Source organism: Bufo bufo, chromosome 1 (assembly GCF_905171765.1).
Source record: "Bufo bufo chromosome 1, aBufBuf1.1, whole genome shotgun sequence".
In the NCBI taxonomy this organism is placed as follows: Eukaryota; Metazoa; Chordata; class Amphibia; order Anura; family Bufonidae; genus Bufo; species Bufo bufo.
The window spans coordinates 147,181,368-147,253,456 of NC_053389.1; the positions used below are offsets into that span (position 1 = coordinate 147,181,368).

Consider the following 72,089-nt stretch of genomic DNA (forward strand, 5'->3'; position numbering starts at 1 on the left):
TCTTAATCCCATCACTAACACAATCAGTGGGAGTCTCAGTGCAGAGTTAACCCTTTTTGTGTTGCTGAATCCATACCATGCCTTTTTAATGGGCAATAGGAAATATGTGGCATATAAATTACACACATAAATCAGGGTTCATAGTTCCTTATGGGGTCTCCATAGTTCTCGGTCCATAGTCTGTAGGAAGGAGGCTGGCCCTCAGGCTTCTCCAGCAGCCCCAGTGATGGTTCAGTCTGTCACACAGTCCGTAAAAGGACTTTTGTGGCCTTATTAGCTAGCGTTTGTCCCTGCTCCACACAGCAATCTCTCCCTACACTGGCAAAAGACTGAATATAAAATGTCTGCCAGCTTGTTTTATTTTTAGAGCGTGGGGCTGTGTCCATGTGCTAAAACGTCTCAATTGGATGTCCTGTACCACCTGATGAATGTGTCATGGGTCAAAGTTCTTCACAATGTAAAAGAATATGGTGGGCACGAATATCGCCATATGTTCGCATGTTCAGCAAATCGCGAACGCGCAAAGTTTGCCGCAAAACGACCACCGGGCGAACCGCAAGGCCATCTCTAGTCTGAACCTAAGAGTGGGTGATTCTGTGTGGCTGTCCACAAGAAACATTAAGTTGAAGGTACCTTCTTGGAAATTGGGTCCAAGATTTATTGGTCCATATAAGATCACTGCCATTATTAATCCTGTAGCTTTTTGTTTGAACTCCCTCAGGCCCTGAAAATTCATAATGTGTTTCATAAATCTTTGTTGAAGAGATATGTTGAACCTTTGGAGCAGTCTTCCTTGCCACCCGCTCCTGTCATGGTGAACGGTAGTTTGGAATTTCATATCGCCAAGATAATTGACTCTCGAGTTCTCCATAGATCTCTTCAGTATCTTGTTCACTGGAAGGGTTATAGACCAGAGGAGAGGATGTGGGTACCAGCATGTGACATGAGTGCCAGTCGTTTGGTGAAAGCTTTTCACAGGTTTCACCCAGCTAAGGTTGGTCCTGGGTGTCCAGAGGTCACCCGTAGAAGGGGGGGGGGTACTGTCAAGGACGTTTCTGCGACAGGTGGCAGGAGATCGGTGAGACTGGCAACACGTGGTTTGATCTGACATGTTTTCCGCTTGGATCAAATTAAGTCTGTGTTGGACCTTTGGATAGATTGTGGTTCGATCTCAGCTGAGTTACTGGTGTTTCCTTTGAAGTTAAGTATTTCCTTTCCCTTTTGTATGGGTCCTGTGTGTTGCATTTCCCTATTGTTTGTATTAGTCCTAAAGGAGACTCCTGTTCATCCTTCGTTTTGGAGGAACAGGTAGTCTCGTTCCTGCTATTAGTACCAGGGTCCTATATGGCTTGATAGGACTCTAGGTATTCCTGCATATGAACTCACCTACCTTTGGGGTTTGTCATACTGGTAGTCAGTCATCATTTTGCTTAGGGTTTTTACTAGGTGGTGTCCATTTTCCTTCCCTAGTTCTCAGGCCTGATTCCCTGTTCCCTCATTCGCTCCTATGCTTTGTGTGGTGTTTCCCTCCCACACCGAAGCATGACAGGATTTCAGGCTATAATCCTTGTTTCCAGCTGGAGGAGACGTCTTCGAGCCAGATGGCGCCGTCGCTATTGGGTTCATCCGATCACTTCTGCCCAAATGAGAAGGGGTGCATTTGAAATTCTTTTTCCCGAACTGCGGAATTATCCTGACAAGTTTCTTAACTACCTATGGATGAGCGTCTCCAGTTTTGACGATCTGCTACAAAGGGTCTCTCATCGCATCAAAATACAGGACTCCATTTTCCGTTGAAGTATTTCACCTGCAGAACGGTTAATGCTTACCATAAGGTAATTATTCTTTTTTTTATTTTGCTAGTAACTGTTATTTTTGTATACTTTTTTAACGTAGCTTTTCCGGGTTCAAAGCTAAACCCAGACATTATTTCCCTAACGCATGGTACGAAAATTCTCTGTATTTCATACTGTACTCTACCTAGCGCAGCTCTTAATTGAGCAGGCCAAAGGCTTTGGAGGCTCTGCATAAGTATTGTTCAGTGTGACTTCACTGGCTCCTATGGTCCGGCTTTACCCCTATGTCAACTATTAGAGACGTTGACTTCACTGTGAGCAATGCTAGCCAGAAGCATACGCCTATCGTTCTCCATGGAGAGCCCATTCCATCACTGGATTTCCAAAAAATTTCCTTTGCCCTGTGAGAATGACCACAGAACAAAGGAAAGCATTTGAGCATTTAACGGTGGTATGGCCAGTTTAAGGTCCCAAACAAGGCAAAGCAAATTATATAGCTTGTATTGTTTTTTTGGCCTTTTTTAAAAATGTATATTTGCTCATTTTTATTTACACTCTTTTTTATTTTCTTCTGATAGATTTCTGGCAACAGAAGAGTGTTTGACGTCCCTCCATTATCAATTTAGTCTAGGAATATCCACAGTTTCCTTGATTGTTAAAGATACCTGCCATGCTTTGTGGGAGCAGTTGCATGCAGAGTTTATACCTCATCCAAGTAGACAACAGTGGATCGAAAGTTCAGAAAAATGTTGGGAGGTGTGCCAGTTTCCTAAATGTCTTGGGACAGTGGACGAGAAACATATACGTATTATCAAGCCCCAAGGCGCTGGTTCTGAGTACTTTAATTACAAAAAATATTTTTCCATTATATCACTGGTCATCGCTGATGCCTAGTACCGATTTGTGGCAATCGATGTTGGGGCTTTTGGCCGAACCAATGATTCAATGGTCTTCAAAAATTCTGACATGGGGTGAAGGGTATACAATAAACAATTTGATTTTCCACCTCCTCAACCTCTACCAGATACTGATGCTCCCCCCATGCCCTTCGTGTTGGTTGGTAACTAAGCGTTTCAGATGTGTGGCAATCTAATTAAACCTTCTTGCAGCCGCAGATTAAACTGGAGCAAACTCATATTTAAAGAGGAAAAGAAAACTAAAAACTAACTATATCAGTGGGCAGAGCGGCGCCCAGGGGTCCCCCTGCACTTACTAGTATGTCTGGGCGCCGCTCCGTTCGCCCGGTATAGGCTCCGGTGTGTGCAGCAACCTCTTTTGTACGGGGCGGAGTTTTTGTATTAGGGTTGCCCCTTGCTGCAGCGCTGGCCAATCGTAGCGCACAGCTCATAGCCTGGGACTCCGTGTACCAGGGTGGGCTCCCCATGATACAGCGAAGTCACGAACATGGAAAGCAACTCTGACACCAGCTTTTGCAAAAAACGAAATTTTACTAACACTTGATAATAAACACAACCACAAATGCTGAGAACACAAAATAAGTTTACATACACCCAGCCCAAAGACTGAGATCCCTATGTGTTGCACAGCACGGCGCCCCCTGATGCATGCCAGCAGAAATTTCTAAAACTAAAAACTGCCATTAATACCCTGGAACAGACACGAACAATTGGTTGGGTGCTTAGTATGGGCTGGCCTGCAGTGCAACACAGCAGTTCATAATCTTACCGTGCTCTATATTATTCCCCCTCCCATAACTAGTCCGGTAGCATGTGCCTGATTATTTCTCCTGAGTAAAACGCTGAACTGGATAGAGTTTGTGGGGTGTTTATCAGCTCTCAAATGTGCAATGTCCCTTTTAGTAATGGAGTCCTTGTAGTACAGTAGCAACACTTTAGACCTGACACAAAGCAGAGACCATAACTAACTACAGGCCTGGTCTAAGTCTCTAGGCGCCAAACTGCAGTGAGATGCGTGCACGATCTTACCCACCCGGGTCTGCTCTTTACCCACTGATGTCTTTGAACCGAACAACCAGTCTCTCCAGCAAACATGAGGTCCCGCAGAGTACGTTGTCAGCCTTCCTGGAAACAATCCTATTTTCCCTGGACAGGATCTGGGTCTTGAACAACGATCAGCTTCACTCAGCTACACGTTGTCTACTCACACAGAGCTCCTCAGCTCGCTCCTAAGATGGCTGCAGCTTCTTCTAGCAAGTTCTCAAACCACACCTCTCATGAATATGGAAATATATATATATGCAGTCAGTAGCTGTGGCTGGGAAACCGCAGCATCTTGTGGCCAAACAGCAGAAAGTCAGTCAAGAACATTTAATTTATTCCACACACAGTGTTCAAACAATGGCTGTTTCTCAATCTCACACGGGGAAGCACCATCTGCTGCACCTTCAAGCTGAGGGACAGAGACCACTCCCTGCATACAGCTTAGTAAGGCAGGATACTGAGATTTCTTTATGTTGTAAGATCTTGTTTCCATCAGATCCTAGAGAGAAATAAAATACACTGGCTCCTTTCATCTCCTCAGCTTTATAGGGGTCACAGTGATTGATTATTCCTGCTTATTAACCTGTCTCTGTCTAGTTGTAACTAGGGGCTTTAACCCATTAGTGCTTGTGTTGCTCTAGGACATCCAGGAAATTGGTAATATATACTAAGATATTTTCACTGATGAGGAGATCTTGGAATTTGATCACATATAATTAATTGCAGTTTTGCTTGAAATTGGTTTATTGTGCAATGTCTAATTGGGTCCTGAAGAAGGAACCTAGGCCAGTCAAGGTGTTTGTACATTCTGTAGAGACAACAGTAGTGTGTTTGGAAATGGACTTTGTATGTGGATAAGAAAGTGTGTGTGAAGTTATATAAAGGCCAGTGTACGTCAAGCTAGTTATATGAGTGCAGTGGCAGGTAATAGCAAACTAAATCCATAAATTGCATGTTATGTAAAAGTGTCTTGGATAAAAAAAAGCTAGGTTCTGAATAGGTGGTTGTGATCCAGCCAACTTCTAAGGGTGCGATCCAGTCAGGAGTAGTGATGATCGAGCATGCTCGGCCAAACACCTGTTTGGCTCCAGCATCTCGATGCTCGGCACATGGCGGTACTCGGCCGAGTACCGGAGGTGCTCGAGCGCAATGCTCGAGTCTCCTCCCCGCATGTTTCTTGGCTGCTACGCTTCATTTGGTGATAAAAGGAGAATTGAGTTATGCATTCAGTTACCACGGACCATAACACAATTCTACGACGGAATGTGTTTAGAGGCATTCCGTTATAATAGAAGTCTATGGCCAGCATAACGGATTCGTCCGGTTTACGTTATGCAGGGGAGTCCTCTCCTGAATAACGGAAATGGGACGGATCCGTTATGCAGGCCATAGACTTCTATTATGACGGAATGAATAAGGGAATACCTCTAAACGCATTCCATTATGCATTCAGTCATAGAATTACGTTATGGTCCGTGGTAATGGAATCCATAACGCAATTCTGCTTTTACCACCAAACGAAGCGTGAAAAGAATTTCATAACATGAAATTCGCTCATCCCTAGTAGTAATACTGAGAATAAATCATACAGTACACAGGTGGACTCCATTTACTAATTAGGTGACTTCTGAAGGCAGTTGGTCACACTGGATTTTATTTTGATCTATCAGAGTACAGGGGGCTGAATACAAATGCACGCCACACTTTTCAGATGTTCATTAAAAATTTTGAAAACCATGTTTCATTTTCTTGTCACTTTACACATACTTGCTATTTTCTATTGGTCTATCAGATAAAACTTCAATAAAATACATTAGAGTTTGTGGGGGTAATGTGAAAAAACTTGGAAAAGTTCAAGGGGTATGAATACTTTAAGGCACTGTAGGTTTTTATGCTCCACTTATTTTATGGACCTTCACGTTAATGTGTGGAGTTACTGTTAAGTATTTGTACACTGACCAGCTACAAGACCAAGATATATTCCTAGGACAGAAATAACAGGTGCTTGATCCTACAATGATATATGAAAATATGACAAAAATAAAATAAAAATCCAGCAACCATTGTAAGGAACAGCTGGAGTTTTGCTTGAAGACCACAGAGATAAGAAGTATCCACCATTATAACCCAATGACAACAGAGAATCCTTCACTAATTAAAAGCTTTAATAACAAAAGAATGCAGACAATACTATGGGCATATTCCAATGTGACTTCCTCCACAAGGATCTTGTTATCTTTTAGGCCAGCTGTGCCTGAAGCCCCTAAATAAAGAACGTGAGAGATAAGACGTTATATATATCCATATTCCTAGAAATAAACCGTATCTCAAAAATACAGGAGTTAAGAAACACATTGGGGTCCAGCTGAAAAGGACATGTAGGAGACGAATTGTGAAAAGGGTCCTGTCAGCTACCAATCAACATTGCTGAGAACTCTCCCAGACATGCAGATTGGCGGACAGCAGCTGACAACTCTTTACAGTGCTCCTCCCCAATGTCCCTTTCCGCCGGATGCTAGACACATACAAACTTCTCTGAAAGCACTTAGCAGGTGCCCTGGCATCGTGTTACAGACCTGTTTGATTTCCCACCAGTGAAGGACATGCTTTTATTTCCCATTGCTTGGTGAGCCTTCTTTCCTGATGGATTTTTCTGCATAAGAAAAAACAGTAGAAACATCAATTCTGACGTCAGGTTCACACATTATGGACCATGCTGGAAAAAAAACTGCAAGGAGGACTGATGCTCTAACATTTCAGTCTGCCTAGAAGGCGGTTGGGAATACCCACCAGGGGTAACCAATACATTTGTCACAGAGGACTTGAAGTGCCAGAATATCTGGTAAATTCCTGTCCATCCAGACTATACAAACAAAAAACTGATTATCAGATCATAAGATGCCCTGAGAGGACAGTGTGCGACAGGGATTCAGTTCCTGCATCATAGTCTGCCTCTTCGGCCCCGAACTAGGCAAAATGCACATCATCAGTTTTACTGCCACTGCCACTTTTTTTTAGCAGAATGGTTTTGTTCCAGCTTACCTTCCCTTGCTGAGTTTGCTTATTGGGATCGAAGTCAGACTGACTCTTCACATTGCTGCTGCCTGCAAGGGACATGAAGTTAAGCATTCATTACAGGACAGAATTACAAGACAAGAGCTGATCCCTTACTGAATATACTTCAATCATGTCTCATGCAATCTGGTGGACAACAGACTTATTGCCTCAATGTACTGCCAAACATACCTGCAAATACTTTGAAATCTGACTTGCTGTAGTCGAATGGTGTAAATGGAGCCTGAGATGCTGGTTTCACAGACTCGGAGTGTTTGGCGCGTTTCTTGCCCACTTTTGGGGTTTCAGTCCCTGATTCACTAACTACTCGTTCACGCTTCTTGTTAGCTTCTTCCTGTTGAAGAAAAGGGAGTCATCAAAAGAAAAATAAACTTACCACCACAATCACGGCAGCATGTAGACCATGAAGGAAGTAATGTTTCGCGAGCAGGCTTGGTGGGTATATAAAAGGTGTGCGATAGGCTGTCTGCACACATATCCCTCAATGCTGTCTTGGGTAAAAGGGGCGATTTATTAGACTCACAATAATGGATGATTATTGCCTTAGAGGCAAGGGTGACAGTATTTCTAGAACTGTGCAGTTTGTGAGCAGTTATTGTGCTGCTGTGGTGAATGTGTACCGCGAGTGGACAAATGGCACCACTACAAATCAGGGACATGGAAACTGCGGAGAACTATGTGCCACTGATGTCAGAGGTAAACGCTGGCTATGACAGTGCATGAGGACAGACTGGCATGCTACAGTGGAGCAGCTTACCACCAAAATGAACCAGGAGGCTACCAGATGTCTGCTTAAAACAGTTCAGTGAACCCTACTGTGCATGGGGCTCCAAAGCAGACGGATGGTCACTGCACCTCTGCTAATGAAGCTGCCTCGGCAGAAAAGGCTTCAATTTTCACCACTGATTGTCAAAGGGTTGCCTTCTCCGAAAAGTCACGTTTTCTGCTTCATTGAACAGATGGACTTTGAGGTGTTAGGTGAGAAAATTTGATTTTTGTACTTACCGTAAAACCCGTTTCTCGTTCAATTCCTTGGGGGACACATTTTCAGCATTACAAAAAGATAAGCCAGATCGGGGAAAGAACTTCCCACATTGAACAAAAGATGGAAGAATTCACAACCATCTAGTGGACGCCCATAACGACGCGGAGGATGAAATTTCTGCCTTAAAACTTAAACTAGCGGACCTCGAGGACTGTTCAAGGCGCAACAAATTAAGATTTAGAGGAATTCCAGAAACAGTTGACCCTGACACTATCAAGGACTTCCTCACAGATTTCTTTGTCGCTCTGGTGCCAGAAGCGGAACAGAAGGATCTACTAATTGACAGAGCGCACAGGATCCCCAAACCTAAAAGCGCTCCTAACGCCGCTCCCAGAGACATCATCGCTAGGCTGCACTTTTACCACTTCGAAGAGTTAATCCTCAAAGCAGCAAACTCAAAACAAGATCTTCCTGAACGCTTCAGAAATATTAATATTCTCCGACCTCTCTGCAGTCACCCTAAACAGACGCAGGGAATTCTCAACCGCTACTAAAATCCTCAGAGACCACAACATCCCTTACAAATGGGGGTATCCGGTGAAACTCCTAATCTTCAAGAATGGGATAACACACGCAATCTCCTCTCCAAGCGACACCATGAAGCTTCTCCAGAAATGGTCCCTAGCTACGGTGGACGAAGACACCATCTCACCAGAGAAGAAAAGACCCCCTACCCTGACCAAAGAGTGGACCTGAAACCTCTCCTTGCAAGAAAGACCACTCCTATCCTGCTGAAGGACATATCCTTTCTATCGTGCAGGGTCACTAGACTGCTATAAATGCTTTACATTCTGTACCGCAGGTTCTCTACGGAGATAACCTGCTTCTCTAACACCAGCTCCCAGAATACCTGGATAATTTTTGGTATCCAGTTGGTTCTCTTGCTATAGCAAAAGTGATTTCGTTTTACTTTATCTAGTCCCTTATTCTGTATCTATATGTGCTTTAGGCTGAGGAGCATCTGCGGTGTTTCATTAAAGCTACCCGCTCTTGCTCTGCAGCATATTGTATAATTTACTGTATTACCTAATCTGCACCCTTTCATAACCAGCGATGGTCATAAAAATTTCTTCGATCAATGTTAATGGACTAAACAGTCCGATTAAAAGATCCTTACTTTGGAAGGAAGTCATTTCTCTCAAATGTGATGTGATATGTATTCAAGAAACCCATTTGAATGAGTCTGATACGTATAGGCTTAAGCACAAGAAATTCACTAACATATTTGTATCACCGGCCGTGAACAAGAAAAGAGGAGTAGTCATTGCCATTAAGGACACCTCTCTTCAATTAATTCAGAGTATTAGTGACACTGAAGGAAGATATGTTATTTTAGTGTGTAACATCAATAATACCCTATACACATTAGTCTCCCTATATGCACCAAACACAAACCAGCTTGCATTTATAAAGGAAGTGTTAACGTCTGCCTTATCCATTAAACAAGGATCCTTGGTTGTGTGCGGGGATTTTAATTTACCTCCTTCACCAACAATTGATAAATCAAACCACATCACCTCTCATCCCCCCTCACAATTCGCACAATACCTATCTGAGGATTTATACGATACATGGAGAGTCCTACACGTATCAGAGCGTGACTATACTTTTTATTCTCGCCCTCATAAACAATATTCAAGAATTGATTTAATAATAGTGGACAAATGGACCCTTCAAAATGTTACGTCCTCTAGTATAGGATCCATAACATGGTCCGACCATGCTCCAGTATCTTGTCAAATTCCAGAACGATTCAATCATCCCCCTTTTATTTCTTGGCATATCAATAACTACCAATTGTCCCTACCTTCTACTCAATCCCAAATTACAGAAGCACTCCTGGAATATTTTAAACATAATTCTACTCCAGACATCCAACCTACCACAATCTGGTGCGCCCATAAAGCCTTCATAAGAAGTCACCTCATACGTATCTCATCTTATCTAAAAAAGCAAAAACGCATGCGTACAGAACAGTTATGCGCAAAGATAAAGTTAGAATCTATAGACAAAGCAAACCCCTCCCAAACTATTAGTAATCAACTCAGAGGCCTAAGATTCGAACTTTACCAACTTTACCAAAATACATTTGAACACAATTTAAAGACTGTCAAAAACAAAATTTTACGCGCAAGGAAACAGAGCAAACAAGATACTAGCCTACAAAGTCAAATCCTCATTAAATAGGAAAAAACTACCATACATTTATAACTCCAATAAGGAAAAGGTAATTAACCCCTAAGAAATAGCTAACACTTTTGCCAATTACTATTGTAATCTATACAATCTTAAAGACGACAAACAAACTCCACAGCCAACTCGGGACCTAATCAATAAATTCCTAGCGGGTATTTCACTGCCCAAACTCTCCCCAGAACAACTAGAACAGATCAACAAACCAATAGATACCAATGAAATATTGCACATTATAAAATCAACCAAAAGTAATAAATCCGCAGGCCCGGATGGACTATCCAACGAATATTTTAAAACATTTGGAAATATCTTATCTCCTTTCCTCTTAACCACATTTTCCCATATAATGTCCACTGGAAACATACCACCAGAAATGCTTCAAGCTACTATTGTAGCTATACCCAAACCAGGCAAATCTCCCGACAGCCCAGAAAAATTTCGCCCGATCTCCCTTTTGAACGTAGACCTTAAAATATACTCAAAACTACTAGCCAATAGATTATCCTTATTCATCATGACCAAGTGGGTTTTGTCAAATCAAGACAGACCCTAGATGGCACCAGACGTATAATTGACCTCATCTACTTTTCCAGGGCAAAGCGGATGCCTTCTCTGCTTCTGTCTCTGGATGCGGAGAAGACATTCGACCGAGTGCATTGGGGGTATTTGGAGGCAGTTCTAACCAAATTTGGATTACATGGGCAAATTAATAAAGCTATAAGTGCATTATACTCTAAACCATCCGCTAATATCCTTATAAACGGGATGTTATCTAACCAATTCCAAATTAAAAACGGAACAAGGCAGGGATGCCCCTCATCTCCCATCATTTTCGCACTGGCAATTGAACCTCTAGCAGAAAGTATTAGGGCCCATACACAAGTAACAGGTATAAAAATTGGGGAAACAAACCACAAAATCGGTCTATTTGCTGATGATATAATCCTGGTACTAACCAATCCAACAACATCCCTACCCATTGTTATGCAAATATTAAAGTCATTAAGCTATATCTCATACTACAGCTTGAATGTAGCTAAAACTCAGGGCCTTAACCTAGGTTTAGAGGCTTCAGACCTTACCGATCTGGAACTCAATTAATCTAATTCTTACTCAAATATGTAATATCCCAATCTCACCATCTATAGCTCAGGCCTTACTCTCCGTTGATTTAGACTTATTTCCCCAAACTATTAGAGTAGTTGTCACTCATGTAATTGTGGCTACTAGAATGAAAATTGCCTACTATTGGAATAATCCAAACCCTCCTCCACTGACGGAAATTATAAACGCTGTCAACAACAACTGTCTGTATGAAATGTTCAATGCTTCCATACCCAACAAACGAGCCAAGTTTAAACTCGCATGGGATTATTGGCTTCACTCCAAATTTAACACAGTCCTAACAGATAGGTGAAGTACAGATGTACTTAACACTCCTTGTCACTTACACCCCCCTCCCTTTACCCCTCCTTTGTTTCTATTTCCTTCCCCTTATTCTCCCAATGTTACTTATAGTAATGTTCATATGACCTGCTCTGTTAATTGCTAGGTTGATAATGATGGCACCATGCAGAGTTTATAATGATGGTTAATACTATAGACAAAACATACAATTTGTATTCTGTATGTAACACTTAGGCTTCGTTCACATCACCGTTCTGGCTTTCCGTTCTCCTGCTCAGTCTAGGAGCAGGAGAATGGAAAGGACGGAAAAGGCACGTAACCGACGCTAAACTGAGTCAAACGGAGCCTAAGGACCCCATAGACTATAATGGGGTCCGTTATGTTTCCGCTCAGAAGATGATTTTTAAGCGGAGACAAAAGTTGTGCATGCAGTACTTTTGTCTCCGCTTAAAAATCATCTTCTGAGCGGAAACATAACGAACCCCATTATAGTCTATGGGGGTCCTAAGGGCTCCGTTTGACTCAGTTTGGCGTCAGTTATGTGCCTTTTCCGTCCTTTCCGTCCTCCTGCTCCTAAATGGAGAAGGAGAACGGAAAGGCTGAACGGTGATGTGAACGTAGCCTTACCTGTTCTTTTTCTTCTAAAAAAATATAACATGTATTAAAAAAAAAAAAAAGGATTGTTCACTAATCACGTGCTATGTGTTAGATACATTTGTACTATATGCCATTTGTGGCATTTCACTTGTTTATTGGCATTTGTCACTTTATTGGATTGCAGTGTTTGAATCTGTAAATACAGCCAAGAGTGGTATTCTCGGTCAGGCTGCACTAGATGGCACTTTATAGTCTTCTTTGATGAATTCTTTATTTATACTTGAATTTTTTATTGTTAATTGTCATATCCTGTTCCATTGAAATATACAATATACAATATACACTATAACATTTACCAATTGAAACTAGAGACGAAGGAGTGCTCGAATAAATATAGAATAGGAGTTTTTCCCTTACCACTGTGATGCGCGATAGCAGAGCAGATCATGTGACCCGTCACGCGACACTGTTATTCCATGTGACGGATCATGTGATACATGACGTAGCCGGCTGCATCACCGATTCATGATGAGATCCCGGATGTATCTGGAAGCGGGAACGAGTTACCCGATAACTGATAGGCTGGGAATATCACATTCACCCATTGGTTGATTTTGCGATGGAGGGGTATATAGGAGAGAATGATTGGCTATGTTGTTATGCCCCGTGAGGAAGCACATAGCGAAACGATCGTCGGGCGGTACGCTCCAGGCTGGGTCAGTAATCTTGATATTTTCTGTGATTTTTATTAGCAGCATTACACTTTGGCTATGCATAGGTATATCACCGCCCCTCACGCTTTAGTGTTGAGCGGTGAACTGCATTATATGGACGCATGTTCGCCACAGTGAGCCTTATGTGACTATGCTGCTGTTATTATACTAGTCCTTTGAGGTCTGTAGCTCATTTTTATGGTCACACTCCAGTTTTCTCATGTCTGCTGCTTTATGTATTTTATAATTAATTGTGCTGTTTTATGTGGATTTCTAATAAAGTTTATAATAGTGGTAGCTTTTTTAGCGGTATAGGAGTTGTACTGCCACAATAATATAAAAAATAAAAACGTAAAATATCAGGAGAGAAAAATTAACAATAACTGCTAAAATTTAAACTGGTCCTGCCACTTATTTTATTAGTCTACATACTGTATTATATACCAGAGCTGCACTCACTGTGTACATACATTACTTATCTTGTACTGATCCTGAGTTACATCCTGTATTATACCCCACAGCTGCACTCACTATTCTGCTGGTGGAGTCACTGTGCACATGCATTACATTACTTATGCTGGATACATGCTGTATATAATCAGCAAAATAGTGAATGCAGCTCTGGAGCAAAATGCAGGCTGTAACAGAACGGTACATGATAAGTAAGCAAATCATCCGTTTAAGAAGGCTTATTTTATACAAAAATGGTGGTAGTATCCTAAGGTGGATCTGTTTCTTCAAGACATGAGCATATCTTATACAGTAAGGTTTATAATTCAAGTTGGCTGAAAGATGGACTCTAATCTGCAGTACAGCATACATATATATTACCGCTACTAATGGAGCTTTCCCTTCTCGGATACTTATGGCATATCCACAGGAATATACATAAATGTCTCATAGATGACATTCCCAACTCTGAAATTTGTGAGATGTGGGGGCCCGCTCTAGAGATAAGTGCGGGTCCCACATCTATCAGACATGTATGGCATATCCTGTAGGTGTGCCATTAAAGAGGACCTTTCACCAGAGGAAAGCCTCTAAACTACCTATACAGAAGTGTAGAGCGGCGCCCAGGGATCCCGCTGCACTTACTGTTATCCCCGGGCGCCGCTCCGTTCTCCGGTTATAGCCTCCGGTATGTAAGTAGTTAGGCTCCACCCACTTGATCCTGCCGGCGTCGTCTTCTCCTATGCTGTAGCGCTGGCCAATCGCAGCGCTCAGCTCATAGCCTGGCTATGAGCTGAGCGCTGCGATTGGCCAGCGCTACAGCATAGGAGAAGAAGACGCCGGCAGGATCAAGTGGGTGGAGCCTAACTACTTACATACCGGAGGCTATAACCGGAGAACGGAGCGGCGCCCGGGGATAACAGTAAGTGCAGCGGGATCCCTGGGCGCCGCTCTACACTTCTGGATAGTTAGTTTAGAGGCTTTCCTCTAGCGAAAGGTCCTCTTTAAGGTTTCAGTTAGGAATACACCTATAAGGAGTCACCCCGCTCACTCACCATCACTTGTTCGCGCACAGACTTCAGATTTGCTGCTTTACTTTGAAACTCCATCTTGGCCTTCTCTCGAGCAGCTGTAAAGGAAACAAAAGATGATAAAGGACACTGCCAGTGAACCTTAAGCACAGCAGCCACAAACAGCGGGCACTGGGTACCTTTGTCAGCCTGCCTCCTCTGCCTGGCCTCCTCCTTGGCCTTTGCCTCTCGTTCTTGCTGTGCTATGCTCACTAGCTTCCAGCGGTTACTGATCTACAAGGAAGAAGATGAGACTCAGCCCTATGGCTGAAGGGTCGGGCACAGCACGGGACATATTGTATCACTCACTTCAAACATCTTTGTGTTGGGGTCACACTTTGCTGCTTGGGAGGCATGAGCACCCCGGATATCGGATGGAAGAAACTGAAAGACATGAGTTAACCCTTAATGAACCTCAAACACAGGGAAGCAAAAATTCTAATTTCATACAATACATACAAATAAAGCTTAATCATTGTGCAAAAAAACACTTCATCCCATTCTCAATCTCTTTGCTGCCAGTGAATGGAATCAGCCAGAGGCTAAAAACCTGTACAGATGTATTTCTTCTCACGCAGATGCATGACTCATTACAGTGCATATTAAAGGCTATGTACACCTTCAGAGGCAATTTTTTTAATGATTGCATTTTACTCATTTTGGGCTAAAAATCATTCTTTCAATTGGTCTTCATTAAAATATTGAGCTGTTCTGTCACAAAGGGTTAACTGTTTGTCTAGCTGTGTGAATTGTACTTTTTACTTTCACTTTGTCTCATCTAATAATCCTTATCCCTATATTATTGAGAGGTCATAAACACTTATTTAAGCCACATTCTTATCAGTTTCTAATGTCAGAGAGCAGAGATAAGGAGCTCAGATTAACTGGTAAAGAGAATATTCTGATCCCTCTATCAGAGCATCTCAGCCCTGTACAGAAAAAAGGGCTCCATATGTGTAATAAAGACCAATTTAAAAAGCTTAAAATGAGTACAATGCAATAATTTAAAAAAATGCCCCCAAAAGGTGTACATAGCCTTTAATTGCAATAAGCCCTGTTTGTATATCAGTTGGTCTCCTCCAGGACTGGATCACAGCTTCTGGATGAAAATGCTAAGTATCTATTCACTGTCCGCAAACAGAGATCTGGACATGGAGATATTTAGCTTTATTAACATAAAACCCAAAGAAGATGGTACCCACTGTTTAGGTTACATTAAACATCTTAACAGGGTATTCCCACCTTGGATCTTCCTGTCTGACCCACACATATGTAAAGGGGGTGTCTCCTTCCTGCCTGATGGGGCAGATGCCAGCCGCAGCATCCAGGCAGAGAATAAATGGAGTGGTGCACGTGTGCTGCTCTCTATTCAATTCCACACGAAGCAGCCATGCATATTACAAGAAAGAGCTGGGTAACAAAGTGTGCATCTGTATGAGTAGATATAGATCTGTCCAGGTCGCTATTCACCGACAGCAAACAGAGATCTTGAAAATGGATATATTTCCATTACAAAATGCTTAACGGCAGCAAGGCTGTTTTCATAACTACTAGAAGAGAGCTGAGCACACTCGCCGTTTATTCTCCATCTGAATGTGGCAGCTGGCGGCCACCTCATCCAGCTGGGCAGAGATCCCATTATAAAGAGATCTGATACACTGCAATGAGTTATAGATTAAGGTTTTCAGCATCTAGATACAAGCATGAAATCCTATACACTGAAAGCAAGCAGAGATCCTGAAAACAGTGAGGCATTGAAACGTAACAGAAAGTTGCAGAAATTTTTATTGGGCACCAATTAAGCTTTCTGTAACCCAAGATGAGCCTTCGAAAGGTCAAAACATCTCACCATGCGGAATGGGTTGTCAAAGGACTCCAATATACTTCTAGCCTTCATTTGGGACTGAGAGAGTCCGTTCAGCTCATCAGCTTCTTCTTCAGGATCCTAAGAGAAGAAGAAAACATCACCTAGCGCTTCATGGGGAAGTGGCTTGCGCCTCAAAAACCGCAGCATTTATTCACATTCATCAATTATCTACAGCATGGCTCATTGTCCAGCGCTCTGTAAGACATTAGGGGGCAGTATGAAAGTCTCTCAACCCTTTTGATACCCAGCCTAATTTAATTTTTTCATTTTTATTTTTCCTTTCCCACCTAACATAACTTTTTTTTATTGTTTTCTGTTCACATACCCGTATAAGGCCTTGTCTTTTTGTGGGACAAGTTAGTATTTTTAAAGGCAACATTTAATATGGACAAACATGGCAATTCCGCCAAAGTTTTGAGGATTCTGTTTTTTCGCCATTCACTGAAAATTTAAATTTTATTCTGAAAGTAAGTATTATTATGACGATACCAAATTAATATAGTTTTTATAATGGTTTACTATTTAAAAAAATATATATTAAAAACAAAGTTTTTTTTCTTTGCTTAGCTATATTCTGACAGCCACGCATTTTTTTGGGGGGGGAACAAGTTGACAAAAAAAAAATAAAAAAAATATAAAAAAAATAGCAAAGCGATTTTTTTTTCTGTTATGGCATACACCACGCAGGAAAAAAAATAATTATGCTTTCAGATGTAGCGCTACCTGTTATGTTTGATTTTTTATTGTTTATATTTACATGTAAAATTGGCAAAGGGGGTGATTTGAAGTCTTGTTACTCTTGTGTTTATTTTTAAAAAACTTTTTTTTTCAGTAATTTTTAGTCCTTAAGAGTACTTGAGAATGTGATCTTCTGATAACTTGTCACATAGACCGCAATAGAATACTACTGCAGTTTATGGGATTCTGACACCCTCCCTGAGAAGCCATGCAGTTATCCACGACAGGCCTGGGAACTTTCCAAGGACGCAGGCTGTCATACCTACTGAACATGAAATCGAGTCCCATGATTTCGCCACAGGGGCTCAGATCAGAAGATAGAGGGAGCCCCTACCCTTTACCTAACCTCACAGGTCCAATGATCGCTACTGAACGCAGCATCTGAGGGGTTATATGACTGGGATTGGAATCAGAGATCCCAATCATTGTGGTGCATGGAGCAGGCTCAGTGCCTGAGCCCACTCCATACTCTTTACACTGCACCACGACTTAGATGCATTTAAGGATTAAGGGCTCATGCACACGACCGTATGCCCTCCGAGACATGCAGTCCGTGAGCGGGCCATATGTCCCGGAGCTGCCTACATCGTGTGCACAGCATCATAGGTTACTACGATACTGTGCGCATCGGGCCGCCCGCAGGACTATTGTTCTGCACTCATATGATCTTATGAGTACAGGACAATAGCCCTGTGGGCGGCCCAATGCGCACAGTATCATAGTAACCTATGATGCTGTGCGCTCGATGTATGCCACTACGCTCACGGACCGTACATCTCGGAGGGCATACGGTCGTGTGCATGAGAAAATTAGGCGGTCCTCTTTCCAGCTGCTAAGAACCCTATACAGTCATTTCTTAGTGCATCTTATGTGGTACTTACACTGAAGAATGTGATGACGGCCTTGGCCCGCACAGCAACAGGACTGTGTGGTGCAGGAGGAGCGGGATCTTCCTCACTGAACAGGCTTCCTGTTGAGATTTCTACAGCTGGACAAGAACAAATTAGATTAGAGGGTTCACTACTTCCATGGGATCACATCACATTTATAGCCTATGTAAGAGATAGATACTGTAGGAGGATTTCCTGATGTATACTTCTGGCAGAAGGCTGTGACTTACCCCACAGTGGGTAAGTTGGCATTACACTACCACTGAAAACAGAACATACAACATACTAAGTTGGGTAAGCTTTATTTTTACTGTATAACTTTGAACAGAATAGTGTACTACGCTATCCCATCCGCCACAAAAAAAAGCACTCTTTTGCCCCCAGTTAAGTGAAAGGAGTCATATCAATAAATTTAGCTCCAAACTCGACATGAACAGAGTCTTCGGTTCTTACATCTTTGCATAAGGTTGGTGTATGCACTGGAAACCTTGACATAGGAGCCTAAGGCTATGTTCACAAAGGTTGGAGCTCCTGACATGTACGCTAAACATATCTATAGGTCTCCCTTCACCAGACAGAGGTCAAAAGTGTCCTTTTTGTGTTGCATACCTTTCCTTTCGTTTTACAGTTTGGCAGACTAAAGGAAACTGAGCGTTGCGAATTGTATCTACACTGAGTAACAACCAAACAAGGTTATTTTTACCTGCCCCGTCCAAAAGAAGCTGCCCCATGGGAGTGTTTGATAAATCATGAGGACCAAACAAGATATTCTCCATTTTCTGCAGGAGAGAAGACAGGATGTTACTAACCGCAGGCCACTGTGGGGTAGCAGTTACTGCACACAGGTGGTCAACCAACCTCAGGGTTTGGCATTGGGCCCTTCTTTTTTGCAGAGCTTGTTTCTGACTGTATAGAAAAAGAAAGAGGGGACGGTAAAAGAATAACCTTCTCAATCCAAGCAAAACAAAAGGAATTTATCGCCTATACTGTCATATATTCACCTATACTGTTTTTTTGTTTTTTTTAAAGATTAGTTTTTTTGTGTATTTTTTTTTGGATTTCTTTATTCTCCTTTGTATGTGATTAGGGCGACGGCCATCTTCCATAATCTGCTGTTAACAGGCTTTAAAAAATATGCTTTAATGCAGCCACATGGACCACAGGCACAATAGATCGGAGAGTTTTCTAGATATGCTCTGTGACCTGTGCAGAGGTCATTGTGCAGGAAGGGGAGTAGATAAGCTGTGACCATCATATATCATGAATGGTGAATCCTGTGTTATCTTGTCATCTATAGACCTAGCTTGTCATTGCAATCCTCTTTGTGATAATGGGATGAATACTAAAAAGAGTTAAGGCTGTGTTACATACAGCAATGTGGCAGGCGATTGTCTGGAGGAAGCGTTCCTTTCCGCGAATCGCCTGCTCATCAGTGCACGGTACCATTACATGCAACAATCTTCTCCATAGTATGGAGAGGAGCGATCGTCACACCATCACTCTTGCCCATACTGACTAGCTGTTTGCTGGCAGCAGATTGTAACTAGACAGCACCAATCTGCCGCCAGCAAAAGCTTGTTCATTGGGTAATCAGCGGCAGTATTACACTGCCAGATCATCGCTAACGAGATGACGTTCCGATGAGTTTTTTGTGTTTGAATTGTGCCTTTAGTTTTAAGTGGTTCCTTCAATGTTCCTGGCAACCAGAGATGGACAAAATATTGCAGCCCTTAGTAGCCAAACTGACCATTCTCATGGCCAACAGTAAGTACTTTTATAGATATCATTAGAAAACAAAGAGAAAACAGGTTCCAGCACCAAATATCTATTATACCTTCATTAACGGTTTCTCCCGAGCTTGCTGAATGAGAAGAGACAACTCGTTTATCTGTTGTCTTACAAGAGGAGGAACTGGATTACAACAGGCAATTATCCCCTGGGGTTCCCTAAAAAAAAATAAGAGGCAAATTCAGTGACCAAGAACCAAGAAAACAGACACTGGTGAAGAGGAGAGTACTGTAGACTACACAGCTTTGTGACTCCATTTGGTAATAACCTTATGATTTGTGTTTTTTCAGTTTTTAGAAAAGCTCATTGTATAATGAACACTTGCACAACAATTCTAATATACTTTGTACTTCTGTTCCTCATTGTATTTAAGACCTGAACAGAAACTTTCTTATGTCCTTCTTATTATTGGGCTTCTGTAGTCAGCACTTACTTGGGAACTTCCTCAGAGATCTTCATCAACATGTGGTTAGGTAGGACATATCTGTAACGTGAAAAGAAACCATGAGTATAAAACACAGAGCTTGATAACAAGCTGGGGGCTTCCTGGCTATAATGAGCTCTACCGATAATCCTATTGATATGCTCACCCAGTGCTCTCATCCTCCTGTCGTGCCATCTTGTCTCTCCAGGCAAAGAGAAGGCGGAAGGCGGCCAGCTGCTGTGTGTTGAGATGCCTCTTTAACTTTTGGTACAGTTCAAGGTAGGACTCCTCTGTAAAGATTGGCTTCACAAATCTCTGTGTAACAAACAAAGTAGCTTCATATAGTGCAAGGCCTACTACTAATACTGACCCCTATGTACAAGATATAACTACAATAATACTGCTCCTATGTACAAGAATATAACTACCATCATTCTGCCCCCCTAAGTACAAGAATATAACTACTATAATACTGACCCCTATGTACAAGATATAACTACAATAATACTGCTCCTATGTACAAGAATATAACTACCATCATTCTGCCCCCCTAAGTACAAGAATATAACTACTATAATACTGCACCCTATGTACAAGAATATAACTACTATAATTCTGCCTTCAATGTACAATAATATTAACTACTACATACTGCCCCTAGGTACAAGAATATAACTACTATAATATTGCTTCTTATGTACAAAAATATAACTACTATAATACTATCCTCTATGTACAAGAATAGAACTATTATAATGCTGCTCCCTATGTACAACATTATAACTACTACTATAATACTGCCCCTATGTACAACATTATAACTAGTATAATACTGCCCCCTATGTACAAGATTATACCTACTAACTATAATATAACTAATAATGTTCTCTATGTTTAAGAACATAACTACTATACTACTGCCCCCTGTCGTGTAATACAGACACCACACAGATGCAACATTATTACCTTCAGACAGATCTCTTTGCTCTTTTGCCAGACTAAATGGAGAAGGTTCTGCTGACCATTGGCGGCATTCCTCAGCTCCGTCCTCATCTTGTCGTAGATATAGAGCAGGTAGTGGGTATCGGCTCTGGCATACTGAAGCATTTCTTCTGGCAGTGGTCTGTTAACCACATACAGCTCATTAGAGTTACAGGGTATCCTCACTGGTTTTTACACATGAGGTTTTTACTTACCGGATTCTCCAGTCAGCCAGCTGGTATTTCTTATCAGACTCCACACTGCAGTAGAATCGCAGCAGATGGTCCAGAGAATTCCTCCCCAGGTTCAGTAGACGAGCTGCTTGATGGGTATCAAACATGTTCACAACATACAAGCCAAAGTCCTTCTGGAGCCACTCAATGTCTGAATCTGCGCCATGCAAAACCTGAAGAATTACAGAATTGTATACAGTGTCTTTCAACATTTACAGTTTATATTACAAATGTACAGATTCTGAGTCTATTATACCTCAGAGCTGCACTCACTATTCTGTTACCACCATCATGCATAAACTGCAACCACACAGAAGGGGTAGGGGAGCCAAAAGAAACAAACACTCACCTTAGGCACAACGCTGATCAAATATGTGGTGTATAGACTCAAGCTGCATTTGAAGTGGGGTACCAGGGAGAATTCACTGTCCCAATGAGTACATCAAAGTAGGAGAAGAAAGGATGGCGCTGCTTGAGTATTATAGAAACTAATGTATTACCGATAATGGGCATCACATCGTTCTCAGGCTTTGATTGAGCCCATTACCGTTAATAAATTAGTTTCTATAATACCCACGCAGCACCGTCTTTTCCTTTACTACTTTGTTCACTATTCTGTTGGTGGAGTTACCGTGTAATATACTATATTGGCTATTTCCGCCGGGCCCATAGAAGTGAATATATTACTTGTACGCATCCTGAGTCCGTATCATATTCCAGAGCTGCACTCACTATTCTGTTGGGACCGAAGTGTACATACATTACAACCCCCCTCTCCCCCCAACTAGCCACTGCTTAATTGGGGTCTTTAATGTCTTGAAGCTTCTGTCCCTCCTCTTTGTATTCTTGCAGCAGCTTTACCCCATGGCATCATTTCCTTGGCTTCTGACCTTGACAATAGCAGGGTTTGTGAAGCTCTCGTTCAGTATATACAGGTCACTACGCAGCTCCAGAACATCGATCATGTAATCATCTGTGCGGGTAGAAATCTGCATGAGGCAGGTGAGACCCAGGAAACTTCTGTACGAGTGATGCTGTGGAACAAGGAAGAATATTTTAAGGGAATATCCCATGAATATCAATTATCACAATAGGCCATAAATGTAGGATGACTGGGGGTCCCAGTGGCTGGATTCCCGCAATCCTATATTTACGACCCATTATGTGGATAGCAGACCCCTTTAATCACCCTCATGTTATTCACCAAGTCTTCAAAGCCCTCCCATAGTTCTCCTCACCTCCAGATCGACAGCAAACTCTGAGCACTGCAGCAACTTCTCATTCAACTGCACCAGTTCATCCAGAGTGGTGATGAAGTGAAAGGGGGTCTCGTTCAGGGGGCGGTAGAGCTGAGACAGAGGATGTAGGGATTAGAACCATGCATAAACTGCAGCCAACAATGTAAAGTATGGTGGATTAGATTCTGTCTGCCAAGGCTATGTCCATGATCATATATACTTTTATACACTAGATAAACTCACACACTATATTAAAGGAGTTCTCATCACAGACAATGGGGTCATATCACTAAAATATTTGCCCATTGTCTAATAGATGCAGGTCCCACCGCCGGGACCCTCACCTATATAGAGAACGAAGCCCCGAAAGCGTTGGCGGGCGCACGGTCGCCCTCCATTTATTTTCAATGGAGGCCGCCGGAAAATTGGCCATTTCCGTTGGGCCCATAGAAGTGAATGGGAGTGGTGGCCGATCATGCGTGGTGCGCTCCCATTTACTTCTATGGGGAGAGCGCATGGTGGTGGCCGAACTGGAGTCCTCCAGCCACCACTTTCGGGGCTCCGTTCCCAATAGAGGTGCAGGTCCCAGCGATGGGACCCACACCTATAAGCCAATGGGGGCATATCCCAGCGATATGCCCCCCACTGTCTGTGATGAGACAACTGCTTTAAGGTGCGAGAAATACACAACTCTCGACAGTCATGGCAAACCGAAAGGAAACGTCCATACTTTACACCTTGTCTATAGAACTGGCAGATGGTGCAAAACAGAAAAGAGTTGACTTTATATTCTGTCAACCACTAAAACCACTTTACGACAGTAAAAAATAAACAAGTACAGGACGCTTATATATAGCAGAAGGCCTAGCATACTGAATATGCCCCTCCCCTTGCGCCCTATTAGGTGCTATACATTCTGATGTATTAGGGGACATTCACATGACCGTTTTTCACTGTTGTGTGAATGCAGCATCTTTGGCGCAGGAATTCCCTACGCTATAAATTCCTCTGATTATGTCACACTCACTTGGATCTCTGGGACTTCTAGAGATGACTCCACAGGAACAAAGTGATCCAGTTCATACCGATATGGATGTGAGAACCTAAAATAGTGTAAATAGATTACAGAAATGAGATGGTCCTTGGGCACATGTGACAAATGCTGAAAACCATAGCAACCACCTCTATGTGTTCATGATAAAGGAGACAACATCTGGTTATGGCTCAGGACAGGCATCATTTCAGCAGGTTTTCCCATGAATCAAGTTCAAAAGGCTATTAAAAGGGTTTTCCAGGAATTTGACACTGATGGCCTATCTCAGGATACATCATGAGTATCTGATCGGTGGGGGTCTGACTCCCAGTACTGCAGCCTCCTCCTAGGCCACTGATGTCACCGGGCTCAATGCTGGGCGGATGCCTCCGCCTAACAGTCCCTATGGAAAGCCTGGGACGTCACCGGATCTCCTAAAAAAAGCTCAGATGCTCATGTTAGGGGGGCTGCCTGGGTGAAAACGGGGGTATGTCTGGGTTCAGCTCTGAACCCGGACAACCCCTTTAATGCCTATGAATTTCAAATATCATGAATTTGTCTTGATCTGTACAATAAATATAAAAATTACTGGTGGGACAATCCCTTTAGCTTACATGTCTTCCTCAGGCTGCTTCATTCTCTGCTGATGGATGAAGTCTGCAAGAGCCGGGGAGACCTCCATGTCTTCAGGACGCTGCTGCTTGTCCCGCCTGCTCTTGAGCACTAAGGAAATATTGACAATAAAATCCACATAAAAAACTCCTGTGTTCTGTCTACAGATCCTATGTGGGACTGCGTTTCTACGGTTACAGACTACAAACAAACCCTATGTAGTCATGTGTTACTTCCTTCAGTACCTACAGACAGTATTTCATACTACAGTATTTCCTGGCACTCTGGGAGGACACTTAGGAAGTGCCTTTGTAAACTCACCTTCAGGCAGTGGCTTCTGCGCATTGGGTTTCACAAAGATTTTTGGGACAAATGGGGTATTAGAGTTATCGATCTTCTCTTTGAACTTCAGCTGTGGTCTGAGGATGTTCTTGGCATGCAGCAGTCGGAACGTCTCCGCTTTGCCTTTCTTGGATAGGTCACTCTACAGACAGAGCACAAAATGAATTACACACACACTTGTCTACTGCGGCCGCCATGTAATGGAAAATCGTCTCACTGTCTCAGGAGGCTGGTCCATCTACCCTTACATTTCTGCTCCATTAGGACACAGTTATAATCAGTCACTCCAGCCTAGCTGCAAGGTCCATTTAAGTAGTCTGAAAAATCTATTGCCTGCTCTGTCCCTCCTTCATGCTTTGAACTGCAGCGCTGTGTTTTTTTTCAGACAGCTGATCTGCATAAGCAAAAGCCTAGGAGGAAGTCAGTGCACGCTGAACTAATGCTGAACTGCAAACTACATGCAGTGTAGTGACCTGTCACATCTTTGCCTTTCACGGCCAAGATGGCAATAACCACAGTAAGCGCTGGTTTGGGGTGTCCGGAATTACAGAAACCTCTTATTGTCCGGTGATCCGTGATTTCCATAACATTCTGCAGCAGTGAATGGGATCTAGTTACATAGTGTAGCTCCGATCGCTGACTGTTCGGCCATTTCCATAAGCCTGCTGCATACAGACTGTGGAGGAGCCTGGAGAGCCGCTTCAAGCCTCTTCAGTTTCTCACCTTCCGATTCCAGCTGGAGACGATAGTTTTCGGGGGCTGCAGTCCAGCAGGGAGGATTGGCTGCTGATTCCGGATGACGCCAGAGGCCTCATCAAGTAAAATACCCTGAAATGAAAGGTCCCATTAATGTCTAATAATCTAATATGAGCAGCAGTGACGCCTCTTTTCAAAGATCATTGAATAGTCTGCGCTCAGACACCTGTAGCGGAGGACTGCAGAACTTACAACTCTTTCCAGGACCGCATCATTGGCATCCACCAACAAATCATATTTATCTTCCAGTGCCGTGACTTTGCCGCGATCCTTCAGATGACTGCGGCAGCCGTGATACTGCATAATCCGACTCATACTACGGGGAGAAGAACAAACATGAAAAATATATAGAAAAGTTAAACAACTTTTTATACATTTTATCTATTTATTGCCATTTTCAAGATCTTTGCTTGCTGTAAGTGCATGGGAGCATTACTGTCTAAATTCAGAGGCTGAAATCTCATCCTGATCTAATAATTCCCACAGCTGAGGGTTTGTTACAATTGTATCCCGTGTAGACAATGCTCTGTGAAGTAAACAAATCACAATTTTTGTTTCGTATGTGCGCCAGGAAAGCTCCCGATACGCGGTAAACATGTCCATAGCCTTCTCAGAGGATCCTCAGCAGTGTAAGGTCCGGACAGGATTTCAGCCTCTGAACCATAGGGGGAATGTATCATGAAGGCAATATCTCAAGTTAGTGTTGCTTGAGTCCTTAAGGACCAAGCCAATCTTCGATTTTGCGTATTATTTTTTGTATCTACCTTCCTGCTTTCCAAAAGCCATAACTTTTTAATTATTCCCTTCACATAGCTGTATGAGGGCTAATTTTTTGAGAAGTTGCACCGGTTGGTGGGATTGTCCCACGAAAAATAATCGACAGCTTCCAAACCAGCACCTGGATGTGAATACTTTTGTAATTGCATATAATTAAATATTTTGTACAGCCACTGAGTTATTCAATAAAATATATCTGTTTAGCGCCACCTGCTGTTTTTTTCTGTCTTATTTCTTTGACCTACTCACTGAGATGGCCGCACATGCTCAGTTTCATCCTGCAACTGCCTCCTGAGCTGTGATAGGTAGAGCTGGGACATGCCCCCTGAGCTGCAGCAGAAGAGACACTCCCCTTGAGCTGCCAGCTGGATCCATGTGAGGTACGGGGCTGGTTCTAGCTTTGTTAGAAAGAGACTGTTATGTACTATATGATGTCTGATTATAATTTTTTACAGTAATCATGGGACAACCCCTTTAATTACTCATATTTTGAACTTTGGTCTTTACACCTATACCAAATTTCTACCATGTTCTGACCTCCATAACGTCTTTATACTTCCATCTTGATAGCTGTGTGCGAGCTTGCTTTTCTGCAGGATGAGCTGTAGCTTTCATCTGCACCGTTTTGGGGTACATGTGACATTTTGATCACTTTTTAGGCTATGTTCACATCATCATTTATAAGCTGCTCCCGCAGATGAACAACCTGCTGGATTCACCATATCCGGCATAGCCAGACAATTGCGGGAACCACTGCCTTCCTCTCCCGCCGCTTTCTGGCATAAATGCTAGCTTTCTGCCGGACAAAAAGTCGCACAAGCCTTAGTTCAAGGGAATAAGACGGAGCCGTTCCATTGAAGTGAAAGGGGACTGCAGAGCTGTAATTACACTGCTCACCACCGCAGCGTCCACATCGAAGAGAAGGCAGTGCTCGTATGAACGCTGCGGTCTCTTTAAACAGGTAATTAATATTACAAAAATGAGCAACCCCTTTAAATGACCAGGATTGGAGACCCCGCCGATACCAGACATTGAAGCGGGGTGTCAGCCGTATTACATAGCTAACCACACTCACTTTTCAAAACTGCAGTGAGAGATGTGAAAATGCAAAAAGTCTAATATTTTTGGACAAGTCGCAAAACCATGTGATGTGGCTTTTTGAAATGAGAGTTTTGGAGTGCTGGGCTGGATACACTCCCCACTATGTTCCCATTAGCTGACAGGAAGCAGGGATCTTGAAACAATGTATGATACGTAGAACACTGCATACATTATTATATATGGACATTGCTTGGAACTGTTCTTACCAGTGAAGAAGCCGATCCCCCTGTGCTTCACAGAAGGCCCGGAAACCGGGAAAGCTGCGGTAGAAGTCGTACTCATCCCCACACTGCGGGAGTCCGGTGGAGGCCTTTGTGGTGCCAACGACTGTTCCAAGAGCGTGCTGACAACATGAAGAAAACGAAAAGTGAGACTCCACTTGAAGGAACACAGCAGGACAACCTGCTCCAACTATTCAGCGCTGACTAGGGGGATACCGGCCAACCTGAAGAAGCAATCGGGTTCTCCTGGAAAATGAGACCCATATCTGTCAAATATTTATGATGGAAACATACATCCGGCAGCCATAATATTAAAACCACTTACCCATGAAGTGAATAACATTGATCATTACGTGACAGCGGCATCTGTCATAGGGTGCGCTATATTAGGCAGCAAGTGGGGTGTCAGTCAGTGTTGGTAGCAGGAAAAATGGGCAAGCGGGAGGATCCGACTGACTGATTAGGGCCAATTGTGATTCCTAGAGGACTGAGTAAAAGCATCAATGGGGCTCCAAGTGCTCCAGGCTCTCAATGCAATACCCCAGAAGGGCCGCTGCGCTTCAGACAAGCGGCTGGGAAAAGGTAGTGCTGGTTAGGATAGCAAGGTGTCAGAATGTCCTAGACAAAGGCAGCACCCTCCCAGGTAGGGCAGGTTTTTCAGTGCCACTGTCACATCCGGGTGTATCCAGAGATAGGGGGACAGAACACAACACACTGGTGAGAGGTTTATTAGGGGCTCCAAAGTCACCAAAATAACTGATATTTCATAATGCAAGTCCTGGTGACAGATCAGGACCTGGAGGTCCCCGATGACTTGTACTTCTGAAACGTCGCTGTAGATTAATTTGGAGCTCCTAGTGACCTTCTCCCCACTGTTTGCGTCATCATTACGTGCTGTCCCTGTATACAGAAGACACAATGCATCACTGCTTGCTGTGTATAGGCTTGTGCAGATCGGTCAGAGCGACCATGCCGACCTCTGACTGACAGGAGCAGGCGGTGCAAACATCATCACACCTGGTCCTGTCAAAGTGCAGAGAGAGCAGAGCCTCTAGGTGTAATGGTAACACCCCCGTTGCTCCTAGAGGCTCACTTGCATATATTAAAACATCATTTTTCTCAGCAATGTAGACACATATGAACATGGCACCAACACAGATGCCTTCAGCTCAGGGGCGTAGCTATAGGGGGTGCAGAGGTAGCAGTCGCTACCGGGCCCAGGAGCCTGAGGGTGCCCAAAGACCCTTGTGCCACATAAGACAGTGGCATTATAGAAAGTGCATACTGGTCAATTTACACCTCTGGCTGGAGGGAAGGGGCTAGGTTAAGAATTTGGCATGAGGGGGTGCCCTTTCGATGTGCAGCAGGAAGGCTATGTGCTCCCCTGCCCCTGGCCAACAAGCACTGAGAGACAGGGGCCCAAGCTGAATCCATCACTAGCAGATTGTCAGGGGACCAGCACCCTGCACCCCCGCTGATCAGCTGTTCTGTGTAGCTCCGCTGACAGAAGATGGCGCCACCAACATTGTAGTGGACAGCGATCGTCACTGCAGCTCTGCCGTCAGCTAGTGAAGGCCTTCACTTAAAAAAAAATAAAAAATGGACAAACTCTTTAAATATTTTAGTTCTGCCACTTTTTCACTGTAACTTGTATTTCAATTCCTCACTATTCTTTAAATCTCTGCTTCAATCCTCGAACTGCGGCCCTCCAGCTGTTGCAAAACTACAACTCCCAGCATGCCCGAACAGCCTTCAGCAGGGCATTGTGGGAGTTGTCGTTTTACAACAGCTGGAGGGCCGCAGTTTGAGGATGCCTAAACCATCTTCTATACATCCAGATGCTCAGCTGACAACAGGTCGAGGGTTTGTTACAATGTATCAGACATCCACATTGTAATGAGCCTCTGGGTTAAAGGACAAGATCTGGATAGGGTTCAACTTCTGGATATAAATGTCTCCATTCACTGAGAGCAAGCAGATGGTGTAAAAAGTGATATAAAAGTATATTATTAAGATAACTATTTATGATGAATTATGAATGCAGCTGTGGACCGTAATACAAGCTCCTGGTCTTGTCAGTCCCTGCACTGATGAATATACATATATAACCACAGCGCATCCCATGATGCACAGCGCCCACTCCCGGTCACAACACGGATCCCTCTAACCGACCTTGACAAACGCGTCGGTGTCAGGGAATCCGGGGATGGGCTCTGTCAACCGCTCTTCGGTTCCCTCGCTGCCCCCGGGTTTCTGCATCTTGCTCGACACGCCTGCAGCGGGCGCAGCCATCTTGCCAACGGGCTGCGGTGACGTCATCACAGATGAGACGGCTAGAACGCTGGGATATGACGTCGTACATGAGGCAGCCATGTTGGTGGTGGTGCGAGACACGCCCACTTTATTGTGCCTATTTTGTAGTTATGGTTTTGAGGAGTGTGGCTCTATATTTTCAGGATGTAAGAAGAGTTCTTACAGTCACAGCCCTGGTGCTGTGCAGACCAGCAAAGCAGGTTTGAGACTAAAGCTAAAATAGGGTTGCCACCAGGCCTTTCTCAACAAAAATAGCAGCCAAGTTAAGTCACACCCCAAAGGGGTGTGTTGTGGGGGCGTGGCATAACAGGGTGTCCGAGTTAGGCCTCTTTCACACTGGCGTGTGCGGCCCGTTGCCGTATTGCGGCCCGCAATACACGAGCACAGTCCGTGGGGCAGCCGCAGCAGATCGCGGACCCATTCACTTGAATGGGTCCGCGATATGGCCGTTCCGCAAAAAGATAGGACATGTTCTATCTTTTTGCGGAACGGAAGTACGGGAGGAAACACCACGGAAGCACTCAGTAGTGCTTCTGTAGGGTTCCGCTCCGTGTTTCCGTTCCACATTTGCGGACCCATTGAAGTGAATGGGTACGCATGCTTAATGTGGAATGCCCACGGAATGGCACCCGTGTATTGCAGATCCGCAAATGCGGACCGCAATACGGCAACGGGCCGCACACGCCAGTGTGAAAGAGGCCATATAGTTATTGCTGACCTATCCTCAGGATAGGTCATCAATATCAGATCGGCTGAGGTCCGACACCCCCACCGATCAGCTGTTTGAAGAGAAGGCGCATGCCATGACAGCGCTGCCTCCTCTTCACTGTTTACCTTCTAGCCGTTGCATCTGCAGCGGTGAGCAGGTGTAATTACACCCAAGCCGTCCCATTCATTTCAAGGGGACAGATCGCTTCTATACACTCCTGAGGCTAGGGGTTATCCAATCTCAAGAACCCCCCCTCCCCCCAACGTGCTGGGCCCCTCACCGGTAATATACTTATCCCGCTCCTGGTCCCTGCTGCTTCTCCCTGCACACGGATAAAAACATCCAGTGTCGGGGGAGCCTCCCTAGCATCACCCACGATGCTAGGGAGGCTCGTCCCTGTCCCCACCTGCCATTGGCTGCTCTCTCTGCAGACACGTTAGATTTTTACATGAACCCTTCCCCCATCCTGGTGTCTCAACAATGTCATCCTACTGCCATTCCCAATACTGTGCCCGTGGTGCTCCCCAATGCCCCAGGCACTATACTGCTGAAAAAATTGTGACCCCACTAGAAATAATGTCCCTATAGTGTCTACAGCAATTATAAATGCCACCTAGAGTGCCCCCAGTAATAATAATAAAACCTTAAATTTATTCACTGCCCTCACATAGTAATTTCCCCCCACACTGCCCGCACAGTAGTAACTTCCCCCATGTAATAATTTTCCCCCACACTGCCCCCATATAGTAATTTCCCCACACATAGTAATTACTCTCCCACTGCCGCCACAGTAGAAATATGCTCCACAGTAGTAATTTCCCCCCATACTGTCCTCTAGTGCCCCCCTTCCGGTAAGTAATGTCCCCCAGTGCCCTTCTTACGGACAGTAATGTCCCCCCAGTGCCCCCTTTACAGCCACTAATGTCCCCCCCAGTGCCCCCTTTACGGCCACTAATGTCCCCCCATTGCCCTTCTTATGGCCAGTAATGTCCCCCCAGTGCCCTCTTATGGCCAGTAATGTCCCCCCAGTGCCCTTTTATGGCCAGTAATGTCCCCTCAGTGCACCCATTATGGCTAGTAATGTCCCCCCAGTGCCCCCTTATGGCCAGTAATGTCCCCCCAGTGCCCCCCTTATGGCAAGTAATGTTGGCACTTAGAAAAAAAAAAAAAAGCTAAAATCTTATACTCACCTGTGTCCTTTCACTGGCGCTCACTAGCTGCTGGTGCGGCCCGGGATGGTGCGACGCAGACGTGCACACCTCACTGATGTGCGTCCCGCCACAGGCGTGTGTGATAATGTCATCACACCCGCCTGCACTCAGGCCTGTAGTTGATAGGCGCCTGGGCAAGGAATTATTGGCTCCCATGCCCCGCCGCAATATTCAGCTACAGCGCAGTAGCCCTGTCGCAAATGGCGACCAGGCTAAAAAGTCCTGTCACCATCTTCAAATTTTAAGGCGCATTGGCGACCATTTTGGTCGCCATCTGGAGCACTGTTACTGCCCCCCAATAAGAATAATGCCCCCTATTAGTACCCTCCAGTAAGAATAATGCCCCCATTTATGCGCCCTAGTAAGAATAATGCCCCCATTAGTGCACCCCAGTAAGAATAATGCTCCCATTAGTACCCTCTAGTAAGAATAATGCCCCCATTAGTGCTCCCAGTAAGAATAATGCCCCTATTAGTGCCCTCCAGTAAGAATAATGCTTCCAAGTAGTGCCCCCAGTAAGAATAATGCCCCCATTAGTGCCCTCCAGTAATAATAATGCCCCCATTAGTGCCCCCAATAAGAATAATGCCCCCTATTAGTACCCTCCAGTAAGAATAATGCCCCCTGTGAGGAATATGGATTATTATTTAATGTCAGCCATGTTCTCACACCATTCATCTGCTGTCAGATAGCAGATGTAGTAAACTCCACAGGGGGGGCTGCTTCAAAGAACTTCTAGCAGGCCACCTTTGTTTATATCTTACACCTCTATCCAGGCAGCCCAGATCCTGCAGGGTCTAGGCCATTCCCCAGTTCAATCAAATTATCAGACATCATGGAACCGACGATTCATAAGGAATTATGAATCGCACGTCCATCATAGACATAAACCAGATACATATTTGTGTCCCTGTGGCCAAAATAAACAGGCCCGTGGTCATAGTTTGGTGGTGGGATGCCAGGGAGGGGAGATATACATATCTCTCCACAGAAACCAAATAACAGTACCATACTTGGACTCTACTGGTAGCCGGAACCCAGGCAGATCCATTGGTCCCTGAACCACCTCCATGCGACATTCTGGTCTGGAGCCATGAGCCCTAATCGGTTTTATGGCTCATTTGCTGCCAGCCCCAGAAGAGGGGGAATGGACTCCTCCCAGAGGCCGGGAGGGGAGGGGCCGGCTACAGGTAAAAAGGCTTGTGCCAGCAAACGGGCCTGTCATTTTTTTTCTGAAGGGGGGTCACATCATGTTTAGAGGGACCTACAAACTTCTGACATCACTACCTCCCATGTGACTACAGCTAAGAACTCATCACAACCCAAAGGACTTATCCATCTGGTAAACTGACTTTCTCGCCCATATTCATTGGGGGACACAGAAACCGTGGGTATAGCTATGTCCTCTAGGAGGCGTTGACACTAGGCAGAAGTTGTTAGCCCCTCCCACGGCAGCTATACCCCCTCCAGCCTGGAGAGAGAGCTTCAGTTTTTTCTAGTGTCAATAGGAGGCAAGACCTCCCTTCTCCGCAGGGTGGCTTCCTTGAAGATTTTTTATTTTAGTTTATTGTTTTTTTCCCTTTTCAGGTGGGAAACAGTGGTCGCCCAGCCTCCCTGTTCTCCTGGGGGAGCATGCCAGTGTTGGCCCACCACACTGCCTCCTCCCCCACAAGAAGACAAGGTGGACCAGGGCAGCCTCACTCCCCTGCATCCCGCTAGCCGAAGGGTCACCTATCTAAGTCCCTCTTCCAGTGTCCTGCCACTATGGTGCCAGTAACTGAAAAGGTGACCCTGCTGGAGCAGAAGAAGGGTGAAGACGGTCGGCAGGACAGATAAGTAATGCCTGCTCCAACCACCGACCATACCTCACCCCCCTCCTCCTTCTCCGGTCTCTTGCGTGATTCGGTCCGGCGGGGGGTAGTTTTATGTTGGGGCATTTCTGGTTAGGTCTCGGGTGCCCCTTCACCTCTGGTATCTGAGTTGCCGGATTGGGCCAGAACCCTCTCTCAGGCGGTAGAAAACCTCTCCAAAATCTCCCAATCCACCCTATCTATAGTGGGTCTCTTAGTTAAGAATCCGCCACAGGCTGCACCTCCCTCGGATGCACCCTCCAGAGCTCGTTGCTCGGATGACCCCTCTGGGGCACTTCCCTCTGGTGAGCCCGCCAGTGCACGACAATCACAAAAGCGTCCTAGAGCTGGACATGTTTCCTCCTCAGACGCATCTCCCTCCCCACCCAGTATAAGATCTCACTCAGGTTTTTCTCCCCCTGGGGATCTGCCGTCTGAAAGGGAGGTAGAGAATTCTGACTTGGACATGAATACGGATCAGCCTTCCAAGTTGGCCTCCACTAGAGATGGCCTTGCGGTTCACACGGCGGTCGGTTCGCGGCGAACTTCGCTTGTTCGCGATTCGCCGAACATGCGAACATATGGCGATATTCGCACCCGCCATATTCTTTTACATTGTGAAGAACTTTGACCCATGACACTTCCATCAGGTGGTACAGGACAGTCAAGATTACGTTACTAAAGGTCCTTTTGCAGGCCCTGAAAGAAGAAGCAAGAAGAGATTGTACTTGTATAGGGCACAAAAGGATTGCCGTCTAGGGAGGTAGACAGTTTCCTAAATAGTTCTCCTGAGACTGGTTGTTTACCTGGACCTGGATTCTTGGAACTCTTCAGTATGCCCCTTAAAGGGATTCTGTCATCAGAAATTTCTCCTATAACCTAAACATATGGCGATGTCCCTAGTAATTCAGTGAATCCTAAAGTGACTTTATCAAATGATCCTGTGGCTTCCTTATAATTACTATGCCCCTGGTGAACTGAATATAATAATATAAATTGATAGAATATATAATACAAATTGTCCCCTTGGTGCTGTGTTTATACATATTTATAGTTGATTATGTGCCAATATCTTTTCAACCTCCACTATTCCTTATTGTGAATAGCCTCCCCATTGTGTCCATTATATTTATATAACTATCTTTGTAATTTTGATAGTATTGCCATCCTAACTAGATATATATATATATATATATATATATATATATATATATATATATATATATATATATATTTATAAAGTATAATTATTCAACAATGTTCTATATATTTTTTCCTATATACCTTATATTATTGAATAGAATCTAAAGGGAGCCTCTCAAAAATCCAGCCTGTGCGATCCAAACCTCTGAACAGCTTTGAAGCCGGCTGTAGGAGGTTGGATGGCTGGGATGGGCTGTAATAGGGCAGTCTGTGGAGGTTCGAGCGAAGTGCGCCGGCCGGCGCATGCGCACTTCGCTAAGCAAGGCCGGTGCCAGTAGTCCGCACGGGCGCATCAGGTTATACCTAGTGCGCACGCGCGGGATCTGGCTGAAGCGAGCGGAGGTTACAGAGGTGGCCGCGAACTGAAGTAGGCTGATATAATAAAAGGGAGGGGAGACGGAGGCGGCGCTGGGCACATAAACGAGATGGCTGCAGCTGGGCACCTTTCAGCGTGAGATGTCCCCTTGGACACATTTTGAAGTGATTGACAGGTGATATAAACGTCTTTTTTATGATTATGGCTCATTTGATAAAGTCACTTTAGAATTCACTGAATTACTAGGGACATCGCATATGTTTAGGTTATAGGAGTAATTTCTGATGACAGAATCCCTTTAAGGTTGCTTTGATTGCTTGTGAAGCAAACAATGACCTGCTGTCTTAGCATGTACTGGTGCTGAACCCCGGCCAAATATAACCTGATTGTATTATGGGAAAGTCCTAAGTTCTGTTGTTGTTATTCCTGGGATGACGGTTCGTGAATTGGATAAAGGTATTCCAGCCAGTTTTGTAATTCCTAGCAGTGTTGAATGATAGGGATTTGTGGATGAGTGACTTGGCTGCTGAGATATGACTCATTAATCCATTATCAGTGCTGTGAATGCTGGTGGGGATAGTCCTGTCTGTTCCGCCTCTGGGATTGCCTGAAAGAAAGAGGGGAAATTGAAACGTGATAACGCATCTGCCAGATGCCAGATTTAGTGCCCCCTGGATGTGCTTACATGAGAAATGGAAATTGTGATGCAAGGAGAGCCACACTAATTTACAAACGAAGGGCATGATTTGTGGAGACTTTGACCTGCCTTTGGTGAGAATGTCAACTACTGCTTGGTTGTCTGTGATGAAGGCGACTGGGGCGTTTGTCCAAAGCCCACCCCAGACCTGAGTTGCCGCCACTATTGGATATATTTCTAGTAACGGGGAGGACTTTAAAGATTCTTTGACTAATAAAACTTCTGGTGGCCACGAACCTGCGAACCATTGATTACAGTATATTGCTGCGAACCCTCCGGATGCAGCTGCGTCAGTGAAGAGAGTGGGTGAAGTGGGGCTCCATTGTGGGACAAACAGGGAAACGCCGTTCCAACTGGACAAGAAGAAATTCCACATGGAAAGATCGGCTAAGGCCTCGTTGTCTAAGTAAATGAGAGAATCCTGTGCAGGGGCTGTGGGGAGCAGTTGGAGTAGTCTAGCTATGAAAGCCTTGCCTTGTGGCATGACCTTGGATGCAAAATTTAACATCCCCAATAATGACTGCAGCTTCAACTTGGTGAGTGCACTGGAAGTCGCTGATTTGGCTATGGTTTCTTTGATTTTAACAAATTTATCTTCCGGAAGCCTGGCCTGTATTGCATCGGTGTCTAAGACAATGCCCAGAAAGGTTACCAAAGTGGAGGGACCTTCAACCTTTGAGGGTTCTACGGGAATGTTTAGCTCTGAGAAAATTGTTAGGAGGTTGTTAAGTTTGTCGGAACTATGGTCTGGATGTTCTATTAGTAAGAAATCGTCCAGATAATGGATAACCATGGAGCAGCCGGCATGATTAACCAAAATCCAGTGGAGGGCCTGGGCGAGCTGATCAAAGAGCCACGGGCTGCTTTTGGACCCAAATGTTAAACGATTTGCAAAGTAATAGCAACCCATCCATTTGATTCCATAAAATTTCCACAACTGTGGGTGGATGGGTAGCAACTTGAAGGCATCGGCAATATCAGCTTTGGACAACCAGGTTCCCCTGCCCAACTTAATGATAAGCTGAATGGCCTCGTCTATGGAAGAGTATTGCATTGAGAATTCTTCGGAAGGGATGAGGGAGTTGAGGCTGGGTGTATCAGAAGCATGAGGCGCTGACAGATCGTATATTAAGCGTTTTTTATTTGTGAATTTTTTGCTTATGAGCCCGATGGGACTGACCCTCCAGGAATCGAAAGGGGGCGTGGAAAAAGGACCTATAAGAAAGCCCTTTTGTAATTCGGATTGGATTAAGGTGTTGACCGAATCAGGGTCTCTGAGTGCCGAAAGGAGGTTGGGGCCATCCCAGGTGGATTGAGGCAGAGCTACCAACCCTGTATGGAAACCCTTCCTGAAGGCTGACACTAGGAACTGTACAAAATTGGGATCGTGATGGTCCTATAAGAGGACTGTCAACAGGTCCACGTTGACCCCACCTAGTCACGTATTCCTAGACGACCTTTGAGGACAGGTGGATTGAGGATGGGCCCTGAAACAGACCGAGCAGACATGGAGGGCCCTACACTTGTAGTTGCAGATCGATAAATTGTAGTTGTTGCATACCTGGGTTTTGCCAAGAAAGACTATGGGTCTGCCTAATTTGTCGACTGTTGGGACGGGTTTAGGCAGTCCGGGGGGACCAGAAAAATACCTATCTTGAGGGGTGGGACTCAGGTTGGGATACCATTCGGATGAATGGAGTATGGACTGACACGTGGCGCAGGCTGGGGCCTTGAGCGCTGCGAAATGCCCGCATACCATGGTGGCTGTAAAGGGGGAATGTTAATAACCAATATTTATGCAGATATCGATAATTAATATTCATAAATGGGAGGAGCCCTCTAGTGATAACTCCGCCCATTTATGCCTTTATATAATAACAATACCTTTGCTATGCTTTACACTAATCACTTATGCTAACTGCATGCGCCTTACTAACTCGCTACCGCTAACAAGTACACGCTACACAAAAGGGTACAAATATAACAGTATTTATTACACCAAGCAATACACTAACAATACACTACGCACGCAGTACACTACAATACACTACGCACGCAGTACACTACAATACAGCACTAAATATACAGTCCTAAACTACACTACACGTTCCCAATTCCACCCATCAACTAACTAGACAATTCACACATACAAGTATATTAACAATCCACCCCATCTGACTATATACTGTCCCTACGGGGTATGACGAAGAGTTTTAAGGATTTGTTTGCAGAGCAGAAGCATGCTCTACAGGACCAGGGTAACCAAGGCAGGGAACCAGGGCCACCAGGGTACAGGGGTCTATAAGGGGGTGTACCAGGGGAGAGCAGGCACACAGGGAACCAGGGGTTAATCAGGGTTAACCAGGGGTGTGGAGTTCCAGGGGTCAATAGGGGATCAGGGGATTTAGGGTTAGGTTTACAGGGAACAAAGGGTGTATAGGGTCAAGGGTATCAGGGACCAGGACTCACAGGGACCATGGTCCATAATAGGGTAGAGATAGGGATCAATGTAGGGGTAATAGGTAGGGTTGCACAGTGGGGTATGGAAGGGTTAGGGATCAGGGTGTCAGGGAATAAGGGGGTGATACTTATGTCCAGGGAGGGGTCCCGATCCTCACTGCGGCCTCGAGCGCCGATCGCGCTCTCCTAGATGAAGGGGGGGGTCCGGTCGGGCGCTCTGCTCTGAGCGCAGGGCGCGCTCTCCTCCACGTGGGGGGCAGCAGGGGGGGGTCCCTCACCGCTTCGTCCGGAGCGCAGGACGCACTCCTCTTCAATGGTGGGGGCCCAGAACCTAACTGCCCGAGTGCCGGGGCCGCCGGATATTTATCCCCCGGCGGCCCGCACTCCCGCGCCACCAGGGGGCGCGCGCGCGCACGCACTACACAGAAGTATGATTAATGTATACATGTGTATGGATGTGCCCCAAGCATCGATACACATGTATATTCATATTATGCCCCCTTGTCATATCCCCATACCATATAAATCCCCCCCCCCCTTACATGGACACAGATGCATCAATGTAAATGTGCCCCAAGCATTTACATTGATGTAATCTGGGTGAAGGCGCCAGGATGACCGGACAAGGTCCGGTCATTCTGGTGACCTCAAAAGGATTCAAATTCAATAGAATTTGAATCCTTTTGTTCTAATTATCTGCAGTCCTGCTGGAGATAATTAAGCATAATAGAGAGAGAGGAGATACCTCCGCTCACTCTATTATGTGCATTCTGGCATCGCAATTACCATTGCGATGTCCAGAATGCTGGGAGCTACAGGAGGGAGATCAAAGGATCTCCCGCCTGTCAGCAAGTGCACGCGGCCCTGCGGCGCGCGTGCAGGACACGTGGGCCGGCGCGGTGAGATGACGTCACCGCGCCTGCCCACGCGTCCCTGCACGCGCGCCGCAGGGCCGCGTGCACTTGCTGACAGGCGGGAGATCCTTTGATCTCCCGCCTGTAGCTCCCAGCATTCTGGACATCGCAATGGTAATTGCGATGCCAGAATGCACATAATAGAGTGAGCGGAGGTATCTCCTCTCTCTCTATTATGCTTAATTATCTCCAGCAGGACTGCAGATAATTAGAACAAAAGGATTCAAATTCTATTGAATTTGAATCCTTTTGAGGTCACCAGAATGACCGGACCTTGTCCGGTCATCCTGGCGCCTTCACCCAGATTACATCAATGTAAATGCTTGGGGCACATTTACATTGATGCATCTGTGTCCATGTAAGGGGGGGGGGGATTTATATGGTATGGGGATATGACAAGGGGGCATAATATGAATATACATGTGTATCGATGCTTGGGGCACATCCATACACATGTATACATTAATCATACTTCTAAGGGGGATTATATAAGGGGCCACATATTATCAGGGGCACATCACAAGCCCCTACATTATCAGGGGCACATCACAAGCCCCTACATTATCAGGGGCACAAGCTCCTACATTATCAGGGGGGCGCAAGCCCCTACATTATCAGGGGGGCACAAGCCCCTACATTATCAGGGGGGCACAAGCCCCTACATTATCAGGGGGGCACAAGCCCCTACATTATCAGGGGGGCACAAGCCCCTACATTATCAGGGGGGCACAAGCCCCTACATTATCAGGGGGGCACAAGCCCCTACATTATCAGGGGACACATATTTCCCACAGGGGCCAGCATGAGCCCCTGGGGATCACCATGGGCAGACGTGCGCAGATGCTGGGCACATCTGCGCACATCGTCCCATGCTGCTATGTCTAATGTATGCACATATATACCATACATGCCCGCACGTGTTTGCAGACATGCATGGATATATATGCATATGTCTCAACCGTTCCTCAACAATCCCCCTGTTGTCGGAATATAATACGACAATATAATGGGGGAACGGGTTGAGATATATTTGCCCCCCTTCAACCCCATCTTTGGTGGAAGTTCAGGAAGAACTGTAGTGCACACTGATCTTTAGGTACTTAGACATCCCTCATCCAGCCTCCGACCTGCCCTTCACCGTAACCTCCTCCTCCGTCCACAGGATACACCGTCTTCTTCTTGACCACACACCCACAGTCTCTCGGTTATTCTGCCGATCTTCAGGTATCTTCGCCCCCCCCCAATTCTGGAGTGGGTTCACCCTTACAGTCTTTAACTGGAACAGTCTCTTGGTGTCGGCCACCCCCACTTTGGAGTGACCACACCCCCACAGTCTCTCGGTTATTCTGCCGATCTTCAGGTATCTTCGTCCCCCCCCAATTCTGGAGCGGGTTCACCCTTACAGTCTTTACCTTTCTATAACAGTCTCTTGGTGTTGGCCACCCCCACTTTGGAGTGGCCACACCCCCACAGTCTCTCGGTAATTCTGCCGATCTTGAGGTATCTTCGCCCCCCCCCCCCCCCAATTCTGGAGCGGGTTCACCCTTACAGTCTTTGTCCCAACTTTCTTCTATCCAACGTCTGTTTCCATCTTGATGGGTGCGGTTCTCCCGTGGACAGATTAATAGGTCTTTACAAGGCAGGTCAGACTCTTAAGCGGTGATGTCATAGTACCTAAATTCTACTGCGGAGAACACCTCCGCCACACTACACCTCCAGCCCTTCCCTTAAGAACCTCACCGTTCCAGGGTTCAAGGTGGCAAATGAATGATGCCAGTCCCTATCGTGACCTAACCTTATCCCCATTCACACAAAACACATGTCACATCCCTCCCAACACCACCAAAATCATTATACAGGGAGTGCAGAATTATTAGGAAAGTTGTATTTTTGAGGATTAATTTTATTATTGAACAACAACCATGTTCTCAATGAACCCAAAAAACTCATTAATATCAAAGCTGAATATTTTTGGAAGTAGTTTTTAGTTTGTTTTTAGTTTTAGCTATTTTAGGGGGATATCTGTGTGTGCAGGTGACTATTACTGTGCATAATTATTACGCAACTTAACAAAAAACAAATATATACCCATTTCAATTATTTATTTTTACCAGTGAAACCAATATAACATCTCAACATTCACAAATATACATTTCTGACATTCAAAAACAAAACAAAAACAAATCAGTGACCAATATAGCCACCTTTCTTTGCAAGGACACTCAAAAGCCTGCCATCCATGGATTCTGTCAGTGTTTTGATCTGTTCACCATCAACGTTGCGTGCAGCAGCAACCACAGCCTCCCAGACACTGTTCAGAGAGGTGTACTGTTTTCCCTCCTTGTAAATCTCACATTTGATGATGGACCACAGGTTCTCAATGGGGTTCAGATCAGGTGAACAAGGAGGCCATGTCATTAGATTTTCTTCTTTTATACCCTTTCTTGCCAGCCACGCTGTGGAGTACTTGGACGCGTGTGATGGAGCATTGTCCTGCATGAAAATCATGTTTTTCTTGAAGGATTCAGACTTCTTCCTGTACCACTGCTTGAAGAAGGTGTCTTCCAGAAACTGGCAGTAGGACTGGGAGTTGAGCTTGACTCCATCCTCAACCCGAAAAGGCCCCACAAGCTCATCTTTGATGATACCAGCCCAAACCAGTACTCCACCTCCACCTTGCTGGCGTCTGAGTCGGACTGGAGCTCTCTGCCCTTTACCAATCCAGCCACGGGCCCATCCATCTGGCCCATCAAGACTCACTCTCATTTCATCAGTCCATAAAACCTTAGAAAAATCAGTCTTGAGATATTTCTTGGCCCAGTCTTGACGTTTCAGCTTGTGTGTCTTGTTCAGTGGTGGTCATCTTTCAGCCTTTCTTACCTTGGCCATGTCTCTGAGTATTGCACACCTTGTGCTTTTGGGCACTCCAGTGATGTTGCAGCTCTGAAATATGGCCAAACTGGTGGCAAGTGGCATCTTGGCAGCTGCACGCTTGACTTTTCTCAGTTCATGGGCAGTTATTTTGCACCTTGGTTTTTCCACACGCTTCTTGCGACCCTGTTGACTATTTCAAATGAAACGCTTGATTGTTCGATGATCACGCTTCAGAAGCTTTGCAATTTTAAGAGTGCTGCATCCCTCTGCAAGATATCTCAGTATTTTTGACTTTTCTGAGCCTGTCAAGTCCTTCTTTTGACCCATTTTGCCAAAGGAAAGGAAGTTGCCTAATAATTATGTACACCTGATATAGGGTGTTGATGTCACTAGACCACACCCCTTCTCATTACAGAGATGCACATCACCTAATATGCTTAATTGGTAGTAGGCTTTCGAGCCTATACAGCTTGGAGTAAGACAACATGCATAAAGAGGATGATGTGGTCAAAATACTAATTTGCCTAATAATTCTGTACAGGGTGTATGTATGTGTACCCATAGAGACTCATGCAACCTGGCATATCTCTACACCTCCAAAGACACAGGTAGGTCGCAGACCCCTGTGTCAATAGGAAACGACTATAGGATGCAAATGTGTACAGCCGAATATAGGCTGTCACACATTTGTACCTAGAGTGTCTATGGGTACACCATCGAACAACAAACACAATCAATCAATAAATACAATGTGCTATGGGGTTTCGGGGTAGTACAAGTTATACGTCCCGAACCCTCATAGGAAACAAAGTGTGTCCATACAATATTTGGCTACAGGAACAATATTAGCGTTATGTCCTGAGCCTCCTCCTTTGGTTAGTTCGGTAAAGTTCTGTCTGGTTCTGGTGTATTTTGTCAATAAGTCCCTTGACCCTCCGATGACGATGACCAGAACTAGAAGAAGTTTCACTGGGTGAAACAAGTGAATAAGTTCTTCCACCCGAACGTCTCCCAAGTCTTCCTCCAGAGCTTTAAATAATGCTCCCGCTGGATTGTGGCACAGTCTTCATTTCTATAACACCTCTAGGTAGAGGTCGCTTCGTTGCCAAAATCCAGTGGGATCCTCTGGAGCCTCACAAAAGTGTCAGGGGGAATAGCTGGCCTCTTCTGCTCCATATAAAACCACACCTATGGCAGAAGAAAACACCAGGCGCTCCCAGGGGAATTTCTCCCCTAACAGTGCAATTAATGTGAAAATTTCCAGCACCAATACCTTTGACCCATGGGTAGAGAAAGGTATTGAGCTGCCCTTTATCTCACAGGACCCCTCGTTATCCCAACACTGGTGTCTGAACACCCTACCTTCAGAGGATAGCTTCCTCTGCTGCACATCCCTCTGCACCAACAGATAAGGATGGCCACCCTACTAGGTTAGGATAACTGGAGTTCTGTGGACAAAGCACCATCTTGTTATTGATGGCACCGCATCCCTGTCCACCCATGTGTACCCAGGCTGATTTCCCCCTGTGATCCCGTCCTGTGGAGGCCTGCAGAACCAATGGCATAGTCATGCCCTGGCTCCCCAGGACCCCACAACACAAGAACACAGTCCACACTCTGCTGCCAAACACTCCGCGTCCAATCCCTATCAGAGCTGTGCTACCTGACCGGACTAGAATTAAGTGCGCAGCACAACATTACACCAATGTTGTCTGTCCGCCCCAGTCCCCAGCGCAACACAGCCCTACCGAAAACCTGGAGCACAACAGCGCTATCTGTATCGATCCGAGACCCTGGCTGCCCAGAATAATATCACACCATCCTTTGTGTAGGATTTCCCGTGTGATATTATCTGCTCGCGAACCTATACGTTCTCGATCCACAGTATAACACTGTTCCACTCCAAGGGGACACAGAATAAAACAAAGACAGCAGACGGGACTTACAACACTACATAAATCAGCATGGTTGAACACATCCGTAGACAAGGACTACCACCATCAACATCAAGAAAAACTTACAAACAGATAACAAAAACACACAACATGGACATACACAGGGAACAAACGGTGTAACAAATAGTACAGGGGTGTCAAATGTTGCCTAGCCTAGCTTGGCCACTCTGACCCCTCAGCAGCCGGTGATGCTGCCGAGAGGTAACCCCGTTATGGCCAGGCTGACTAGACCCCACTGCACAATTTGTTACCTGGCTGATACTGTTGGACACATTGCAATTACTTGCACAAGGGCAATTCCTTGCAATGTGTCCTTTGTTCCCACACCTGAAACACGTGACTTGGTTTCCTGTCCTGTGTGTTATGTTCCTATCTGTTTTGCAGTGTCTCGCTATGTGACCTAAGCCACCACATGCAAAACATCTGTAGTTTGTTCTGCATGGCCCAGGTCCATCTACACTGCAGCCGTGCTCCCTTCTCCTGAATTGTTCCATCCTCAGGGACGCACTCTTCACCACAGTTCTTTTTCCCAAAGTCAGGGAAAAATCTCTGTTAGTCTGGACCGGCTTGGTCTGATGATCAGACCGGTCACAGACTACTCTCCCCCCTTGTGGCCCTGCACAGGGCAACATTTTGGGAGATTCCGACCCTGGCTTTACGGAAAAAGAAAGGGCCGGCACCAACTTGGTGATAACCTGTTGCATGCCAGACATTAGCTGGGACCTTACAGCAACCTGAGCCTTCAATTTGGCTACCGTCACGTCAGTAGAGGCAGTCCGCTCCTTGAAGGCCTTGACCTCAGTATAAGACTGAGTCAACTTAGCCTCAATTTCCTCCTTCTGCCTCTGCAGCTCTACCAACTGTGACTCTATCCTAGCCACCTGCGCATCTCGGTCAACAGTAGACTGCACATTCTCTGCCAGCTGTGCCTGCAATGTCGAAACCTGGTCCGAATTACTGGCACAGCACTGGCAGTGAATGGCCGGAGGAATTGTCTCCGTTGACTGAGACACCAGCGCCACTTCCTTTGGCTTACAGATGCTAGCCTCAAACGTATGAACAAGTTTGGCTAGCATCCGAAGCCATTTGGTGGTCTTGTTCAAAACCGTCCGTTTGTTAACACAAAGCTTGTCGTAACTACAAGCCTGTGTTAACAAATCGGACCACAGCATTTCTGCTGACTTGTATGTAGTGGGGAGGATGGGGTTAAATGTGCTGTGTCTGCTCAAGTGTTGCAGTGTGGGGAAGTCTATACTCACCGTTTGATGAGTGTCCATCTTCTCCTTAGCGCTGTACCTCGCAGCTGCTTTGAAGAAGTCCATTTTTCCCGGATCGCCTCTTCCCGACCAGCCTGACTTGTACGCCGCTCCCACGAAAATGGATCTCCTTCAGTGACGTGTCTTCTCCCTTGCAATCACTTGAGCTATGCAGTGACATTTTTCTGAGCCTCCATCTTCTTGTTGGTGCTGTACTTTTCCGTCTCTTCTTCTCTTACCCCAGCGACGGTGACCGTGTAAAGCAAATGCAAAAATATTAATTCACAGAACAATTATAGATTCTCTGCAAAAGATTTTGTTTTATTTCTGGTACTCTAAGGAAGGTATCGCTTCTCCTGTACGAATTATCGGGTACTAGACGCTCAGACACTCTGCTGACCGCGTCTCTCCTGCCTGCTAATTCACAGTACTAGCGACCCTCAGCCTTAAGACCAAAAATAAGCGCAAAATCCATGCAGTGGGCCTGGCTCGCCAATGTAAAGGGGGAATGTTAATCACCAATATTTATGCAGATATCGATAATCAATATTCATAAATGGGAGGAGCCCTCTAGTGATAACTTCGCCCATTTATGCCTTTATATAATAATAACAATACCTTTGCTATGCTTTACACTAATCACTTATGCTAACTGCATGCGCCTTACTAACTCCCTACCGCTAACAAGTACACGCTACACAAAAGGGTACAAATATAACAGTATTTATTACACCAAGCAATACACTAACAATACACTACGCACGCAGTACACTACAATACACTACGCACGCAGTACACTACAATACAGCACTAAATATACAGTCCTAAACTACACTACACGTTCCCAATTCCACCCATCAACTAACTAGACAATTCACACATACAAGTATATTAACAATCCACCCCATCTGACTATATACTGTCCCTACGGGGTATGACGAAGGGTTTTAAGGATTTGTTTGCAGAGCAGAAGCATGCTCTACAGGACCAGGGTAACCAAGGCAGGGAACCAGGGCCACCAGGGTACAGGGGTCTATGGGGGGGTGTACCAGGGGAGAGCAGGCACACAGGGAACCAGGGGTTAATCAGGGTTAACCAGGGGTGTGGAGTTCCAGGGGTCAATAGGGGATCAGGGGATTTAGGGTTAGGTTTACAGAGAACAAGGGGTGTATAGGGTCAAGGGTATCAGGGACCAGGACTCACAGGGACCATGGTCCATAATAGGGTAGAGATAGGGATCAATGTAGGGGTAATAGGTAGGGTTGCACAGTGGGGTATGGAAGGGTTAGGGATCAGGGTGTCAGGGAATAAGGGGGTGATACTTATGTCCAGGGAGGGGTCCCGATCCTCACTGCGGCCTCGAGCGCCGATCGCGCTCTCCTAGATGAAGGGGGGGGGTCCGGTCGGGCGCTCTGCTCTGAGCGCAGGGCGCGCTCTCCTCCACGTGGGGGGCAGCAGGGGGGGGGTCCCTCACCGCTTCGTCCGGAGCGCAGGACGCACTCCTCTTCAATGGTGGGGGCCCAGAACCTAACTGCCCGAGTGCCGGGGCCGCCGGATATTTATCCCCCGGCGGCCCGCACTCCCGCGCCACCAGGGGGCGCGCGCACGCACGCACTACACAGTGCAGGACACGTGGGCCGGCGCGGTGAGATGACGTCACCGCGCCTGCCCACGCGTCCCTGCACGCGCGCCGCAGGGCCGCGTGCACTTGCTGACAGGCGGGAGATCCTTTGATCTCCCTCCTGTAGCTCCCAGCATTCTGGACATCGCAATGGTAATTGCGATGCCAGAATGCACATAATAGAGTGAGCGGAGGTATCTCCTCTCTCTCTATTATGCTTAATTATCTCCAGCAGGACTGCAGATAATTAGAACAAAAGGATTCAAATTCTATTGAATTTGAATCCTTTTGAGGTCACCAGAATGACCGGACCTTGTCCGGTCATCCTGGCGCCTTCACCCAGATTACATCAATGTAAATGCTTGGGCCACATTTACATTGATGCATCTGTGTCCATGTAAGGGGGGGGGGGATTTATATGGTATGAGGATATGACAAGGGGGCATAATATGAATATACATGTGTATCGATGCTTGGGGCACATCCATACACATGTATACATTAATCATACTTCTAAGGGGGATTATATAAGGGGCCACATATTATCAGGGGCACATCACAAGCCCCTACATTATCAGGGGCACATCACAAGCCCCTACATTATCAGGGGCACAAGCTCCTACATTATCAGGGGGGCACAAGCCCCTACATTATCAGGGGGGCACAAGCCCCTACATTATCAGGGGGGCACAAGCCCCTACATTATCAGGGGGGCACAAGCCCCTACATTATCAGGGGGGCACAAGCCCCTACATTATCAGGGGGGCACAAGCCCCTACATTATCAGGGGACACATATTTCCCACAGGGGCCAGCATGAGCCCCTGGGGATCACCATGGGCAGACGTGCGCAGATGCTGGGCACATCTGCGCACATCGTCCCATGCTGCTATGTCTAATGTATGCACATATATACCATACATGCCCGCACGTGTTTGCAGGCATGCATGGATATATATCCATATGTCTCAACCGTTCCTCAACAATCCCCCTGTTGTCGGAATATAATACGACAATATAATGGGGGAACGGGTTGAGATATATTTGCCCCCCTTCAACCCCATCTTTGGTGGAAGTTCAGGAAGAACTGTAGTGCACACTGATCTTTAGGTACTTAGACATCCCTCATCCAGCCTCCGACCTGCCCTTCACCGTAACCTCCTCCTCCGTCCACAGGATACACCGTCTTCTTCTTGACCACACACCCACAGTCTCTCGGTTATTCTGCCGATCTTCAGGTATCTTCGCCCCCCCCAATTCTGGAGTGGGTTCACCCTTACAGTCTTTAACTGGAACAGTCTCTTGGTGTCGGCCACCCCCACTTTGGAGTGACCACACCCCCACAGTCTCTCGGTTATTCTGCCGATCTTCAGGTATCTTCGTCCCCCCCCAATTCTGGAGCGGGTTCACCCTTACAGTCTTTACCTTTCTATAACAGTCTCTTGGTGTTGGCCACCCCCACTTTGGAGTGGCCACACCCCCACAGTCTCTCGGTAATTCTGCCGATCTTCAGGTATCTTCACCCCCCCCCCCCAATTCTGGAGCGGGTTCACCCTTACAGTCTTTGTCCCAACTTTCTTCTATCCAACGTCTGTTTCCATCTTGATGGGTGCGGTTCTCCCGTGGACAGATTAATAGGTCTTTACAAGGCAGGTCAGACTCTTAAGCGGTGATGTCATAGTACCTAAATTCTACTGCGAAGAACACCTCCGCCACACTACACCTCCAGCCCTTCCCTTAAGAACCTCACCGTTCCAGGGTTCAAGGTGGCAAATGAATGATGCCAGTCCCTATCGTGACCTAACCTTATCCCCATTCACACAAAACACATGTCACATCCCTCCCAACACCACCAAAATCATTATATGTATGTGTACCCATAGAGACTCATGCAACCTGGCATATCTCTACACCTCCAAAGACACAGGTAGGTCGCAGACCCCTGTGTCAATAGGAAACGACTATAGGATGCAAATGTGTACAGCCGAATATAGGCTGTCACACATTTGTACCTAGAGTGTCTATGGGTACACCATCGAACAACAAACACAATCAATCAATAAATACAATGTGCTATGGGGTTTCGGGGTAGTACAAGTTATACGTCCCGAACCCTCATAGGAAACAAAGTGTGTCCATACAATATTTGGCTACAGGAACAATATTAGCGTTATGTCCTGAGCCTCCTCCTTTGGTTAGTTCGGTAAAGTTCTGTCTGGTTCTGGTGTATTTTGTCAATAAGTCCCTTGACCCTCCGATGACGATGACCAGAACCAGAAGAAGTTTCACTGGGTGAAACAAGTGAATAAGTTCTTCCACCCGAACGTCTCCCAAGTCTTCCTCCAGAGCTTTAAATAATGCTCCCGCTGGATTGTGGCACAGTCTTCATTTCTATAACACCTCTAGGTAGAGGTCGCTTCGTTGCCAAAATCCAGTGGGATCCTCTGGAGCCTCACAAAAGTGTCAGGGGGAATAGCTGGCCTCTTCTGTGGCATCTCCTGAGTTTTTCTTCTGCTCCATATAAAACCACACCTATGGCAGAAGAAAACACCAGGCGCTCCCAGGGGAATTTCTCCCCTAACAGTGCAATTAATGTGAAAATTTCCAGCACCAATACCTTTGACCCATGGGTAGAGAAAGGTATTGAGCTGCCCTTTATCTCACAGGACCCCTCGTTATCCCAACACTGGTGTCTGAACACCCTACCTTCACAGGATAGCTTCCTCTGCTGCACATCCCTCTGCACCAACAGATAAGGATGGCCACCCTACTAGGTTAGGATAACTGGAGTTCTGTGGACAAAGCACCATCTTGTTATTGATGGCACCGCATCCCTGTCCACCCATGTGTACCCAGGTTTATTTCCCCCTGTGATCCCGTCCTGTGGAGGCCTGCAGAACCAATGGCATAGTCATGCCCTGGCTCCCCAGGACCCCACAACACAAGAACACAGTCCACACTCTGCTGCCAAACACTCCGCGTCCAATCCCTATCAGAGCTGTGCTACCTGACTGGACTAGAATTAAGTGCGCAGCACAACATTACACCAATGTTGTCTGTCCGCCCCAGTCCCCAGCGCAACACAGCCCTACCGAAAACCTGGAGCACAACAGCGCTATCTGTATCGATCCGAGACCCTGGCTGCCCAGAATAATATCACATCATCCTTTGTGTAGGATTTCCCGTGTGATATTATCTGCTCGCGAACCTATACGTTCTCGATCCACAGTATAACACTGTTCCACTCCAAGGGGACACAGAATAAAACAAAGACAGCAGACGGGACTTACAACACTACATAAATCAGCATGGTTGAACACATCCGTAGACAAGGACTACCACCATCAACATCAAGAAAAACTTACAAACAGATAACAAAAACAAACAACATGGACATACACAGGGAACAAACGGTGTAACAAATAGTACAGGGGTGTCAAATGTTGCCTAGCCTAGCTTGGCCACTCTGACCCCTCAGCAGCCGGTGATGCTGCCGACTGCCGAGAGGTAACCCCGTTATGGCCAGGCTGACTAGACCCCACTGCACAATTTGTTACCTGGCTGATACTGTTGGACACATTGCAATTACTTGCACAAGGGCAATTCCTTGCAATGTGTCCTTTGTTCCCACACCTGAAACACGTGACTTGGTTTCCTGTCCTGTGTGTTATGTTCCTATCTGTTTTGCAGTGTCTCGCTATGTGACCTAGGCCACCACATGCAAAACATCTGTAGTTTGTTCTGCATGGCCCAGGTCCATCTACACTGCAGCCGTGCTCCCTTCTCCTGAATTGTTCCATCCTCAGGGACGCACTCTTCACCACAGTTCTTTTTCCCAAAGTCAGGGAAAAATCTCTGTTAGTCTGGACCGGCTTGGTCTGATGATCAGACCGGTCACAGACTACTCTCCCCCCTTGTGGCCCTGCACAGGGCAACATTTTGGGAGATTCCGACCCTGGCTTTACGGAAAAAGAAAGGGCCGGCACCAACTTGGTGATAACCTGTTGCATGCCAGACATTAGCTGGGACCTTACAGCAACCTGAGCCTTCAATTTGGCTACCGTCACGTCAGTAGAGGCAGTCCGCTCCTTGAAGGCCTTGACCTCAGTATAAGACTGAGTCAACTTAGCCTCAATTTCCTCCTTCTGCCTCTGCAGCTCTACCAACTGTGACTCTATCCTAGCCACCTGCGCATCTCGGTCAACAGTAGACTGCACATTCTCTGCCAGCTGTGCCTGCAATGTCGAAACCTGGTCCGAATTACTGGCACAGCACTGGCAGTGAATGGCCGGAGGAATTGTCTCCGTTGACTGAGACACCAGCGCCACTTCCTTTGGCTTACAGATGCTAGCCTCAAACGTATGAACGAGTTTGGCTAGCATCCGAAGCCGTTTGGTGGTCTTGTTCAAAACCGTCCGTTTGTTAACACAAAGCTTGTCATAACTACAAGCCTGTGTTAACAAATCGGACCACAGCATTTCTGCTGACTTGTATGTAGTGGGGAGGATGGGGTTAAATGTGCTGTGTCTGCTCAAGTGTTGCAGTGTGGGGAAGTCTATACTCACCGTTTGATGAGTGTCCATCTTCTCCTTAGCGCCGTACCTCGCAGCTGCTTGGAAGAAGTCCATTTTCCCAGATCGCCTCTTCCCGACCAGCCTGACTTGTACGCCGCTCCCACGAAAATGGATCTCCTTCAGTGACGTGTCTTCTCCCTTGCAATCACTTGAGCGATGCAGTGACATTTTTCTGAGCCTCCATCTTCTTGTTGGTGCTGTACTTTTCCGTCTCTTCTTCTCTTACCCCAGCGACGGTGACCGTGTAAAGCAAATACAAAAATATTAATTCACAGAACAATTATAGATTCTCTGCAAAAGATTTTGTTTTATTTCTGGTACTCTAAGGGAGGTATCGCTTCTCCTGTACGAATTATCGGGTACTAGACGCTCAGACACTCTGCTGACCGCGTCTCTCCTGCCCGCTAATTCACAGTACTAGCGACCCTCAGCCTTAAGACCAAAAATAAGCGCAAAATCCATGCAGTGGGCCTGGCTCGCCAATGTAAAGGGGGAATGTTAATCACCAATATTTATGCAGATATCGATAATTAATATTCATAAATGGGAGGAGCCCTCTAGTGATAACTCCGCCCATTTATGCCTTTATATAATAATAACAATACCTTTGCTATGCTTTACACTAATCACTTATGCTAACTGCATGCGCCTTACTAACTCGCTACCGCTAACAAGTACACGCTACACAAAAGGGTACAAATATAACAGTATTTATTACACCAAGCAATACACTAACAATACACTACGCACGCAGTACACTACAATACACTACGCACGCAGTACACTACAATACAGCACTAAATATACAGTCCTAAACTACACTACACGTTCCCAATTCCACCCATAAACTAACTAGACAATTCACACATACAAGTATATTAACAATCCACCCCACCTGACTATATACTGTCCCTACGGGGTATGACGAAGGGTTTTAAGGATTTGTTTGCAGAGCAGAAGCATGCTCTACAGGACCAGGGTAACCAAGGCAGGGAACCAGGGCCACCAGGGTACAGGGGTCTATGGGGGGGTGTACCAGGGGAGAGCAGGCACACAGGGAACCAGGGGTTAATCAGGGTTAACCAGGGGTGTGGAGTTCCAGGGGTCAATAGGGGATCAGGGGATTTAGGGTTAGGTTTACAGGGAACAAGGGGTGTATAGGGTCAAGGGTATCAGGGACCAGGACTCACAGGGACCATGGTCCATAATAGGGTAGAGATAGGGATCAATGTAGGGGTATTAGGTAGGGTTGCACAGTGGGGTATGGAAGGGTTAGGGATCAGGGTGTCAGGGAATAAGGGGGTGATACTTATGTCCAGGGAGGGGTCCCGATCCTCACTGCGGCCTCGAGCGCCGATCGCGCTCTCCTAGATGAAGGGGGGGGTCCGGTCGGGCGCTCTGCTCTGAGCGCAGGGCGCGCTCTCCTCCACGTGGGGGGCGGCAGGGGGGGGTCCCGCACCGCTTCGTCCGGAGCGCAGGACGCACTCCTCTTCAATGGTGGGGGCCCAGAACCTAACTGCCCGAGTGCCGGGGCCGCCGGATATTTATCCCCCGGCGGCCCGCACTCCTGCGCCACCAGGGGGCGCGCGCGCGCACGCACTGCACAGTGCAGGACACGTGGGCCGGCGCGGTGAGATGACGTCACCGCGCCTGCCCGCGCGCCGCAGGGCCGCGTGCACTTGCTGACAGGCGGGAGATCCTTTGATCTCCCGCCTGTAGCTCCCAGCATTCCGGACATCACAATGGTAATTGCGATGCCAGAATGCACATAATAGAGTGAGCGGAGGTATCTCCTCTCTCTCTATTATGCTTAATTATCTCCAGCAGGACTGCAGATAATTAGAACAAAAGGATTCAAATTCTATTGAATTTGAATCCTTTTGAGGTCACCAGAATGACCGGACCTTGTCCGGTCATCCTGGCGCCTTCACCCAGATTACATCAATGTAAATGCTTGGGGCACATTTACATTGATGCATCTGTGTCCATGTAAGGGGGGGGGGGATTTATATGGTATGGGGATATGACAAGGGGGCATAATATGAATATACATGTGTATCGATGCTTGGGGCACATCCATACACATGTATACATTAATCATACTTCTAAGGGGGATTATATAAGGGGCCACATATTATCAGGGGCACATCACAAGCCCCTACATTATCAGGGGCACATCACAAGCCCCTACATTATCAGGGGCACAAGCCCCTACATTATCAGGGGGGCACAAGCCCCTACATTATCAGGGGGGCACAAGCCCCTACATTATCAGGGGGGCACAAGCCCCTACATTATCAGGGGGGCACAAGCCCCTACATTATCAGGGGGGCACAAGCCCCTACATTATCAGGGGACACATATTTCCCACAGGGGCCAGCATGAGCCCCTGGGGATCACCATGGGCAGACGTGCGCAGATGCTGGGCACATCTGCGCACATTGTCCCATGCTGCTATGTCTAATGTATGCACATATATACCATACATGCCCGCACGTGTTTGCAGGCATGCATGGATATATATGCATATGTCTCAACCGTTCCTCAACAGTGGCCCAATTGGTGACATGTTGAAACTGGGCCAGTGCGGCGACAGCTTTTGCGGAGAAGGAACGATGGTAATCATAAAATGCATGGCCACTGTATTTGTGCCCCAGATCTGTGACCCTGTATAGATAAGCATCCAGTTCCTCCCGTCTACCTGGCTGCGCTGTGCATATGATGTCTCTGAAGAGACTAAATGCCAGTACGAACTCTGGAATGGTGAGTTTCTTATTGAGACGGACATCCTTGGATTTAAGGACAATGGAAACCTCGCCGCAGGCGTTGGTCCTGCTGTCTAGCGAGTCATGGGTGGCGATAAGGATGGATGCAAGGTTTACATCGTTGCCCGCCAGGATGTCCCTTTTAATGTTGTCGGGAACGAAATGCGATGGGGCTATGTCGGGGGCCCCAGAGAACCTACCTGGGGAGAGTGAGCGGGAAGTGGAGGGACCTCGGATGGGTGAGGCTGGACAGCTGGATGTGGGGGCCCTAGCTTCCACTGTGAGCAGTCTGTTCTGTATGTCTGTGACCGAGCTGGAGATTTTGTTAATGGCAGAATGCAACTGCATCAGAGAAAGTTGTATTGTGGACATGGGAACCTGCTCAACCGCTGGAACGGCTGAGTCTGTAACCAGAAGCCTGTACAACTCTGCCTTCCAGGCGGATGCTGGATTACGGATCCCTCTTCTGTTCAATTTGGCGATCAGTTTGGGGATCGTCCAGCTCCTTAACGACATGTTGCTTGTGGGATGTGAAACTGCTGTTTCTGGGACCGATAGTGCGTCTTCGATGTCAGACAGTTGTGACATGATTACACTGCAGAACGAAGCCAAGGGATTATTGTCGAAAGAAGCCAAAATGTCAAAGCACCGAAACGTGAAGAGAGCAATGGAAAACGTGATTTTTGACAGCGTAAGACAGCAAATCGGCAGCGTGCAAAGGTGGTGAATTTGGTATGACGTGCCAGCGAGCAGGCACGATGTGTGAAGAGGTATTAACCTTTTTTTTTTTTTTTTACCTGGATTGCCTAAACCTGAAAGCATGGAAGCCGTAAGGGAAATGACCGTAAGCCTGAACGACTACGAATGTGGTCGGGACGTGCCAGATGATAGGTAAATGATGAGGAAGCCTGAGAAGTACATAACAGGAGAAAAATCTAACATCATGAACCAGAGAAAAGTCTTAAAAAAGGGGGCCCAGCGACCTGCCTTACTGAGGTGATGGGGTTCAGGAAACCGAAACCTGAGTGAACAACACCGGCTCAGATTTTTCTTGAATGAGAAGGGGGCGTGAAACAAAAACAGCTGACATGCATAACTCTGGTTAATGATGGACCTAAGGTGGGGCACTAGGTGGAAGGAACGTGATGGTGAAGTTAAATGACGGAAGGCTATGAAATGACAAGCATGGCTGCGTGAAGAAAAGACGGGCCGAAGGAGGTGGTGTGTTTGAGCGGCGTGGGCCTGGAACGTGACTGGCTGGATATTGACATGACAACGTGGGTACTGGAAAAAACGTGAGCGACCAGACATTGAATTTGACAAAAAATGTGAGCTTGGAAATGTAACCGGCTGAAACAATGATCTTACAAACGTAAGCCTGGAACGTGCCCGTCTGCAACATGATTTAAACAAACGTAAGCCTGGACGTACCCTGCTGCAAGATTAATTTAACAAACGTACCCAGCCTGGAAATGTACCCAGCTGCAAGATTGATTTAACAAACGTGAGCCTGGAAACGTACCCGGCTGCAACATGAATTTAAACAAACGTAAGCCTGGAACGTACCCGGCTGCAACATTAATTTTAACAAATGTAAGCCTGGAACGTATCCGGCTGCAACATCAATTTAACAAACGTAAGCCTGGAATGTACCCGGCTACAACATCAATTTAACAAACGTAAGCCTGGAACGTACCCGGCTGCAACATTAATTTAACAAACGTAAGCCTGGAACGTACCCGGCTGCAACATTATTTTAACAAATGTAAGCCTGTAACGTAACCGACTGCAATATTTAATTTAACAAACGTAAGCCTGGGACGTACCTGGCTGCAACACTAATTTAAACAAACGTAAGCCTGGGAACGTACCCGGCTGCAACATTTATTTACCAAACGTGAGCCTAGAGCCGGAGCCTGCTAGGCATTGATGTTAGAACAAACGGGAGACTGGTGACGTGACCTGCCGGAAATTTTTTAATTTGCGCTAGGTGAGCCAGTAACGTGACTGGCTGGAAGCAATTTATTTAAATAGAGTTTCTTTTTTATTTAATTTTTTTGGACGCATTCCCCTACATGTCCACTAGAGCTCCCTTTTTTTTTTTTTAACAGAGGTGAAGCGTTTCGGCAGCACATCCACTGGGTGGCGACAGAGCCTCTACCGAGCCGCTGATGAGACGAGGCTCCACCCTGGGATGTGCACGTAGCGGTGAGTGACAGTGCCGGGCTCTGGAAATGTGGGGACGCGGGCAGCGGCGCTTGCAGAGACACAGCGGGGGAAGGGGCGCCTGGCAATACTGGAGGAGAGGGCCGGGGGGGGGTTGCCTGGAAAAACCTGGCCCCCGCTCCATTGCGGACAGCTGCAGCCACCGCAGAAAACATGCAGCTGCCGCTAATGTGTCCTGGATCAGGGCGGTCTTGGGGCAGGTTGGTCATGCTTTGCCGGACTCCTGGAAGTTTCCCTGTGGACAGGGACTGGGCCGGCATCCTGAATCAAGGGGGCAGACTGTGGTGCATGGCCGCGCTGTTTGGGCCGCACCACATGTGAGGAGCTGGCGGCGTGTACTTGAAGCCATACTTACCGGTGTGCTGTATGCGGACCGGTCGTGCTGCGAAGAGGTAGGGAACTTACCCAAACGAGGGAGCGCGCAGGGTCACCTCTTGCACCGGAACTGAACGTGCACAGGTGAACAGGTGGGAGGAGAATATAAAGATCTTACGCCCTATATATATACACTCACCTAAAGAATTATTAGGAACACCATACTAATATGGTGTTGGACCCCTTTTGCCTTCAGAACCGCCTTAATTCTACGTGGCATTGATTCAACAAGGTGCTGATAGCATTTTTTAGAAATGTTGGCCCATATTGATAGGATAGCATCTTGCAGTTGATGGAGATTTGAGGGATGCACATCCAGGGCACGAAGCTCCCGTTCCACCACATCCCAAAGATGCTCTATTGGGTTGAGATCTGGTGACTGTGGGGGCCATTTTAGTACAGTGAACTCATTGTCATGTTCAAGAAACCAATTTGAAATGATTCGAGCTTTGTGACATGGTGCATTATCCTGCTGGAAGTAGCCATCAGAGGATGGATACATGTTCTCATTCTGTTTACGCCAAATTCGGACTCTACCATTTGAATGTCTCAACAGAAATCGAGACTCATCAGACCAGGCAACATTTTTCCAGTCTTCAACAGTCCAATTTTGGTGAGCTCGTGCAAATTGTAGCCTCTTTTTCCTATTTGTAGTGGAGATGAGTGATACCCGGTGGGGTCTTCTGCTGTTGTAGCCCATCCGCCTCAAGGTTGTGCGTGTTGTGGCTTCACAAATGCTTTTCTGCATACCTCGGTTGTAATTTCAGTCAACGTTGCTCTTCTATCAGCTTGAATCAGTCGGCCCATTCTCCTCTGACCTCTAGCATCCACAAGGCATTTTTGCCCACAGGACTGCCACATACTGGATTTTTTTCTCTTTTCACACCATTCTTTGTAAACCCTAGAAATGGTTGTGCGTGAAAATCCGAGTAACTGAGCAGATTGTGAAATACTCAGACCGGCCCGTCTGGCACCAACAACCATGCCACGCTCAAAATTGCTTAAATCACCTTTCTTTCCCATTCTGACATTCAGTTTGGAGTTCAGGAGATTGTCTTGACCAGGACCACACTCCTAAATGCATTGAAGCAACTGCCATGTGATTGGTTGACTAGATAATTGCATTAATGAGAAATAGAACAGGTGTTCCTAATAATTCTTTAGGTGAGTGTATATATATATAAACGATGAAAAGAGGGCAGCATTCCGGTCTTGTGATAAAAATAAGGTTGAATTTATTACACCCAAAAGCAATGCAGCATTTCAGCTCTCTCAATGGAGCCTTTGTCAAGCTCCATTGAGAGAGCTGAAATGCTGCATTGCTTTTGGGTGTAATAAATGTCACCTTATTTTTATCACAAGACCGGAGTGCTGCCCTCTTTTAATCGTTTCTAGTTCACTGTTCCTGGTCCGGGAATTGTTGTGGGATTTGGACCTGGCATACCTATAGAGTGCTGCTGTTTGTTTTTCTTATACAGTGGGATGCGAAAGTTTGGGCAACCTTGTTAATCGTCATGATTTTCCTGTATAAATCGTTGGTTGTTACGTTAAAAAAATGTCAGTTAAATATATCATATAGGAGACACACACAGTGATATTTGAGAAGTGAAATGAAGTAAATGAAGTTTATTGGATTTACAGAAAGTGTGCTATAATTGTTTAAACAAAATTAGGCAGGTGCATAAATTTGGGCACTGTTGTCATTTTATTGATTCCAAAACCTTTAGAACTAATTATTGGAACTCAAATTGGCTTGGTAAGCTCAGTGACCCCTGACCTACATACACAGGTGAATCCAATTATGAGAAAGAGTATTTAAGGGGGTCAATTGTAAGTTTCCCTCCTCTTTTAATTTTGTCTGAAGAGTAGCAACATGGGGGTCTCAAAACAACTCTCAAATGACCTGAAGGCAAAGATTGTTCACCATCATGGTTTAGGGGAAGGATACAGAAAGCTGTCTCAGAGATTTCAGCTTCTGTTTCCACAGTTAGGAACATATTGAGGAAATGGAAGACCACAGGCTCAGTTCAAGTTAAGGCTCGAAGTGGCAGACCAAGAAAAATCTCGGATAGACAGAAGCGACGAATGGTGAGAACAGTCAGAGTCAACCCACAGACCAGCACCAAAGACCTACAACATCATCTTGCTGCAGATGGAGTCACTGTGCATCGTTCAACCATTCGGCGCACTTTGCACAAGGAGATGCTGTATGCGAGAGTGATGCAGAGGAAGCCTTTTCTCCGCCCACAGCACAAAAAGTGCCGCTTGAGGTGGGCTAAAGCACATTTGGACAAGCCAGCTTCATTTTGGAATAAGGTGCTGTGGACTGATGAAACTAAAATTGAGTTATTTGGCCATAACAAGGGGCGTTATGCATGGTGGAAAAAGAACACAGCATTCCAAGAAAAACACCTGCTACCTACAGTAAACTATGGTGGTGGTTCCATCATGCTGTGGGGCTGTGTGGCCAGTGCAGGGACTGGGAATCTTGTCAAAGTTGAGGGACGCATGGATTCCACTCAGTATCAGCAGATTCTGGAGACCAATGTCCAGGAATCAGTGACAAAGCTGAAGCTGCGCCGGGGCTGGATCTTTCAACAAGACAACGACTCTAAACACTGCTCAAAATCCACTAAGGCATTTATGCAGAGGAACGAGTACAACGTTCTGGAATGGCCATCTCAGTCCCCAGACCTGAATATAATTGAAAATCAATGGTGTGACTTAAAGAGAGCTGTCCATGCTCGGAAGCCATCAAACCTGAATGAACTAAAGATGTTTTGTAAAGAGGAATGGTCCAAAATACCTTCAACCAGAATCCAGACTCTCATTGGAACCTACAGGAAGCATTTAGAGGCTGTAATTTCTGCAAAAGGAGGATCTACTAAATATTGATTTCATTTCTTTTTTATGGTGCCCAAATTTATGCACCTACCTAATTTTGTTTAAACAATTATTTCACACTTTCTGTAAATCCAATAAACTTCATTTCACTTCTCAAATATCACTGTGTGTCTCCAATATGATATATTTAACTGGCATTTTTTATCATAACAACCAACGATTTATACAGGAAAATCATGACGATTAACAAGGTTGCCCAAACTTTCGCATCCCACTGTATATATATATATATATATATATATATATATATATACAGTACAGACCAAAAGTTTGGACACACCTTCTCATTCAAAGCGTTTTCTTTATTTTCATGACTATGAAGGCATCAAAACTATGAATTAACACATGTGGAATTATATACATAACAAACAAGTGTGAAACAACTGAAAATATGTCATATTCTAGGTTCTTCAAAGTAGCCACCTTTTGCTTTGATTACTGCTTTGCACACTCTTGGCATTCTCTTGATGAGCTTCAAAAGGTAGTCCCCTGAAATGGTCTTCCAACAGTCTTGAAGGAGTTCCCAGAGATGCTTAGCACTTGTGGGCCCTTTTGCCTTCACTCTGCGGTCCAGCTCACCCCAAACCATCTCGATTGGGTTCAGGTCCGGTGACTGTGGAGGCCAGGTCATCTGGCGCAGCACCCCATCACTCTCCTTTATGGTCAAATAGCCCTTACTTTCAAAGTTTTCCCAATTTTTCGGCTGACTGACTGACCTTCGTTTCTTAAATTAATGATGGCCACTCGTTTTTCTTTACTTAGCTGCTTTTTTCTTGCCATAATACAAATTCTAACAGTCTATTCAGTAGGACTATCAGCTGTGTATCCACCTGACTTCTCCTCAACACAATGGATGGTCCCAACCCCATTTATAAGGCAAGAAATCCCACTTATTAAACCTGACAGGGCACACCTGTGAAGTGAAAACCATTTCATGGGACTACCTCTTGAAGCTCATCAAGAGAATGCCAAGAGTGTGCAAAGCAGTAATCAAAGCAAAAGGTGGTGCCACGACCGCTATCCCAGCAGCAGTCGTGTCGCACCAGACGGAGGGGAAGGGGGACCCTTATCTACAGATGGGAATAGTATGGCCACCCCACTAACCCTAAGCTGGCACCTGTCTGCCCTGATACCCTAGACGGGGTGTGAACCCGTGCGGCGAGCAGGGTGCCTAAACCCTCAGTCACCCTAACAAGCCTAGAGTGGGGAAAGGCCGATGGGAGCACTAGTCACCATCACTCATGTCTAGGAGAACAGCAGGGGAAGACAGCAGCAAACAAACTATAGCAGAGATAGACTTATCCAGTCACGAGCAGAGAAGGCGATCCCAATCACGACAGTCCACGCCGGACAAGAGCTCCACAGCAACACCATCAAACGATCTCCTTCAAAGGTCAGAATAGAACTGGAAGTAAGGACTATATCTGGCAATGACTGCAAGTGAAAGTGAAACTAATATAGTAGCTGGGAGTGGCAGACAGGACTCACCTGAGAAGGATGCCTACAAACTCCCAGTCGGGACAAAAAGGTTCACAAGGCAAAACCCAGATGACATACCCTGAACCACGGAGCCAACTCACAAGCTATCGCGAGTAGCAAGTCGCTGCGACCTTCTCCTCCCAGACCTGTCTGGATCAGTCACAGTCGTGACAGGTGGCTACTTTGAAGAATCTAGAATATGACATATTTTCAGTTGTTTCACACTTGTTTGTTATGAATATAATTCCACATGTGTTAATTCATAGTTTTGATGCCTTCAGTGTGAATCTACAATTTTCATAGTCATGAAAATAAAGAAAACTCTTTGAATGAGAAGGTGTGTCCAAACTTTTGGTCTGTACTGTATATATACTGCATAGCTGACACGTATATTGTCACATTAATAAATATATATCATCTATGCAGCATACATACATGTCACATTATATATATATATGTATATATATATATATATATATACAGTGGGGGAAATAATTATTTGACCCCTCACTGATTTTGTAAGTTTGTCCAATGACAAAGAAATGAAAAGTCTCAGAACAGTATCATTTCAATGGTAGGTTTATTGTAACAGTGGCAGATAGCACATCAAAAGGAAAATCGAAAAAATAACTTTAAATAAAAGATAGCAACTGATTTGCATTTCATTGAGTGAAATAAGTATTTGAACCCTCTAACAAAAAAAGACTTAATACTTGGTGGAAAAACCCTTGTTTGCAAGCACAGAGGTCAAACGTTTCTTGTAATTGATGACCAAGTTTGCGCACATTTTAGGAGGAATGTTGGTCCACTCCTCTTTGCAGATCATCTCTAAATCCCTAAGGTTTCGAGGCTGTCTCTGTGCAACTCTGAGCTTGAGCTCCCTCCATAGGTTTTCGATTGGATTAAGGTCCGGAGACTGACTAGGCCACTCCATGACCTTAATGTGCTTCTTCTTGAGCCACTCCTTTGTTGCCTTTGCTGTATGTTTTGGGTCATTGTCGTGCTGGAACACCCATCCACGACCCATTTTCAGTTTCCTGGCAGAGGGAAGGAGGTTGTCGCTCAGGATTTCACGATACATGGCTCCGTCCATTTTCCCGTTTATGCGAATAAGTTGTCCTGTGCCCTTAGCAGAAAAACACCCCCAAAGCAAAATGTTTCCACCCCCATGCTTGACGGTGGGGACGGTGTTTTGGGGGTCATAGGCAGCATTTTTCTTCCTCCAAACACAGCGAGTTGAGTTAATGCCAAAGAGCTCTATTTTGGTCTCATCAGACCACAGCACCTTCTCCCAGTCACTCTCTGAATCATTCAGGTGTTCATTGGCAAACTTCAGACGGGCCTGCACATGTGCCTTCCTGAGCAGGGGGACCTTGCGAGCCCTGCAGGATTTTAATCCATTGCGGTGTAATGTGTTTCCAATGGTTTTCTTGGTGACTGTGGTCCCTGCTAATTTGAGGTCATTAACTAACTCCTCCCGTGTAGTTCTAGGATGCTTTTTCACCTTTCTCAGAACCATTGACACCCCACGAGGTGAGATCTTGCGTGGAGCCCCAGAGCGAGGTCGATTGATGGTCATTTTGTGCTCCTTCCATTTTCGAACAATCGCACCAACAGTTGTCACCTTCTCTCCCAGCTTCTTGCTAATGGTTTTGTAGCCCATTCCAGCCTTGTGCAGGTCTACAATTTTGTCTCTGACATCCTTGGACAGCTCTTTGGTCTTTCCCATGTTGGAGAGTTTGGAGTCTGCTTGATTGATTGATTCTGTGGACAGGTGTCTTTTATACAGGTGACTAGTTAAGACAGGTGTCCTTAATGAGGGTGACTAATTGAGTAGAAGTGTCTAACCACTCTGTGGGAGCCAGAACTCTTAATGGTTGGTAGGGGTTCAAATACTTATTTCACTCAATGAAATGCAAATCAGTTGCTATCTTTTATTTAAAGTTATTTTTTCGATTTTCCTTTTGATGTGCTATCTGCCACTGTTACAATAAACCTACCATTGAAATGATACTGTTCTGAGACTTTTCATTTCTTTGTCATTGGACAAACTTACAAAATCAGTGAGGGGTCAAATAATTATTTCCCCCACTGTATATATATAATGTGTATGGAAGGCTTATACTGTGTGTAATATACAGTTGCAAGAAAAAGTATGTGAACCCTTTGGAATGATATGGATTTCTGCACAAATTGGTTATAAAATGTGATCTGATCTTCATCTAATTCACAACAATAGACAATCACAGTCTGCTTAAACTAATAACACACAGATAATTAAATGTTACCATGTTTTTATTGAACACACCATGTAAACATTCACAGTGTAAGTGGAAAAAGTATGTGAACCCCTTAACTAATGACATCTCCAATTGCTAAATGGAGTGAGGTGTCAGCCAACTGGAGTCCAATCAATGAGAAGAGATTGGAGGTGTTGGTTACAGCTGCCCTGCCCTATAAAAAACACACACCAGTTCTGGGTTTGCTTTTCACAAGAAGCATTGCCTGATGTGAATGATGCCTCGCACAAAAGAGCTCTTAGAAGAGACCTACGATTAAGAATTGTTGACTTGCATAAAGCCGGAAAGGGTTATAAAAGTATCTCCAAAAGCCTTGCTGTTCATCAGTCCACGGTAAGACAATCCTGTAAAGATGACTGCAAGAGCACAGCGCAGACTGCTCAATGAGACCGGAAGTCTGGAACGCATAGACATCACCAGACGGTGGGTTTCATCCCTGGTGATGCTCTGCGAGGTCTCTACTGCAACTGTCTTCAATTCCTGCTTGTTCTTGGGGCATTTTCCCTTCAGTTTTGTCTTCAGCAAGTGAAATGAATGCTCAATCGGATTCAGGTCAGGTGATTGACTTGGCCATTGCATAACATTCCACTTCTTTCCCTTAAAAAACTCTTTGGTTGCTTTTGCAATATGCTTTGGGCCATTGTCCATCTGCACTGTGAAGCGTCCAATGAGTTCTGAAGCATTTGGCTGAATATGAGCAGATAATATTTCCCGAAACACTGCAGAATTCATCCTGCTGCTTTTGTCAGCAGTCACATCATCAATAAATATAAGAGAACCAGTTCCATTGGCAGCCATACATGCCCACGCCATGACACTACCACCACCATGCTTCACTGATGAGGTGGCATGCTTAGGATCATGAGCAGTTCCTTTCCTTCTCCATACTCTTCTCTTCCCATCACTCTGGTACAAGTTGATCTTGGTCTCATCTGTCCATAGGATGTTGTTCCAGAACTGTGAAGGCTTTTTTAGATGTTGTTTGGAAAACTCTAATCTGGCCTTCCTGTTTTTAAGGCTCACCAATGGTTTACATGTATACACTGTATTCACTCTGGTGAAGTCTTCGATTGATTGTTTACTTTGACACACATACACCTACCTCCTGGAGAGTGTTCTTGATCTGGCCAACTGTTGTGAAGGGTGTTTTCTTCACCAGGGAAAGAATTCTTCGGTCTTCCACCACAGTTGTTTTCCGTGGTCTTCCGGGTCTTTTGGTGTTGCTGAGCTCCCCGGTGCATTCCTTCTTTTTAAGAATGTTCCAAACAGTTGTTTTGGCCATGCCTAATGTTTTTGCTATCTCTCTGATGTTTTGTTTTTTCAGCCTAATGATGGCTTGCTTCACTGATAGTGACAGCTCTTTGGATCTCATCTTTAGAGTTGACAGCAACAGATTCCAAATGCAAATAGCACACTTAAAATGAACTCTGGACCTTTTATCTGCTCATTGTAATTGGGATAATGAGGGAATAACACACACCTGGCAATGGAACAGCTGAAAAGACAATTGTCCCATTACTTTTGATCCCTTAACAAGTGGGAGGCACATATGCAAACTGTTGTAGTTCCTACACCGTTCACCTGATTTGGATGTAAATACCCTCAAATTAAAGCTGACAGTCTGCAGTTAAAGTACATCTTGTTCGTTTCATTTCAAATCCATTGTGGTGGTGTATATAGCCAAAAATGTTAGAATTGTGTTAGAATATTTATCGACCTGACTGTATATATATATATATTTTTTTTTATAATGCCCAAGGCAACCTTCCAACTTTGTATGTATAATACAAAGGCTGCCGTACACATATTTTATATATATATATATATATATATATATATATATATACACACATCAGCTATGCAGCATGCATACTCGTATTATATATGTATATTATTTATCTAATCTCATACACATTGCTTGTACTGTATTTGGGCTCATGCATACGGCTGTTGACCAGTCGTTCCATTCATTCAGACTGCAGTTTGTGTGCGGTTTCCACAGACTGATCCATCCACACCACAAAAAAATTGAACATGTTCTATTTTTTTAGTGGTGCGGAAGCACGTGAGAAACCACACGGAAGCACTCCATAGTGCTTCTCTGAGGTTCCGTGCCTCCGTTCTGCATCACACCTTTCATTCGTGATGCGGTGCACAAACAGCTGGGGCCCGTATACTTTGGACACGCTGTTTGCATGAGCCTTTAAGCTGCAGTTTTTTCACACAAGAATCCAAGGAGAAAAACTGAATGCTACCCACATTGTATGCAGGTAGCCTAATGCTAGCCAGTGCAAGCCAGGGGCTTATAAACTCACAACAATTTCTGACATGAATGTCGGTGTTCATCTAGACAATAAATGCATGCTGCATCATTTTTAGCCTGGCCAACGGCAAGCATTCATGCCAGAGCAGCTGGCTGCGTTACTGCCACAGTTAATGGCTTACAAAAATAGCCAGAATTGCTGCTTTTTGTTTATTTGCCACCAAAATAAGGGAATAAAAAGCATTTAAAAAGTGCTATGTACCCCAAAATGAAAACCACAAGGCGTCACTCAAAAATCGAGCCCTTATACAGCTCCGTTCTGTTCTACAGAAGTGAGCTAAGCTGCAATACCAGGCAAAGCCCATGGACAGACAAAACCTTTTCTGGTAAAAAAAAGCACTTTGTTCTTTCTATTCCTAGACAATTGCTGCTTTCATAGAACACTGTTCATAGTGGTGGCTACTGAGCTGTGTATGCTATGCAACATTGTTTAACCACTTACCGTCACACTAACGCCGAAAGGCGTCATCTCTGCGGCGCTCCCAGGTCACACTAACGCCGATTGGCGTCATCTCGCGAGACGCGAGATTTCCTGTGAACGCGCGCACACAGGCGCGCGCGTTCACAGGATCGGAAGGTAAGCGAGTGGATCTCCAGCCTGCCAGCGGCGATCGTTCGCTGGCAGGCTGGAGATGCGATTTTTTTAACCCCTAACAGGTATATTAGACGCTGTTTTGAGAACAGCGTCTAATATACCTGCTACCTGGTCCTCTGGTGGTCCCTTTTGTTTGGATCGACCACCAGAGGACACAGGCAGCTCAGTAATATGTTGCACCAAGCACCACTACACTACACCCCCCCCGTCACTTATTAACCCCTTATTAGCCCCTGATCACCCCTGATCACCCCATATAGAGTCCCTGATCACCCCCCTGTCATTGATTACCCCCCTGTCATTGATCACCCCCTGTAAAGCTCCATTCAGACGTCCGCATGATTTTTACGGATCCACTGATAGATGGATCGGATCCGCAAAACGCATACGGACGTCTGAATGGAGCCTTACAGGGGCGTGATCAATGACTGTGGTGATCACCCCATATAGACTCCCTGATCACCCCCCTGTCATTGATTACCCCCCTGTCATTGATCACCCCCCTGTAAAGCTCCATTCAGATGTCCGCATGATTTTTACGGATCCACTGATAGATGGATTGGATCCGCAAAACGCATACGGACATCTGAATGGAGCCTTACAGGGGCATGATCAATGACTGTGGTGATCACCCCATATAGACTCCCTGATCACCCCCCTGTCATTGATCACCCCCCTGTAAAGCTCCATTCAGATGTCCGCATGATTTTTACGGATCCACTGATAGATGGATCGGATCCGCAAAACGCATACGGACGTCTGAATGGAGCCTTACAGGGGCGTGATCAATGACTGTGGTGATCACCCCATATAGACTCCCTGATCACCCCCTTGTCATTGATTACCCCCCTGTCATTGATCACCCCCCTGTAAAGCTCCATTCAGACGTCCGCATGATTTTTACGGATCCACTGATAGATGTATCGGATCCGCAAAACACATACAGGCGTCTCCCTGGAGCCTTCCAGGGGGGGTGATCACCCCATATAGACTCCCTGATCACCCCCCTGTCATTGATCACCCCCCCTGTCATTGATCACCCCCCTGTCAGGCTGCATTCAGATGTCCGTATGATTTTTACGGATCCACTGGTACATGGATCGGATCCGCAAAACACATACGGACATCTGAATGGAGCCTTATAGGGGGGTGATCAATGACAGGGGGGTAATCACCCCATATAGACTCCCTGATCACCCTCCTGTCATTGATCACCCCCCGGTCATTGATCACCCCCCTGTCATTGATCACCCCCCTGTCATTGATCACCCCTCTGTAAGGCTCCATTCAGAAATTTTTTTGGCCCAAGTTAGCGGAAATTATTATTTTTTTCTTACAAAGTCTCATATTCCACTAAGGCCTCATGCACACGACCGTTGTGTGCATCCGTGGCCGTTGTGCCGTTTTCTGTTTTTTTTTCGCGGACCCATTGACTTTCAATGGGTCCGTGGAAAAAACGGAAAATGCACCGTTTGGCAGCCGCATCCGTGAGCCGTGTTTCCTGGCCGTGAAAAAAATATGACCTGTCCTATTTTTTTCACGGCCAACGGTTCACGGACCCATTCAAGTCAATGGGTCCGTGAAAGAACACGGATGCACACACGCCGTAGGTTAGTTTTTATACAGACGGATCCGAAGATCCGTCTGCATAAAAGCTTTTTCAAAGCTGAGTTTTCACTTCGTGAAAACTCAGAACCGACAGTATATTCTAACACAGAAGCGTTCCCATGGTGATGGGGACGCTTCTAGTTAGAATACACTACAAACTGTGTACAAAACTGCCCCCTGCTGCCTGGCAGCATCCGATCTCTTACAGGGGGCTGTGATCAGCACAATTAACCCCTTCAGGTGCGGCACCTGAAGGGGTTAATTGTGCTGATCACGGTACCCTGTAAGAGATCAGGGCTGCCAGGCAGCAGGGGGCAGACCCTCCCCCCCTCCCCAGTTTGAATATCATTGGTGGCCAGTGCGGCCCCCCCCCCCTCCCTCTATTGTAATAATTCGTTGGTGGCACAGTGTGCGCCCCCCCCCCCCCCCCTCTATTGTAATAATTCGTTGGTGGCACAGTGTGCGCCCCCCCCCCCCTTCCCTCTATTGTAATAATTAGTTGGTGGCACAGTGTGCGCCCCCCATCGGCCCCCCCTCCCTCTATAGCATTAACAACATTGGTGGCCAGTGTGCGGCCTCCCATCTCCCCCCCCCCCCCATCATTGGTGGCAGCGGAGTTCCGATCGGAGTCCCAGTTTAATCGCTGGGGCTCCGATCGGTAACCATGGCAACCGGGACGCTACTACAGTCCTGGTTGCCATGGTTACTTAGCAATAGTACAATAGTAGAAGATTCATACTTACCTGCTGCTGGCTGCTGCTGCGATGTTCGTGTCCGGCCGGGAGCTCCACCTACTGGTAAGTGACAGGTCTGTGCGGCGCATTGCTAAATGAACTGTCACTTACTAGTAGGAGGAGCTCCCGCCCGGACACGAACATCGCAGCTCCCAGGTAAGTATGAATCTTTTACTATTGTACTATTGCTAGTAACCCGCTGCCACCAATGATCGGGGGGGGGGGGGGGGAGATGGGAGGCCGCACACTGGCCACCAATGTTGTTAATGCTATAGAGGGAGGGGGGGCCAATGGGGGGCGCACACTGTGCCACCAACGATTTATTACAATAGAGGGAGGAAGGGGGGGGGGCGCACACTGTGCCACCAACGAATTATTACAATAGAGGGAGGAAGGGGGGGCGGGGGGGCACACTGTGCCACCAACGAATTATTACAATAGAGGGAGGAAGGGGGGGGCGCACACTGTGCCACCAACGATTTATTACAATAGAGGAAGGGGGGGGGCCGCACTGGCCACCAATGATATTCAAACTGGGGAGGGGGGGGGGGGTCTGCCCCCTGCTGCCTGGCAGCCCTGATCTCTTACAGGGGGATATGATAGTACAATTAACCCCTTCAGGTGGGGCACCTGAGGGGTTAATTGTGCTGATCACGGCCCCCTGTAAGAGATCGGATGCTGCTAGGCAGCAGGGGGCAGTCATGTACACAGTTTGTAGTATATTCTAACTAGAAGCGTCCCCATCACCATGGGAACGCCTCTGTGTTAGAATATACTGTCGGAAATGAGGTTTCACGATCTAACTCATATCCGACAGTATATTCTAACATAGAGGCGTTCCCATGGTGATGGGGACGCTTCAAGTTAAAATATACCATCGGATTGGAGAAAACTCTGATCCGATGGTATAAAAGGGACTCCGGACTTTACATTGAAAGTCAATGGGGACGGATCCGTTTGAAATGGCACCATATTGTGTCAACGTCAAACGGATCCGTCCCCATTGACTTGCATTGTAATTCAGGACGGATCCGTTTGGCTCCGCACGGCCAGGCGGACACCAAAACGACTTTTTTTTCATGTCCGTGGATCCTCCAAAAATCAAGGAAGACCCACGGACGAAAAAACGGTCACGGATCACGGACCTACGGACCCCGTTTTTGCGGACCGTGAAAAAAAACGTTTGTGTGCATGAGGCCTAACTTGTGTCAAAAAATTAAATCTCACATGAACTCACCATACCCCTCACGGAATCCAAATGCGTAAAAACTTTTAGACATTTATATTCCAGACTTCTTCTCACGCTTTAGGGCCCCTAGAATGCCAGGGCAGTATAAATACCCCACATGTGACCCCATTTCGAAAAGAAGACACCCCCAGGTATTTCGTGAGGGGCATATTGAGTCCATGAAAGATTGAAATTTCTGTCCCAAGTTAGCGGAAAGGGAGACTTTGTGAGAAAAAAAATAACTAAAATCAATTTCCGCTAACTTGTGCCAAAAAAAAAAAAATTCGATGAACTCGCCATGCCCCTCATTGAATACCTTGGGGTGTCTTCTTTCCAAAATGGGGTCACATGTGGGGTATTTATACTGCCCTGGCATTTTAGGGGCCCTAAAGAGTGAGAAGAAGTCTGGGATCCAAATGTCTAAAAATGCCCTCATAAAAGGAATGTGGGCCCCTTTGTGCATCTAGGCTGCAAAAAAGTGTCACACATCTGGTATCGCAGTACTCAGGAGAAGTTGGGGAATGTGTTTTGGGGTGTCATTTTACATATACCCATGCTGGGTGAGAGAAATATCTTGGCAAAAGACAACTTTTCCCATTTTTTTTATACAAAGTTGGCATTTGACCAAGATATTTATCTCACCCAGCATGGGTATATGTAAAATGACACCCCAAAACACATTCCCCAACTTCTCCTGAGTACGGCGATACCACATGTGTGACACTTTTTTGCAGCCTAGGTGGGCAAAGGGGCCCACATTCCAAAGAGCACCTTTCGGATTTCACAGGTCATTTACCTACTTACCACACATTAGGGCCCCTGGAAAATGCCAGGGCAGTATAACTACCCCACAAGTGACCCCATTTTGGAAAGAAGACACCCCAAGGTACTCCGTGAGGGGCATGGCGAGTTCCTAGAATTTTATATTTTTTGTCACAAGTTAGCGGAAAATGCTGATTTTTTTTTTTTCCCTTACAAAGTCTCATATTCCACTAACTTGTGACAAAAAATAAAAACTTCCATGAACTCACTATGCCCATCACGAAATACCTGGGGGTTTCTTCTTTCCAAAATGGGGTCACTTGTGGGGTAGTTATACTGCCCTGGCATTCTAGGGGCCCAAATGTGTGGTAAGAAGTTTGAAATCAAAATGTGTAAAAAATGACCGGTGAAATCCGAAAGGTGCTCTTTGGAATATGGGCCCCTTTGCCCACCTAGGCTGCAAAAAAGTGTCACACATGTGGTATCTCCGTACTCAGGAGAAGTTGGGGAATGTGTTTTGGGGTGTCATTTTACATATACCCATGCTGGGTGAGAGAAATATCTTGGCAAAAGACAACTTTTCCAATTTTTTTATACAAAGTTGGCATTTGACCAAGATATTTATCTCACCCAGCATGGGTATATGTAAAATGATACCCCAAAACACATTCCCCAACTTCTCCTGAGTACGGTGATACCACATGTGTGGCACTTTTTTGCGGCCTAGGTGGGCAAAGGGGCCCACATTCCAAAGAGCACCTTTTGGATTTCACAGGTCATTTTTTACACATTTTGATTTCAAACTACTTACCACACATTTGGGCCCCTAGAATACCAGGGCAGTATAACTACCCCACAAGTGACCCCATTTTGGAAAGAAGACACCCCAAGGTATTCGCTGATGGGCATAGTGAGTTCATAGAAGTTTTTATTTTTTGTCACAAGTTAGTGGAATATGAGACTTTGTAAGAAAAAAAAAAACTAAAAAAAAATTATCATTTTCCACTAACTTGTGACAAAAAATAAAAGGTTCTATGAACTCACTATGCCCATCAGCGAATACCTTAGGGTGTCTACTTTCCGAAATGGGGTCATTTGTGGGGTGTTTGTACTGTCTGGCCATTGTAGAACCTCAGGAAACATGACAGGTGCTCAGAAAGTCAGAGCTGCTTCAAAAAGCGGAAATTCACATTTTTGTACCATAGTTTGTAAACGCTATAACTTTTACCCAAACCATTTTTTTTTTACCCAAACATTTTTTTTTATCAAAGACATGTAGAACAATACATTTAGAGCAAAATTTATATATGGATGTCGTTTTTTTTGCAAAATTTTACAACTGAAAGTGAAAAATGTCATTTTTTTGCAAAAAAATCATTAAATTTCAATTAATAACAAAAAAAGTTAAAATGTCAGCAGCAATGAAATACCACCAAATGAAAGCTCTATTAGTGAGAAGAAAAGGAGGTAAAATTCATTTGGGTGGTAAGTTGCATGACCGAGCAATAAACCGCTAAAGTTGTGGAG

At 45.7% G+C, this 72,089-nt stretch overlaps 1 protein-coding gene across 1 annotated transcript; it reads right to left on the reverse strand.

Moving 5' to 3' along the window:
* Positions 1–5,312: 5,312 nt before the first annotated feature.
* On the reverse strand, positions 5,313–29,623 carry EXOSC10 (exosome component 10). The gene is made up of 25 exons (XM_040430286.1): positions 29,484–29,623; positions 27,297–27,433; positions 25,405–25,528; positions 25,180–25,284; positions 24,436–24,598; positions 24,117–24,225; positions 23,497–23,572; positions 22,470–22,580; positions 22,122–22,265; positions 21,214–21,404; positions 20,984–21,140; positions 20,184–20,332; positions 20,027–20,077; positions 19,640–19,751; positions 18,664–18,711; positions 18,509–18,584; positions 17,797–17,903; positions 16,160–16,255; positions 14,620–14,694; positions 14,451–14,544; positions 14,296–14,369; positions 7,004–7,166; positions 6,800–6,861; positions 6,334–6,410; positions 5,313–6,020 (listed from the first exon to the last, which is right to left on the reverse strand). The coding sequence occupies exons 1-25, from the start codon at positions 29,601–29,603 to the stop codon at positions 5,990–5,992; spliced, it is 2,652 nt and encodes an 883-aa protein (XP_040286220.1). The 5' UTR covers positions 29,604–29,623; the 3' UTR covers positions 5,313–5,989.
* Positions 29,624–72,089: the final 42,466 nt, after the last annotated feature.

Bases quoted from the DNA above. Each gene is read 5' to 3' on its own strand.
- EXOSC10 (XM_040430286.1), bottom strand. From the start codon at position 29,603: ATGGCTGCGCCCGCTGCAGGCGTGTCGAGCAAGATGCAGAAACCCGGG. The intron at 19,752-20,026 runs GTAAGTGCTGAC...ATTTTTTTTTAG, and splicing joins ATCTCTGAGGAAGTTCCCAA to GGAACCCCAGGGGATAATTG. The intron at 18,585-18,663 runs GTTGGTTGACCA...TCTCTCCTGCAG, and splicing joins GCCCAATGCCAAACCCTGAG to AAAATGGAGAATATCTTGTT.